Source organism: Gorilla gorilla, chromosome 1 (assembly GCF_029281585.2).
Source record: "Gorilla gorilla gorilla isolate KB3781 chromosome 1, NHGRI_mGorGor1-v2.1_pri, whole genome shotgun sequence".
Lineage (NCBI taxonomy): Eukaryota > Metazoa > Chordata > Mammalia > Primates > Hominidae > Gorilla > Gorilla gorilla.
In genome coordinates, this window is record NC_073224.2 from 53,565,421 (window position 1) to 53,628,378 (window position 62,958).

Sequence of the window (62,958 nt, forward strand, 5' to 3'; positions counted from 1 at the left end):
TATCTCATTAATTTGCAAGTAGCATAAAATCTCAGATCTTTCATCGTTATTTACAGGCAAGTGGATGTCATATATAAAGGCCCTGTGGCGGAAGTCAGTAGAGCAAATATAAGGATTTAAAAGAAGACATATAAGCATGAGTGGAATATAGGGAGTGTGGGGGTCATGGCCTGAGATAAGGCTGGGAGGTGGTGAGCCTATGAGACCCTTGGCCAATCCTGCTAACACAGGCCTGGGGGTATCTTGGCCATTTGTTGTTACAAAGCTGCCTTCAGGCAGAGCATGTGGAATTAATAAACTGAGCTTGAGGGAGCATAGGACAACAAGGCTTGGGCCAATCTAAGCCTATGAAATAATTTTTAACAAAGGGAGATAGTGAAAATAGGAGGTGTTTTCTTAACATCCTGTGCTCTGTGATGAAAAATTTTGCATCTGCATGCCACTTCATAATATCACTGTTAGAAATTAGAAGTCCTCCTCTCAGTGCCCCAAATGAACAAAAAGAAGCTATCATTGACTGTCATTGCTGTCAATCATCTTGGGTACAAAAGGAGGCAGTCATCTTAAAAAGGAAAAGTGATGCCTCTTTAGTATTCACCGAGCGTGATTCTGGACAAGCCACTTTTTGTCCACCTCTCTTACAATGAAGGGAAGGCACTGGCTGAGTTTTAAAGGAAGAGAAAGGGAGAGAGGGAGAGAAGAGGGAGAGAGGAGAGAGACCTCACCGAGAGAGCTGCAAAACCAGCCTGGAAAAATTAGAGTATTACCTAACATTAGTGAAAAATAAAGGTACTTTCTTGAGAAGCCCTTGGACCCATTCTGCATCTTGGAGTTCTGAACTTTTCACTCACTGCCTATTAATTAATGTTAAGCCTGCAAAGAATGGAGTTGTCCTGGATATTTGGCCAAAAAAAAAATGTATCCACAAACAGGGACGTAATCAGGGAGAGAGCCTCGTTAAGAAGTTATATTCTTGTCCTAGGAGTGATGAGAGATCACTGAAGGATTTAGAGAGGGGCTGTATCGTCAGGCTTGGGTTCCAAAGCCTCACTGAGAGAGCTGGGGAGCTGACTGATGTGAGATGCTCAGTGCAGCCGCCCCGTAGGGCCTGTATTTCCTCCATGGTGCCTCACTGCAGCACCGAGCTTGCAAAAGATCCTCTCTCTTTATGGGAATTTCAAAACAGAAGCAAAATAGCACCAGGGCTTAAAGCATTCTTGGGAATTTCCCTGTCTTTCCCTCTAAATAATCAGCATGTAAATTGCAAAAAAAAAAAAAAAAAAAAAAAGACACGGGCCCTAAAGGGAGCGCTCAGTTTCAGGCTCTTTGCTTTCCTTCCTCCCGAGGCTCTCTGGCCCTTACCCAGCCTGAAGACAGAAAGTGTGAGCGGGAGGGTAGGAGGGTAGGTCAAGCAGGGCAATGCTGAGCCTGGGAAGAAAACAACAGCCTTGTTTAGGGCACTGTGGCTTACGTAACTAAATTGTGCCCGGTTTCCACCTGGCCAGGGGCCTGGAGTGAATGCTGAAGATGCAAAGGTAGAGGCTGCCAGAAAAGCCAGGAAATTGCTGGCAAGAAAGGCCAGTGATGGGGTGCAGGAGTGGGAGGAAGGCTGGGAAATGCGGCTGAGTCACATCTCCGGAAGCCCCCCATCATCACCCTAGTGGCTCTTCTGCTGGCAGGTGCCTCATGAAGACCTGACCCAAAGTTTTCAAAACTCTGTGGTTTCCCAACCCTCCTCTGGTAATCCATAGTACTCCCCCGCCTCCACTTGCCAGCCTCGTGATTCCTTCATTGACACATAGCTCAGTTCCCATAAAAGGGCTGGTTTGCCGCGTGGGGGAGTGGAGTGGGACAGGTATATAAAGGAAGTACAGGGCCTGGGGAAGAGGCCCTGTCTAGGTAGCTGGCACCAGGAGCCGTGGGCAAGGGAAGAGGCCACACCCTGCCCTGCTCTGCTACAGCCAGAATGGGTGTGAAGGCGGCTCAAACAGGTATCTGGGCTAGCCAAGGTCAATCCATCAGAGTTGTGGGTTTTCAGGCCCAGACAGCCCGCAGAGCCATCTGCCTGCTGGGTGAGGGACTAAGGGAGTGGGCAGAGGGGGAGGGGAAGCAGAGCCAGGGGAGGGACTGAGGCTGCAACCAGGAGGCAGGGAGGGAGTGGGGGTGGTCTCAGTTGCTTGGGGGAGGGAGCAGGGCGGAAGGGCAGGATGCACTTGCAGGGGTCTCATCCTGGATTTCTCTTCAGGCTTTGTGGTCCTGGTGCTGCTCCAGTGCTGTGAGTAATCCCTCCACCTCCACTTTAAGTCCAGAGGCGTGGCGAGGGCACAGGGCAGGTGTGGAGGAGGTCTTAGCTCCAAGGGAACACTTTGCCAGGTTCTTCTGTGCTTCCAATGACTTCGAAATATTCACATTTGCTAAACCGGAGTGAGGAGTATATGGATGTTTATTTTACTATACTCTTTGGTATATGTGAAAATTCTCAAAATAAGAAACTTTAAAAGGTCCTGGTTCAGTGAAGGCTTTGACTAACAGCCCCTGGGAGCTGCTAGTACAGTTGCCCAGTAGCTGCTTGGATGAGTGATGCCCATATTGTTTGCAGCAGGAGAAACAGAATTAGAGGCGAGGAAGGACTTCCTGGTCCATTGTGATATTGTGCCCCAGCTTGGGGGACATGCCGAGGGAGCACAGGACTGCCATTCCGGGTGGGTTACAAGTTAGAGGCACTCTCGCCAGGAGGCAGAGAAAGGTGGGCCAGAGTCCCTCATGGATGAAGGACCTCACTGCAGGTCACTAAAGGTGCCAGCCTGAAAGCCAGGGCCATCTGTGACACAGGCTATCTTGGGCCTTCCCCTCCCACAAAGCCACTGCTTCCAGGAAGCCTGCTGTGCTGGCACCAAGTCCCATTTCACCCTTATTCCCCAGCTCCTACCCTTCCCCCACACAGTGCCTGTAGCGTATTCATCCCCTGCATTTGATCTTTTCTAAGCATTTTCAGAATAGGCCTTATTTTCACCAGTCAGGGAACTCCCCAGAGGCAGGGGGACCTGAACCAGCTCCTTTCATTTAAGAATTCTGACTTTGCTCACAATCTGCACCCCACTCCTCCCTACCCACCCCCACACGCCATTGGTGCTCAGCTCTGGGCTCAGCCTGAGGTCTCTTGCCGAATCCTGGCCCGGGCCCCACCCCAGACTTCTCCTTCAGGCTCTGCATACAAACTGGTCTGCTACTACACCAGCTGGTCCCAGTACCGGGAAGGCGATGGGAGCTGCTTCCCAGATGCCATTGACCGCTTCCTCTGTACCCACATCATCTACAGCTTTGCCAATATAAGCAACGATCACATCGACACCTGGGAGTGGAATGATGTGACGCTCTACGGCATGCTCAACACACTCAAGAACAGGTTGGGCCAGGGCTGGCCAGGAGAGGAGGGACCAGCTGGGCTGGTCCCAGGGCAGGGCAACCCCACCCAGGAGGAAGGGCGAGGCCCCACCCTACTCACCTATGGTTGGAGAATTAGAGGGGCTTGGCTTAAATGGGTGGAGGGGATGACTGTAGGTGCTGGGCAATATTTGGGGTGATGAGAGACTGTAGAAGGAAGCGCAGCTGAGCCCCTCTGGGAGAGGGGAACCCTCTCCTGCCCCTAATGTGCTCTCCAGGGAGCATGGAAAATGAGCAAGACTCTACTTTGCCATACTCTGTCTTCTCCACTGGGGAAAACAAAAATGGGCAGCAGACCTCAGAGTAACTCCCATGAAGCCTGTGACCCCTCAGAGATCCACCACTATGAATCTCTATGGGATTCCCATGATGTCCTATGGGAGGACATCAGCGGCCTAACCCAGCCTCTCACCCAAAGCAGGAAACCTTCTATGGCCTCTCAGACATGGGGCCACCCAGTGTCATGACAATGTCATTCCACCCCTGCCCTCCCCACCTCCCTGTGCTCCACAGGAACCCCAACCTGAAGACTCTCTTGTCTGTCGGAGGATGGAACTTTGGGTCTCAAAGGTAGGAGCCTCTCCCCAGGGGCAGGACGGCAGAGGATGATGGCATAGGAGTGAGGAGCTTGGGTCTCCCCCATCCACTGTATGGACGTTCCAGGGACTCCAGACTGGATAGGTACAAGGCCTACCTGTTTGTCAGGGGCCTGCCTGATGTGTAGCAAAGAAAGCAGAGCCCAGAGAGGGAGCAGGACTTGCCAAGAGTCACACAGCAAGTTAACAGTGGATCTCCCAATTCCCTGCCGATGCTCTATTTACTACCTCACAGGCCCGAAAATATGGGACTTCTGGGGCTACCGCCATTAGGGCTGGAAAGAGAGAGATGGAAACCAATGGGGAAATTGAGAAGTGGGGAGACCCTGGGAGGAGTCTTTGGATTAGGTGGGGTTGGAGCAGGGCTTGAAATGGGGGTGGTTATGGCCATCGTTGACACCCATGGGCTGGGTGCTCTTTCTGTGTCCAGCACCCTGTCTCCCCATGATGCCATGTTGTCCTCACAACAGCAAGGTGAGCTGTTATATTTGTCCCCATTTTGCAGATGATGAAACTGAGACTCAGGTTATAACCTTTCACAGTGGCTGGCTAGTAAGTGATAGAGCCAGACTTGGAAACCTGGAATGCCTGGCTCTAAGGCACATGCATGCCTGGAGGCGACCCCTGTCCCAATCATGCCCTCCCAGAGCTGTGTGGCCTCAGGATCCCAGCTCTGCAGGTCCTGGAAACCCCACCAGAGGCCCAAGGCACCTAGCATATCAGTGCTGAGCATGCTACAGGGCTGATTTTGGTCCTAGATTTTCCAAGATAGCCTCCAACACCCAGAGTCGCCGGACTTTCGTCAAGTCAGTACCGCCATTTCTGCGTACCCATGGCTTTGATGGGCTGGACCTTGCCTGGCTCTACCCTGGACGGAGAGACAAACAGCATTTTACCACCCTAATCAAGGTGCTGGTCAGGTCAGGGACAGGGAGGGAGGTGGGCAGGCATGAGGGAATGGGGTGGGCTAGAAGCCGGAGTCAGCTGCTGTCCTCCTGAGGACAGGTAAAAAGGGACTTCAGCCTCGGGGCAGTGTCCTGGGACCCTGTGCCCTGAAGATCTCACATAGCAAGGAAGGCTTCTTGTGACCATGGTGGGAGGTGGGAATGGGGTTCTAAGAGGTGGAAGGTTGTGACTGAGCAGAGCACCCACTTATCACTACCCACTTATCACTACCCACTTAGTGCAATGCCCATTGTCCAGCCTTCGATCCCACACTGATGCCACCCATACCTAGCATGCACTGTGTCCAGCAGCTCTCAGCTCTGCCTGGGGGCAGCCTAAGCATCTCCAGTTACCAGGGGCAGAAGGAGAGTCTAAACACATTGTTCACAATACCAACAGAAATCACTTTAACTTTGGGATTTCATGTACCAGCTAGAACAAAGCACAGACCGAAAGGCAAATGTCTCCCGAAGTCATCTGCAGGCCAATAGGGGTCACCCACTGTCCCGATGCTCCCTCCAGGACAGGGAGTAATTGAGTGCTGATGGGTGTGCGTGGGTTTGGGGAGAAGATTAGTCAGTTTTTTAGGAAAAGGATGGGTGACTTGAGGATGGGACCACTGATGAGCCACTTTGTCACTTCCACTAGGCCCCAGGCAGGTTGGGGAGTACAGCAAATGGGTTGCACAGAGACCTAGTCCCCCCTCGATGAGTCTACCTCTCATGCGACTTGGGACCCTTTCTCTCACCTGCCTGTCTCCCATCTAGGAAATGAAGGCCGAATTTATAAAGGAAGCCCAGCCAGGGAAAAAGCAGCTCCTGCTCAGCGCAGCACTGTCTGCGGGGAAGGTCACCATTGACAGCAGCTATGACATTGCCAAGATATCCCAGTGAGTCTCCTGCCCCAGGCAGCCTCCCCAGAACATCTGCCAACACTCCTGTTTCCCCGCCACCCCCAGCCCTAGCACTCCATGTAGACTGAGGACACTGGGCTTCCAGTCCCAGTTCTTCCAAAGCCTTGATGTGTGACCTTGAGCAAGTCACTTCCCTGCCCTGTGCCTCAGTTTCCCCATCTGTCAAATGAGGCATAACAATCCTTGCCTTTCCTTTTTCACTTGAGCTGTTGCTGAGCAGTTGAGAGAGCTGCTATGAAAGTATTTTGGAAAGGGAAGTGGAAAAAGCTATTCAAACCCTCCAGCTATTGCAGAACGTTTTCTCCACACCAGGCAGAGCAGAGTGCTGGGCCCTGGAGAGGCCGCACAGCAGCCTCTTTCTAGAGTGCTGGGGAGTCCTCAAGGCTGTCTCATACACACAGGCCTCCCCCTTTCCTGTTGGCCCCACGCCTCATCCTCACCCCACCCCTCATGCCTGTGAGGAACAAGGAACAGCCAAGCAGCCTCATCTCTCCTGAGAGCAGAGCCATGGGTCTCGGGAAACCCAGGAGTAAGGAAAAAGACTCTTCAAAATGACTTCAGAGCTTTCTTTAGGATCCCAGGGAGGTGTAAACTCAGTGCTTAATTAAATGGATTCTTTAGAGGGTGGGAAACAGGTGGCTGTCAACCATTTGCCCCACATATCCGTATTCATGCAATCCACCCCCAGTGGGCTCACCGGTGCGGGTGTGCAAAACCTCCTCCCACCCCAGTCACCTTAGGTTCAAGTCATCCTTTGGTCCTGCTCTTTCCCCGCCAGGCTGTCTGTTGATGCTACTTTTAATCTGCTTTCACTAAGATAAGCCTGGCAGAAGTGGTGGGGGTAAGGTGGGATGGAGGCCAGCTCCCAAATGTGTGCTGGGCGTAACAGAAGACCCATTCTTGACTGAAGTGCCCTTGTGGGACCCTGAGCCCGTGTCCTGGAGTGGCACAGGGAGGTGTGCCAGCAATGGGGACCGAGGTCACTGGGGACTGCTGGGGTTCAGGCTAGTGGCCTGTCTGGCTGCTGTCTGCTTCCCTCGTTCACATCCTGCTGGAGCCTGAAATGGGGGCCCAAAAGCTTTTCTTTTTTTTTTTTTTTTGAGACAAAATCTCACTCTGTTGCCCAGGCTGGAGTGCAGTGGCACAACCTCTGCTGCCCGGGTTCAAGCGATTCTCCTGCCTCAGCCTCCCGAGTAGCTGGGATTACAGGTGCCTGCCACCATGCCTGGCTAATTTTTGTAGTTTGAGTAGAGACGGGGTTTCACCATCTTGGCCAGGCTGGTCTTGAACTCCTGACCTCATGATCCACCCGCCTCGGCCTCCCAAAGTGCTGGGATTCCAGGCATGAGCCACCACGCCCGGCCTAAAGCTTCTCTATTAATAATTTCCTGCCTCACCCTCCATCCCCTTCCTCCTCAGACACCTGGATTTCATTAGCATCATGACCTACGATTTTCATGGAGCCTGGCGTGGGACCACAGGCCATCACAGTCCCCTGTTCCGAGGTCAGGAGGATGCAAGTCCTGACAGATTCAGCAACACTGTGAGTTCCCAGAAGGAGGGAGGGCCAGGAGGGGGCCACAAGACCTGCCATCTGCCAGTGCTCACATACCAACCTCTCTAGTCCTCAGTACAGTCCTGCAAGATGGGGGTTATGAGGCCCATTCCACAGATAAGGAAACTGAGGCCCAAAGTCTGGGCATGCTCCGTTGCTCTGGGAAGGTGATCTGCAGGGTAAATGGAGTGAGGGCAGGGGGCCGAATGGGGAGAGGCTGGGAGCCGAGGAGGTAGGAGTCATTGTGCCCTCAGAGCCAACCACCTGATTTCTGCATCTGTCAAATAGTAATAGCCCCTTCCTATGCCTCAAAGGATTTTTTTCAAGAATGAAACTGTAAAATTCACTTTAAAGTGACATGATCAGTTCCCGGAGGGACAGGGGAATCCCCAGTGTACCATATACCAATAACCCCTGCTAAGGCAGCAGTATTAATTGCTCAACCTTCCACACCTGCGCACTAACTGCTCACGTTGTTCCCACCCTACCCCACCCAGGACTATGCTGTGGGGTACATGTTGAGGCTGGGGGCTCCTGCCAGTAAGCTGGTGATGGGCATCCCCACCTTCGGGAGGAGCTTCACTCTGGCTTCTTCTGAGACTGGTGTTGGAGCCCCAAGCTCAGGACCGGGAATTCCAGGCCGGTTCACCAAGGAGGCAGGGACCCTTGCCTACTATGAGGTAATGGAGTTGGGGAGAAGGTAGGATTCCCCCACACCACCAGCAGCCCTGGGGAAGGTGATTCCCCACCACGTTCTTGCTTTTTCTCCTTTGGGAATAAAGAAAATGTCCAGTTGCCCCAGCATGCCTGAGGAAGTGGAAGGGAGAGGTTAGGACATTTGTTGCTGAAAGTCTCCAGCAGGTACAGGCACATGGACCTGCACAACTAGGCACCTGGGATATCCCTCTGGCTATGGGGCTGAGGTCTTCCTTCCAGCCCAGGAAAGAGCAGAGGTCAAGTGGCAGATTTTTTGTTTCACTCTAGCCTCTGCTACTCTGTGTGGCCTTGGGCCTGTCCTCAGTGTCAACCAGCAGGCCTCACATCTCTGTTTAAATGGAAGAAGCTAAGCAGGGCCAAGGCAGCCACCATCTCTGGGACATTTGCCTCTGTTTTGTATAAACTTGTGTGATGCATGCAGCCTGCAGACCCTGGAGAGAGTGAGGCTGCAGGATGGAGCAGGAACTAAAAGAGATTTGGAGAGTGGCGTCTCCTAGTGACCTGCAAGGTCTCGGCACGACTCCCCACACTACCTTTTCCCTGTTATCTGCTCAGATCTGTGACTTCCTCGGCGGAGCCACAGTCCATAGAATCCTCGGCCAGCAGGTCCCCTATGCCACCAAGGGCAACCAGTGGGTAGGATACGACGACCAGGAAAGCGTCAAAAACAAGGTAGGTTTCCCCAAGGCCACACCTCAGGACAAAGAGAAAGAAGGAGGCCCCGCTCCCAGCAGCCAGATTCCTGTCCCTTGCACTGAGGGCTGGGCTGGGCTCACAGAGCACATGTGCCCTGTACACACTCTGGGTCAGGGAACCCAGCCCTGCTCCTCTGGGCCTCCCCTGCCAGGTGCAGTACCTGAAGGACAGGCAGCTGGCGGGCGCCATGGTATGGGCCCTGGACCTGGATGACTTCCAGGGCTCCTTCTGCGGCCAGGATCTGCGCTTCCCTCTCACCAATGCCATCAAGGATGCACTCGCTGCAACATAGCCCTCTGTTCTTCTGCACACAGCACGGGGGCCAAGGATGCCCCGTCCCCCTCTGGCTCCAGCTGGCCGGGAGCCTGATCACCTGCCCTGCTGAGTCCCAGGCTGAGCCTCAGTCTCCCTCCCTTGGAACCTATGCAGAGGTCCACAACACACAGATTTGAGCTCAGCCCTGGTGGGCAGAGAGGTAGGGATGGGGCTGTGGGGATAGTGAGGCATCGCAATGTAAGACTCGGGATTAGTACACACTTGTTGATTAATGGAAATGTTTACAGACCCCCAAGCCTGGCAAGGGAATTTCTTCAACGCCCTGCTCCCCAGCCCTCCTTATCAAAGGACACCATTTTGGCAAGCTCTATCACCAAGTAGCCAAACATCCTACAAGACACAGTGACCATACTAATTATACCCTCTGCAAAGCCCAGCTTGAAACCTTCACTTAGGAACGTAATCGTGTCCCCTATCCTACTTCCCCTTCCTAATTCCACAGCTGCTCAATAAAGTACAAGAGCTTAACAGTGTGTTGGCGCTTTGCTTTGGTCTCTCTTTGAGCGCCCACTAGACCCACTGGACTCACCTCCCCCATCTCTTCTGGGTTCCTTCCTCTGAGCCTTGGGACCCCTGAGCTTGCAGAGATGAGGCCACCATGTCCTCTGCCTGGCCGCAGAGAGCCCCAGTGGGAGGCCAGCGTCCTCAGATTCACCTGCCTTGGACTTAACCCAAGCAGGGCTGACGGCCTTCCAAATATTAAAGTCATTGCCATCCAGATTTCTAAATTAAATTCCATGTTGAAAGAAACGTTTTCTGTTTCCTGAAGGCTAGCAGGCCCTGGGAAAGAAGGCTTTTCATCCCAACACTCCCTCTCTTCTGATCCACGGGAAGGTGGTGGGAGCTCATCACAGGACCAGGTTAGAAAGCCCTGAACCCTGGACCCTCAGGGCCAGCAGGAAATGCAGATGTCATCTCATGCACCCTTCCTGCCTCTCGGGACTGGAGTCCCTGCAGAGTGCTTGAGAGATGGCCCTCCAGCCTCCCAGTGAGGGGCAGCTGATTACCTTGGAAGCAACCCATTCCATGGCTGGGCTGAAATCTGTCAACAGTCATAGTGCTGGGCTTAGCCCTTTGTTCTGTTCACCCCTCCCCTAACACTCATCCCTCCACCCATTCAGAGATCAAAGTACCTCTGCTCGAGCTGGCCTGAGATAGGAGGTCGGGAGGATGTGATGGGGTGACTCAGAAGAATAGACAGATTTTCAGCCTTTATGAGGTAGAGATGCTCTCATCAGGCTTCTGTTGAATTCCCAGGGCCCCAGGAATGCCTTTATCCAAAAAGGCTCCAGATACTCACCCCAGAACTAAAGAGAATTGATTTGTGGATTCTCTGATGTTTGGATTATCTGTGACTTAGGATAATCACAAATTGGCCTGATGGTTTGTGACTCCGGTTTGAAGTGGAGGGAAGGAGGAAATATCTGAAATCTGAACCAGCTGGAGCTGGGCAGATGCTACTGATCCCAAGGTCACAGCCCTGCTGAAGGCTAAGAAAACAAGGACTCGGCAAGGCGTGGAGTGGGGTGTGGGGAGGGGGTACCCGGCATTTCACCTCTGGCTGGTGGGGCCAAGTATTCCCTAATCCCTGCCACTGCCCACCCCACCACACAGGCATCTTTGAAACCCCAGGGCTGCAAGCCCTTGTGGGCAGCCAACTGCCCTCCCCTGGGGCCACCCTTCCCCCAGCCTGGGACAGGCTCTCCAGGGCTGACTCAGTGTCCTGTGGGGTTAGTCACATTCACTTATAGCTGCAGAGTCAGAGGCCAAGGATGGAGATCGGGTCTCCAGGACCCACTCCCTGCCTGGCAAGACGTGGAGTCACCTAGCAGAGGGCGAGGGCATCCAGGGAGGGCCAGATCCAGAGGCTCCCAGGCCCTGCACTGCCACTCCCCAGCAGAGACAGCAGGGTTGAGAGGCAGCCACACCCTGGTGTCCCCAGTCCCCAGGAAAGGGAAGAGCATGCATGCTGCTGAGGGCCCCGAATAAATCACTTTTACTTATTTTTAAATTGTGAGCACATCTTACATGCTAAAGAGTGCATAAATGTATTTGTTTAATTTGAAGAATAACTATGTAGTAAGAACCTGTGTAACCACCACCCAGGTCAGGAAAGGAAACCTCATTAGCACCGCTGCAGCCATCACGATCACATATATCCCTGTTCCTCCACCTAGAGGCAATCGCCATCCTAACTTTTGTACTGGCCTCATCTTCCTTTCTGGCCTTACCGCCTACGGATGCACCTTGAAGAAGAGAGCCTGGTGTTGACTGCATTTGGATTTAATGTAGATGAGACAGATGAGACGCACCATTTCTGTGTGCCTTGCTCTTCTGCTCATCACTGGGTCTGTGGGTAGCTGAAGTTGCTCATTTGACCCCATATTTTGCTTTACAGTTGCATAAACACTCCACAGTTATTTATCCATCCCACTGTTGAGGGACAGCTGTTTTCCCCCACATTTCAACAATTACAAATAACATTGCCATGAACTTTCTTCTCCATGTCTCCTGGGGCATGTGTGGGTGTTATATGAGCGGCACGGCTGGGTCATGGAGTAGGCACCTCATCCATTTTACTAGGCACTAGTAAAACTCTCACATTTTCCAGAGTGACTGCTCCAATATCAGCAATAAAAGTTCTTAATGTTCTCCCTCCTTCCTGACACATGGCATTTTCTGGCTTTCCAGTGATTCCCAGTCTTAACATTTTATTGAACAAATGAATCAATGACTAGAAATCTGGCCATATCTGCCTCCTTTGGCACACGGAGAAAGCTCATGCCCACAGCCTACTTGGAAGAGTCTAGAAGCTTCAGAGTGCTGTCCTCCACTAGGGCATCTTCCAGATCTGCCTACGACTGTACCCCATCCCGAAGGGCGAGGGGTTCTCTGTAACAGGTGGAAAACTGAGGCCCACAGCAGGCATCAGGGGAGACCAGCTCCTTACCAGCCGCCCAACTGAGACAGGAGCCAGGAGACTTAGTGCCCCTTCCTGGGGTTCCAATGCTGGAGGACCATCCTCTGAGCAGCTCCACCCTCAGCATCTCAATTCCCTCCCTCTCTAGGGCCCTCAGCCTCATACAGCACAGGCGAGAGTCCCTGGGAACTGTGGGAGCCCAGGGAATGTGGACCCCAGAGGCAAAGCTGGGAGCGCTCACAAGGAAGATTGTCCCAAACTGTCAGGGCCCCAGCACCCAGTCTGAGAAGCTCTGGGAACAAGTGGCCCTGTAGACGCCAGACACACAGAGCCTGAGCTGGGCTCATTCTCCCGATAGAAGTTCTTCCTCCTATTGCCCTGACATCTGGCACGCGGCCTGCTCGATGTCCCATCTCACCCATCTGCGCCCTCCCCCAGCTGGGCACCAGCACCCTGGCTGTAGAAGGCCAGTCGGGGTGATGGATGAGGGAGTGACTCCTCAAGGGGCCCTTGTGGTTCCTCCCCCAGAGCTATTCCTGGCCTGGGCGCCTCTCCACCCTCCAGTCCTCCTGCTTGACCTGACCCCACAGCTGGGAATCGTTTGCTGGGGGTGGGGCAGCTCCTGACTATATAAGCCTGGACCTAGGTGTCCCAGGCACCCTAGAGGCCCAGGCCCCCCAACGGCTGACCCCTGCACACTCCAGCCTGGCCCCCCAGCCAGTCCAGCAATGATGGAAAAAAACACCTCCGAGGGCCCTGCCTGCAGTCCAGAGGAGACCGCATCTGAATCTGCCAAGGTGCCCACAGCAGAGCCTCCCGGAGAAGTGGCAGTATCAGAGTCCACCAGAGAAGAGCAGGTGCCCAAGCCGCAGGCCCCTGACCCACAGGCCCCTACAGCCTCCACAGCCACTAAGCCTGCACCCCCAAGTGAAGGTGACTGAAGGTGGGGCAGGGGGAGGAGGGAAGCAGGCATGTCAGGGGTGGAGGGGAGCTCTTGGCCATGAACCTCTTCATCTCCCCAGATGTCCCCAGTGCCCCACTGCTGCTGACCCTGGAGGATGTGAGCAGCAGCTCTGTGACTGTGAGCTGGGAGCCCCCAGAGAGGCTGGGGAGGCTGGGCCTCCAGGGCTATGTGCTGGAGCTCTGCAGAGAGGGAGGTGAGTGCTGGGCTAAGTCTTGCATACACCCAGGGGAGGTTGTCATGGAGGGCTGCAGGGACAAGTGCACAGGCCCTGTGGTTGGTCAGTCTGGGAGAGATACAGAAGGAGGGGATGCGAGCAGTGGGCTCCTCAGCCCACCCACCTGCCCTTTCTTGCTCCACCAGCAGGAGAGCAAGAAAGGGTAGGTGGGTGGGTTGAGGGGCTCCCTTGTCCTCAGCTCCAAGGAGCTTCTGAGTAAGGGAAGGGTAAGGGGACACTGGGTTCTCCTTTGGTGAGAAGGGAAGGAAGTGCTAAGTCTCAGAGGACCCCGAACTGTAGGAAGTGGAGAGGGAGGAGCTGGAGAGGGAAATGTTAGCGTAAGAGACAGTGAGGAGAAAGCAGGAATGGGGTGGGGGTGTGGGGGCCACATCCCTGCTGCCACTGTCCTCCTCCATGGCCCAAGTCCAGCCTGGCCTCTGCCTCTGCCCCTACCTTGCTGTGTGACTTTGCAAATGTGTCCAACCCTCTCTGGGCTTCAACAACCTCATCTCTGGCCACAATTTCAGGGCTCTAACATCAGGTGTCTTTGATGCCATTTGACATGAAGTCAGGGAAGGCAAACAAGGGGAAAATGAGGCCCAGAGAGGGAGGCTGATTTCCCCAGATCACCAGCAGGAAAAGAAGCCCCATGGAGAGGGGTGCCTGTGGCCACATTGCAAAGACCTCACACTCTCTCCATCCCGTCAGCCTCGGAGTGGGTGCCTGTGAGTGCCCGGCCCATGATGGTGACCCAGCAGACCGTGCGGAACCTGGCTCTGGGAGACAAGTTCCTCCTGCGCGTGTCTGCAGTGAGTTCTGCAGGGGCTGGCCCGCCGGCCATGCTGGACCAGCCCATCCACATCCGAGAGAACATTGGTAAAGCCCATCCTGGCCTTCAGCTCCCCAGCCCTTCCCAAACACCTTATCTAATGGAGAAACTAAGGCCAGCAGGTAGAGGGAACCAGGCAGTCATTTCCCCCGTCCCACGCTCACATGCACAAGCCACACACTATCACCATCTTGCCTTAAGAAAGTTCCAGGTTCCTCAGCAGTAAGGGGCCTCTGGAGGTCTAAGAAGCCATTTCCCTGAGTGGTCCAGCCCCCACGCCTTGAGAAAGGGGCTCAGAAACAAAAGGTCAAGTTCCCTGGGTCACCTGCTCAATGCTAAGAGTCCATCTGTTCTTTCTCCCATCTAATCTCAATCTCTCCAGTGGCCATAAATGCTCATTTTCTGCCCATTTCCTGTGGCCTAGGTTCCAGATTCTCTCAAAGGTCTTGAAACAGAGAGAAGGCCCTGCTTGCCCCTTGTTCCATCATGGCCCTAGTGGAAAGAAAAAGAGGGTCTGCAAAAGGCCCATGAAGACTTCTCCATTGCAGAGGGCATACCTCACTGGGGCTGCAGTGAGGCAGGCCAGCTGCCATCCCCATTGCTAATATTTCTATTTGCAAGGTGCATTAGCCTCAGTCCTCCCCTCGCTCCCCTCCCAGAGCTGCTCGGGTTTCAGTCTGTTAATGACAGTGAGTCATTTGGTCTGATCTGAGGTCTCTGGGGACAGTACAGTCCCCCAGGGTGAGGAGAGACACAGGCAGGCAGGTGGCCTGAGGCCTTCTCCACCTTCCTTCTTGCTCCTCCACTAGGGGATGGATGATTTCTGGTAGCTCTAGACAAGGCCTCCAGAAGGAGAGGGGATCCACAGGAGGGGTCAAGTCTGGATTCGAAAGGAAATGCTCAGCTCTGAGGCCTGAGAGACATGGGAACCATGGGGTTAGGGAGCTTAGATTCATAGATTATCAAGGCCCAAGGAGATCCCAAGGAGCCCAGGGCATCCCTTGAGGTCACCCAGCCTTTTATTGGCAGTCCCAGAGTCTGATGCCTACACAGGACCACTCATGCCCCACTGCACTGCAGAGCATCTTCTCTGGTGGCACCCAAAACCCAAGCCTCCCAACCCTAATTCCCAGCCTTTGGTTCTAGGTGAGATGTGGCCCCACCAGGCAGCTGCATTATGGCCGTGTCGACCCTAGTCCTGGAGGTGCCAGGAAGGCCTCTTGGTTGGGACGGTGCTGGGCCTTCCCCAGGGAACCAGGGAGCTCAGACTCTGAGAGGCCCCTGAGGCCCAGCATTGATGGACCCAGCCAGACTCAGCACCCACTTCTCCATTCAAATTCCTCTGGCAGGAGAGAAGGGGATTTCCTGGAGAGAAGAGGGAGAGGAGGCTGTGAACAAGTGGGGCACAGCCAGGCTTATCACAGGGCAGAGTGGGGGCCCTGTCCAGGATCCTTGGCTGCTCAGCTGTCTCTCCTTGGCCACCTGGAGCTGCCAAGCATTCTTGACCCCCTGCAGTTGTCCCTAGAGCATTCCATGCCTGAGCTCCCAGAGCCAAGTGCCCACTCAGCTAATCCTCAGAGACACCGTGTTCCTTCTCACTGTCTCGTCCTCCTCCGCCCTGCATGCCACCAACCAACTGCTGCCACCTGTTTGCTGCTGAGAAGCCTCAGTCACGGACCCAGCACCCACCCCAGGGGACAGAGATGGTGGCCACTGCAGCTTCCCTTAGAATGCCCAGGGGCTTCAGTGGTTGCCCCTGACCAGATGAGGGTCAGAATGTCATTCCTTAGCATAACAGGCAGCTGAAATAGGACTTCAAGAAGGACTTCCCGGCTCTGAGACTAACAGATGGGAGGGTGACAGAGGAAGAAGGGGGGATACCTGCCCTGGCTTCACTTGGGAAGAGAAAGATCCTAAACCTTTCAATAGGGCCTGGAGACAGAGGAATGGACAAACAGGGTTTCATAAAGGCTTCTCTGAAAGTCCTGGGCTTGTGGAGAGCTGAGGATATTAGAGCAGGAAGACGGCAGTGGCCTCCCCTTCCTAGAAGTTCAGCCTGACAGGTGCAGCACCTGCTCCCCAGCAGGGGGAGACAGAGAGTCAGCTGGGGCCCATCTGGTGCTTGGGAATGCCTGGGCTGCAGGACAAATCCCATCCTGGCAGAGTTGAGGCGCCAAGGGAGTGCCCAGGATGCTTACCAGTTCACACCATGGAGGCGCTGACCTCCTGAAACCTCCTGCTCCCTTAAGGGATTTGGGCCCCTAGACCTCAGGAGTGAGAGCTTCACCCTTCCTGCAAGGAGGGACCCCACGGCAGCCAGGCACACCCAGGACCCTCCTCCCAGCCAGCATCCCTCACCAGCTGTCCCCTGCCCCATCTCAGAAACCCCAATCAGCCACCCCACTGCACTGCTAAGCCCAGACTCTTGCTTTGATCCAGAGGCCCCCAAGATCCGTGTCCCCCGCCACCTCCGTCAGACCTACATCCGCCAGGTGGGAGAGACGGTCAACCTGCAAATCCCCTTCCAGGTGGGTATTACCCCCACCAAGGGCAACAGCCTGGGTGGGAACCAGGGCCCCCATTTAAGGGGAGCCTGGGAGATGGCAGTATCTCCAAGGGTCCAGCTGAGACCCAGCGAGACGGCCTCATCCTTCCGCAATCATGCACATGACTCATTGGTGATTCTCAGCCTGTGGATGGGCAGGTGGGCCCCCAGAGCGGGCTGGACACATGGAAGATGTGGCTGTGGGCAGCACCTGTGGCTCCAGCCTCTGCTGCCCCCTCCTGAGAAGGGCCAGTGGGACAGGCTTCCCCGAGAACAGCTCCAGAAACTCCTGGAGTTAAGGGGGTGTGGGGACTCTGGTACCTTCCTACACTCACCCTGGGGGCTCCTCCCTGCCAGGGGAAGCCTAAGCCTCAGGCCACATGGACCCACAACGGCCATGCCCTGGACAGCCAGCGGGTGAGCATGCGCACCGGGGACCAGGACTCCATCCTCTTCATTCGCTCGGCCCAGCGCTCCGACTCTGGCCGCTACGAGCTCACCGTGCGCGTGGAAGACCTGGAGGCCAAGGCAGTCATTGACATCCTGGTGATTGGTATGGAGCCAGGGGAACAGTGCTGCCTCACGGGGGACCTGGAGCCCCCGACCTCCTATCCCAGAGCTGATGGCTGATGGGAGCAGGCCAAGGGAGTGTGGCAGGAGCCAAATTTTGGGTGTGGGGGCTCTGTGGCCAGCCTGGCCCTCACACTCACTTCCCCTCACACTTTGGGCCTACAGAGAAACCTGGACCCCCCAGCAGCATCAGGCTCCTGGACGTCTGGGGCTGCAATGCTGCTCTTCAGTGGACGCCACCCCAGGACACAGGCAACACAGAGCTCCTGGGCTACACGGTGCAGAAGGCAGACAAAAAGACAGGGGTGAGGCTGGCTGAGGCAAAGTGGGGTCGGGGTACGAAGTGGTCAAGGTGGTGGGGAAGGCCCATCCCACTGAGTCTAGGGACCGAGTCTAGGGATCGAGTTCTGGTCTGCCCACTGCTAACCTGACTCCCTAGGAGGCCCTTAGCAAGACTCTTCCTCTCTGGACCTCAGATGCCTCCTGAAGACTGAAGAGGGCTGGCCCGGGCTGTCTGAAGCCTTTCAAGTTCTGGAGCCATGCTTCTCAAATCTTAATGTCCACATGAGTTACCTGGGGAGCTTGCTAAGAGGCAGAGTCTGACTCAGTAGGTCCAGGGTGGGGACTGAGGGCCTGCATTTCTAAGACGTTTCCAGGTGATGCTGAAGTTGCACATCCATGGGCCACACTTTGCGCACAAAGGCTCTAGGATTCTCTGAGGACCCTACAGAGGTCACCTGAGTGACCCAGGGGCCCCTTCTTCCAATTCAATGTCCCTGAGGCCCAAAGCTGGATGGTTCAGCATCCCAAGGTTGGGGGCGTGGAATGAGTTCCTGTGAGGAAAGGGTTCCAGGGTAAGCAGGGAGGGTGAGGACAGGGGTGAGAAATGAGGGTGACACCCGGGGCCCTGCAGCAATGGTTCACAGTGCTGGAGCGCTACCACCCAACCACCTGCACCATCTCTGACCTCATCATCGGCAACTCGTACTCCTTCCGGGTCTTCTCAGAAAACCTGTGTGGACTCAGCACCTCGGCCACCGTCACCAAGGAGCTCGCCCACATCCAGAAGGCAGGTGGGTTTGGGCCCGGAGCTGGCTGTGCTAACTCTCTCCCTGTCTCTGCCTCTTCCTCGGCATCTCTGCACCCCTCTCTCTGGGTTTCTCCTGGGTGTCTGCCCCTGGAACACTTGCTGTCCCCTCACTCCACAGCTATGCATACACACACATGGAGTGGCTGTAAAGTAGTGAATGTGGTTGGCTGATTTTAACAAACATATCAGAGCAAATCCACACAAATGAAAGATGCCCCTTTGGAGACTGTGTACTTATTCCAAAGAGGTGTGTGGCTGCCAGCATCACAACAGCCGCCGAGTCTCAGGCAGTGAGTGTCCGAAGAGAATCTAAAGGGTGACCTCCGCATGGCTGGGTAGTGTGCTAAAAAGGGTGAGTTTGCTAAAACAAGCCTCCCAACCCTAATACATACCACACAGACGGACAAGAGAGATAGGAGTATTTACCGTCTCCACACAGGCACCTGACCCTCTTGCATCAAATGTTAAACCCCGGGCCCTTTTCCCTGTCCCTTGTGTGCCCCAAGGCCCTCTCCGACCCACAGTCTGTGTGGGTTCCAGAAGGCAAATTTTTTTAACACTAGCCTGAACTGCACAGAATTAGGGAGAAATTTTTGTTTAAAAAAAGAAAGCCAGTCAAGTCTCCAACGACAAACACAAAGGAAACGTGGCACCTCTGAGTTGCTAGCATCCATCTTCTGCCAAGATGCTCTTATCTCTGGTTTTTCCACCTTCTCATCTCTACTCATCACCCTGACCCACCCAGCTACAGTCTCAGCTTTCTCTGCCTCTTTGAGATTGTCCAAGTTCCTGCAAATAAGCCACGACTTGCTATCCATAGATCTTGAATCATAGTCAGTCCTAACAGGTCTCCTTCACTCCTGTAAGCTCAGATGCACCCGACTTTCTCCCCTGAACCCAGATATTGCTGCCAAACCTAAAGGGTTTATTGAGCGAGACTTCTCAGAAGCCCCCTCATTCACCCAGCCCCTGGCTGACCACACCTCCACCCCTGGCTACAGCACCCAGTTGTTCTGCAGTGTCCGAGCTTCACCCAAGGTGAGGGGCCAGGCGTGTTGTGCCCTGGGCTGGTGGGGGCAGGTGGGGACAGCAGGGCTGAGGAATCCTCCGGGCATCCACACCTAAGCCTGGGGATAGCTGTTGAGAGCCCCGCCCCAGTCCACACCTCCCCAGCTCTCTTCTGACCATGTCTTCCAGCCCAAGATCATCTGGATGAAAAACAAGATGGAGATCCAGGGCAACCCCAAATACCGCGCCCTCTCTGAGCAAGGCGTCTGCACCCTAGAGATCCGGAAACCCAGCCCCTTTGATTCTGGGGTCTACACCTGCAAGGCCATAAATGTGCTGGGGGAGGCATCTGTGGACTGCCGGCTGGAGGTCAAAGGTGAGAGTTTGAGGATGGGAGAACAGGAATAAGCACCTCTCTGGAACTGGACTAGAGGCAGCAGACAGCTTAAAATCAAGGCCGAAGAGAAGGGGTGGTAAGATTGGGGTCAGGCTGTGCTGATTACTTTCCAAGTGGGAGGGTGGACAGGTGTAGAAGAGGATGTATAACCGTGAACTTTGCCAGTTCCCCGCCACTTCCCCCAAGCTCTAACTGCAGCATCTCTTCCAGCCTCAGCCACACACTGAAGAGTCATGGGAGGAGGCTGTGATGAGGAGCCAGGTAAATGGCCTAACCCACCCCCTCTGTTACCTCTGCGGGCAGCACGGAAGCAGAGAGGAGGACAGGAGCAGGGGGTCGGGGTGAGAAGGTGGTGGTCAGCTCTGTGGACACAAACTTGTGGACACAGGCAACTAGCATGCATGTCCAGAGACTCACAGTGATGTTGCAGGGCCAGGCGATGCCGGTGTCTCCTGGAAGGCGGGTGATTCCGTGGACCGCCACACAACCAGAGTCTACTCCCAGCTCTGAGTGACCTTCAGCAAGGGTGTTCTCTTTGGACACATTCTCTCATCCGAAAACTGGGGATAACAACCTTTCCCTGCCTTCCTTCCCCTGGTGGTTCTGAGGCTCTGCATAAGTACGGAAGTATCTAGAACTGCAGTGGGCAGAGCTCAGACCTGGGCATTGCACCTGAGGGAGGGAGGCCTGGTGAGGAAGAGGATGCTGCTCCCCGTCCCCACTCTGCACCTCTCTGGCCTGCAGCCGAGCTGTGCTCACACCAGGGGCTCAGGAAGCATGTCCTCCTCCAGGTGCTGCAGGCCTGAGGGGCCAGGTCCACCAGGCCCACAGTCAAACTCCAGAGATGCCCAAGACCCCCGCTTCCATAGCGACGGCTGATGGAACCGCCCCTGGTACCTGCTGGCCTCCCTTCCCCAGAGGCTGGTGTCCAGAACTCAGGAATGGGCCTAGTAGGCCCCAGGCCAGACTAACTGGGCTCAAGGAGTGCTGGAAGGCGCAGAGATTGGAGTGGCCTGCGGAGTTGCACACTGGGTGGGAAGCACTCAAATAAAGATGCGTGGTGTTACAGTGCGGGGCCTCTGTGCCAGTGAGCGACATCATCTAGGGGGAGGCGCTGTGTCACGAGGAGGGGGGGTGTCTGAATGTTTCACCATGAGGGGGTCTCCAGATATGTCACCAAGAGGAAGATGCCAATGGGAGAGGTCTCAGGATGTCATGGCTGGGGCAGGGAGGTGGGGGGATGGGGGGTGTTCTGGACCTGTGAGTTTTCAGGATCTCCCTTTCTGATCAGGGTTTGCTACCCCCAGTGCATAACTATGGAAACAGACACACCCTCTCTGGAACCCTCCTTGCTCGAACGCCTCCACGTGCCCCCTCTCGCAGCTCCTCCTGGCCCCCGTCATTGCTTCCTGTCTGCTGAAGCTGTCTTGTTGCCCTCAACAGTGGTGGGGATGGGCGCCCAGCAATGTGCTCTCCACAGGGTTCACAGTTTTTTATTAGTCACATGGGCCTCCCTTGGGAGCCAGGACACACCCAATTTCCAACAGAGGGAAGGGCTTGGAAGCAAGTCCTGGAGTTGACACTCATGTTCAGAAGGTCAACTCGACGGCCACCTCCCCTCCCTCGCCCCCCGACACAGGGGCTCCAGGCTCCCCCGCCTCGCCCTCCCACACAGGGGCTCCAGGCTCCCCCGCCTCGCCCTCCCACACAGGGGCTCCAGGCTCCCCCACCTTGCCCCCCAACACAGGGGCTCCAGGCTTGGCAGGGCATGGGTTGGTCCTTCCCCAGATCCCTAAAGTCCTAGACCCCCGGACACCTGCAACAGAGCTTCCAAAGCCCCTGAAAACCCAGCCAGATACTAGGGGTATTGAGGGATTCACATGACAGCAAGGCCTTCCCCCACATGCTGTCAGGGGGGTACTCTCCTCTGCCTGCTGCAGCCTGCTAAACCCACCCCAGGGGCGCCTACAGTCAACACTGAGTCCTTACAGACACTCCCTCGTCCACCCTGTTCCCAGGCAGGCAGAATGCTCCCGAGTTGGCATGTCTAGGGTTCTCCTCTCCATCAGGCCCAGAAGCAGCAGAGATGGGGTCACCTAGGACAGTCCAGGCCCGGCAACGGGCAGGCCAGTGGAGCTGGTGGCCCAGATGACAGGTAGTTACACTCCAGGCTCCTCCCCGGAAAGCTCAGGGCAAGAAGAAGGGCTCAGAGCTGCCACCTCGTGGCTGTTTGAGGCCAGCACCTACCGCACCAAGCTCACTCCCCAGGGCGTGGAGCCAGCACTCCAGCAAATATCAGAAATGATTACTGAACCTACCCTTTCTGCCTCTCCCACGTACAATCCTGGGCTGGCCCAGGGCAAGGAGAGCAGGCACCCTAGCACCTGGTATGGCCTGGGGTCCAGAGTCCTCAGAGGTGGGAACGGAGGCTCCTTGCTTCCTGCCCCTTAGCTGCCTCTGGCCAGTCTCTCCTACAGAACAGGCCAGTGCATCCTCAACCTCTCTCCTTCCATCCGTCTCAGAGCAGATGCTCTCCTCTCCTTAAGCTTGGTCCTGGGGCTGCACCACCAACATCTAAGACAAGCAGACTCCCCTGCCTCACTGCAGAAGCCCAAGCACCTTCTCCCAGCCCAGGTGGCTCCTCTGCAGTCTCGGCCTCCCCAGGACCTGCCCAGCCCTGAAGCGCTGGACTGCTCATGGGATGGTCAGGCAGGTGGGGGCTCAGGACACTGTTGCCTCTAGACACCTGGTCCCTCTGCAGGCCTCCCAGGCCTCCTGCAGGGCCCAGAGGTGTAGGGTAGTTAACTCCTAGTGGAGGGACCACACTCTGTGGGTATCTCTTCAGAGCCTCCCCCATGCCCCCGGCCAACAGCCCAGCTGGGGCAGGCTCAGGGAGACCCCTGGGACAGCGGGCAGGTGAGGACTGGACTGAGACCCCACTGGATGTGGGCTGGTGGGAGCAGAAGGCGGGGTCTAGTCATCAGGCCTCTCTTCTGGGAGATCCTCGTCAATGGGAGGTGCAGGCTGGCAGCGGAAATGGTCATTCCAAATCTTAAGGAAGGTGACGCGGAACTTCTGGATGCGGAAGGCATAGACAATGGGGTTCATGGCCGAGTTGCCGTGCGTGAGGAAGATGGCAATGTAGGTAAGGATGCTGGGCTTGTGGCAGGACGGGCAGAAGAGGGTGATGCAGTTGAGGATGTGCAAAGGCAGCCAGCTGAGGGCAAAGAGGAAGAGGATGAGGGCCAGCGACTTGGCGATCTTCAGCTCCTTCCCATAGTACTTCTGCGGGTCGCCGGAGGAGGCCGACACCTTCTTGTTGAGCTGCTTGCGGATTAGGTAGAAGACCTCCAGGTAGATGAGGACCATGAGGAGAAGCGGGGGCAGCACCCACACAAAGAAGTTGAAGTAGACCATGTACTCCATGCTGATTACCTTCTCGAACTCGCACTTGATCACGGGCTCCCCCATGCTGCCGTTGGCTGCCCAGGCCCGCTCCACCGCACTCAGATTGTTCCAGCCAAACATAGGGGTCAGTCCCACCACGAAGGAGAGGATCCAGCAGCCGGCTATGGCCACCGCCGCCCTCCGGGGGGTCACCACCATCTTGTACCTGGGGGAGAGGAGGGCAGAGTGTGAGGATCTGCCTCCCAGCTGCCTCGAAAGGCCCCTCTGAGGCACGCCTGGCCTCCAGGGGCCTCTAAGAGGAGCACCCTCCCCATCCAGGGCCCGGTGAGTGGGGAGGTGCGTGTCTTTTGCTCGAGGGCTGAGTCTTCAGGATCTAAGATTTAGTGCTTGCCATGCATTGGCTTATTCTCCTACAGAGAGAGGAAATCCTGATTAATGACAAAAATAATAATAGAAAATCACAGAGGAGCTCCTTTATGAATTTCAAGGAAATGACCACAGTAAAAATTGCTCCCATGTGCTCAGCATGCCCCCACTGGTTATCTCATCATTGCTTCATGACAGGCTTTGTCGCGTAGGAAGTCACCGGCAGAATGAGGACTGCCCAATCGGCAGATGAGGAAACTGAGGTTCAAAGAAATCACAGGATCTGCCCAAGGCCACATGGAAGGTGGCAGTGCTGTTCCGTGCTTCCTAAAACACATCTACACTGACCAAAACACCCAGGTGATTAACAAACCATCCCTTCTCTTGGGCCAGCAGACACAACTGTCATTTTAAAAAATCTTTCACACAACCCCCCTTCCCTTGGCCTTGTCCCATACTCCCCTGCCATGCCCCATCTCCCACCTCCATATGAACCTCCTGTTTCCCCTTCCAATCACTGTGCAGCACTTACCTCCTAAGGGCTTGATCTCAAGAACCAGCTCTGCACTCCCAAGCTAACTGGGAATGATGCTCAGGAAAGAAAACTGATATTCACTGAGCATCTACTACATGCTAGATACCTTCAGTCATTCATTCATGCATTTATGCATGCATACATGGATGCATTCATTCAGCAAGCATTTGTCGAGTGCTTTCTGTGCTAGGCATTGCTCTCTGTGCTGAGAATAAGATAAAAGATCCCTGCTTCTACATATCTCACATTTTGGGTGAAGAGACAGATAACACAAAAGCAAGAAAATAAACAAGACAACTATAGATCGTGATATGTCCTTTAAAGGAAACAGGTTGAGTCAAGGGCCAGAGCTTTCTAACTTTTTTCAGGTCATGACCCACAAAGAATATAGAAACATCTGGATGACGAGGCTGCTCGTGAGCCACAAGGGTTGGGCGTTTTCATATCTCAGGGGTTCCTACTTCCCTTTAAACCAATCTAGCCAGCAGCCATCATGGCTTCTGCCCACATACTGGCCTTGGAGACAGTGCCAAGGGCTGGGTCTCGCCCAGCTCTGTGCTGAGAAGCCAGCTGAGCAGCAGCAGCTTGCCCAGTTGTTATTTTCCAATGCGGCTTCTGAAATGGATGGAGTGCCCTCCTGAGCATGTAAACAGCTCCTGAGACCCAGGAGTGTGAAGGGAGAGGCTGCCGACTGTTTCCTTCTGCCCCAGGGATGCAGAATCTGTGGCTTTCTCCTGCATGGTGATGATGCTTAAAGTCTGTCTCGCCCCGGACAACGCTTCTCCTAGATCCTTCACCATCCATCAAAGCCCACCTGCTCTGTGAAGGCTATAGGGGTAGGAAGGGAGACAATTTGCCGAGTGGGAGGAACCAGATGCCCCTCTCCACCCCATCTAGAAGATAAGGACTAGAAGAGACCTTTGGAATCTCATTTTCTATCCCTTCTTTGTCCCAGTGAAGAAATTGAGGACTAGATGACTCCAACACCTTTGGAGCAGTTCCCCTCTCCTACTCTGTGATCATAGGATTCTTGTGCCCCAAACCACCACCACCAAGGGGCCTTGAGAGGTGACCAGTGCACTTGTGCCTCTGAAGTTTTCTTAGATACAATCCTCACTCTCTTGCTGAAATTGAAGCCCATTCCCTCCTCTGTACCCTCAGCAGAATGGCCAGGCCTGGTGCAGACACTGGGAGTCAGAAGACCCAAACTCGGGCTGCCAGTCTGCAACTTGCTAGATCAATGTCTCCTCTGTAAAAGAGACCTACTTCAGAGGGGGAGGATCAAATGAGATACTACGTGCGCAAGTACTCTGTAAACACCCGACCAGTATTCCTTTGCCTGAGCTCTTCTCACCCCTCCAAGCTCCCAGACAAATGGCCACCTGGAAAACTCCAGTATCTCTGGATGCTCAGCAAACACAGCCAGAGGGCTATTTAAACATCTTGCTTACATCTTGTTCCTGACCACCTCAATGTGTTCCCCACAGATATGGTGTCCTCTCAGATATGGTGGAAAAAGTTCTGGGCATGAGTCTACGGGGAAAGACCAAAGGAACATCGGTCATTCTGAAGGCTGAGGGATGCTGTCTCAGCAGCCACACAGCGGAGAGTGGGGCCAGATCCCCAGGTGAACCTCAGCAGGGAAAGAGAGCTGCCGCTGCAGAGAGGACGGGGCCAGGTGTCCTGTCTACCCCCACCACCCATCACATCTGCCATTTATACCACATTTATCATTTATAAATCCCTTTCTCAGTCCTGTCTCAGGTAATCCTCATAACTGCTGCTGTGGTGAGCACAGCAGATAAGGGAATCCCCATTTCATAAATTAGAAGCTCCACCGGCCTGGGTCTCCTGACTCCAAGCCCAGCTCTTCTTCAGGGTGCCAGGCTGACTGTGGGTTGTTGAGATGCAGATGATTGGCAGGTTGAAAATATCCCTTGCCTAAGAGATTTAAAAAGGGAACTTCAAGACACTGCCCAAGGAAGGCACCACCCAGAGTCAGTGGGGTGGGCTAGGTGACCTCTGGTGCTGCCGTCCAGCCTATGGATTGGGGGATCTAGCCTGGGACTGACATCAGGGCAGTGATGACCTATGGAGAGAGAAGAGGTAGACAGTGATAGCCCTAGACAGGAGAGAGGGAGGAGACTTCTAGCTACAGAGGTGGGTCCCTCCCCTCTTCTCTCCTCACCCCTCACCCTTCTGAACACCCGGAGCCCCCGGGGTTAAAGCTTTCCTGGGGCTCCTCCAGGACCCAGTCCCAGCAGACCCTGCAGCTTAGGGTATCAGCTCTCATCTGTTTTTCTTGCTATTTTCTCCCTGGTGGGAAAGGGCTGGACCCAAGACCTTGGCTGAGGTGGGGCAGGCTCTCACAGGAAGGGCTGCCTCCCAAGGCCAGGAGAGAAGCTCACCTCTCCTTACACGTGGGAAAGGAAGCAGAGGCTGCAAGTCCTGGGGCACGCATGGGGTAAGGGTGTGTGGAAGGTGCCTCTGACTCTTGGGAATGCCCCTCCCAAGTCCACAGCATCCCCGAGGGCTGTGCTGGGAGCTAAGCAGGGAGATGCTGCTCTCAGGAGTGTGCAGCTCAGGAAGGCACAAATGGGAGAGCAACAGAACAGAGACAGGAGAACACCAAGAGGGGCCCCGTCCACAGGCCAGCAGGGCAGACAGTACCTTAAAGATAGCCCTGAGGGGGCCGGGCGCGGTGGCTTACGCCTGTAATCCCGGCACTTTGGCAGGCCGAGGCGGGTGGATCACCTGAGGTCGGGAGTTCAAGACCAGCCTGGCCAACATGGTGAAACCCCATCTCTACTAAAAAAAATACAAAATTATTCAGGCGTGGTGGCGCATGCTTGTAATCCCAGCTACTTGGGAGGCTGAGGTAGGAGAATTGCTTGAACCTAGGAGGCGGAGGTTGTGGTGAGCCAAGATCGCGCCATTGCACTCCAGCCTAGGCAACAAGAGTGAAAATCTGTCTCAAAAAAAAAAAAAAAAAAATAGCCCTGAGGGAACCAGGGAGAGCCCCACCTCCAGAATCTCCTTCAAAGTGCATAAAATCCCACAAGGAATGAGACGCTCCTTTGGGTTAAGAGTTGCCTTCTCTGTGTGCTATTTATTTATTTAGTTTATTGAGACAGGGGCCCCCCTATGTTGCCCAGGCTGGTCTCGAGCACCTGTGCTCAAGCAATTCTCCCACCTCGACCTCCTGAAGTTCTGGAATTACAGGTATGAGCCACCACGCCCACCTGTGTGTTATTTTTAAAAGCTGAAATGACATGAACTCCATAGTATGAATTAGTTTATTGGTCGGAACTTCTCATTGATGATGGTAACATGAAAAGACTGAGTCCCCGGAGCAATGGGCTACAGAGACCCTGAGAGGGAAAGGGATCACTTGAGGAGAGAAATGGAAGAGGGTTCCCATTGAACCTCTCAGTGTTGGCAAGAGCCGGTGGCTGAACAGAAAAAGATTTCATATCATAGCTGCTGCAAGAGTGTCAGTATGGTTTAGAGGTGGAAATGAGGGAATGAAGTCTGCAAATCCTGTGTCCAAATAGGGCAGGGCAGAGAAAGCCATTGGTTCTTCCCTGGACACCCTGGCAGGGCTGCTATAGGAGGGGTGGGAGATTCTGGAGGCTAAGTGAGGAAGGAGCTTGAAAATAATAGTTATCTGATCAATAATAACAACAATAAAAATGCTGGTAAGCGCTAACATTTATTTCTATGTGCTGGGCACTGACTATTTATTTATTTATTTAAGAGATAGGCTCTCACTCTGTCTCCTAGGCTGGAGTGCAGTGGCACAATCACAGTTAACTGTGACCTCGAACTCCTGGGCTCAAGAGATGCTTCCACCTCAGCCTCCTGAGTAGCTGGGACAAGTGTGTGCCACCATGCCCAGCTATTTTTAAGTGTTTTTGTAGAGATGGGGGTCTCACTATGTTGACCAGGCTGATCTCAAACTCCAGGGCTCAAGTGATCCTCCTGCTTTGGCCTCCCAAAGTGCTGGGATTACAGGCGTGCGCCACTGCGCCCAGCCCTGGGCACCGACTTTATAGACATGGTTTTATTGATACTTCAGCGCAACCCTATCACTTAGATACTACAGGTTGAGCATCCCTAATGTGAAAATCCAAAAGCCCAAATGCTCCAAAATTCAACACTACTTGAATGCCAACAAGACGCTCAAAGAAAAATGTTCATTTGAGCATTTCAGATTTCCAGATTAGGGATGCTCAACCAGCGAGTATAATGCAAATATTCCAAAATCTGAAAAAATCCAAAATTGGAAACACTTCTGGTCCCACACATTTTGGATAAGGGATACTCAACCTGTGTCATTATTCTCAATTCCTAATTGCAGTAACTGAGACTTGGAGAGATTAGAAAACATGTCCAAGGCCACTCTGCCAGGAAAAAGCAGGAAAAGAATTTCTAAGACTCCAGTATATCCAAGTGCAAAGCCCATATTGGACCCAGCTCTGCCACTCTGGGAGATGGAGGACACGTGAGGATTGGGGGATGGAAGCTTGGAGCAGAAGAAAGGAGCCATGGCTAGGGCCCAGAAGGCAAGCCCCTCCTGCTCCAGGCAAATCTCCCTGGATTAAGTAGTTGTGAGGATGCCATTGTGCCTTGCCTGGGAGCCTCACTCCTCCTGCAAAGTCTGACCTCTTTCTGAGCCATCAGAATGACCTGTTCACATGCATGTGCTGCCTAGGTATTTAGTTGCTGTCTTGTTCTTGCTGGGGGCAATCAGGTGGTTGAGACTCACCCTTTCATTTATTAAATGGGTATTCATTGAGCACCTATCAGGTGCCAGGTTCTAGGTGTTAGGGTTCAGGAATATAGAAGAGAACAGACTCATGAAAGTATCATTCTGCAGACAGAGAAACAGGCAATAGATATGCAAACAAATAAACCAGATCATTTTAGAGAGTGAAAAGACCTACCAAGCGAAATAAGAGGATACCCCAGGAGAGAGTGAGTGGGCAGGGCAGCCTCTCTGAGGATGAGACAATGAGCTGAGAGCCAAAGGACCACCAACGAGCCAGCCAGGGAAAGATCTGGGACAGAGCCTTCTAGGCAGAAGGCACCATCGGGGAGAGGTGCTGAGGCAAGAGTGGCAAGAGAGGGCTAGTGTGAAGGAGCCTCAGGGGTGAAGGCCCGAGAGAGGCCGGCTCAGTCAGAGAAGAGACCTAGGGCTGAGAGGGCTGCAGCAAGTGTTCTGGGGTTTATCCTAAGTACAAGGGGAAGTCATTTTAAGCAAAGGAATAATATAATCGAATTGCTGTTTTTAAAAGATAACTCAGGCTGCTGTGTGGAGAATGTGTTGCAGCAGGGAATGATGGAAGGCAAGAAAACCAGCAGGAGGCTATTTTAGCCATCCAGGCAGATGAGGGTGGGATGCTGTAGCTGGCGGCATGGGAATTGAGGAGAAGCATATGGCTTTGAGATGTATTTAGGAACAGGGCCAAAAGGACCTGCTGCTGAGTTTGGATGTTGCTATGGTTTGAATGTGTCCCCCAAAGCTCATGTGTTGGAAACTTAATCCCCAATGCAACAATGTTGAAACGTGGGACCTTTAAGAGGTTATTAGATCCTGAGAGCTCTGCCCTCTTGAATGGATTAATGCCATTAATTGCAGAAGTGGCTTCATTATCACAGGAGTGGAGTCTTTATAAAAGATGAGTTTGGCCACCTTCTTTTCTCTCTCTAGAGGGTGTGCTCTTTGTCCTTCCACCCTTCAGCCATAGGATGAGCCAGAAAAAAAGGCCCTTGTCAGATGCAGACCCTCAATCTTGGACTTCTCAGCTTCCAGAAATGTGAGCTGAGTAAACTTCTTTTCTTTATAAATTACCCAGTTTCAGGCATTCTGTTATAGCAGCACAAAATGGACTAAGACAGAAGATTGGTACCAGAAGTGGGGTTGTTGCTATAACAAATACCTGAAAATGTGGAAGCAGCTTTAGAACTGGGTAACAGGTATAGGCTGGAAGAGTTTGGAGGAGCAGGCTAAAAAATGCCCAGACTGCCATAAATGGAGCATTAAGGGTAATTCTGGTGAAAGCTCAGAAGACAAGAGCTGTAGGGAGCAACTGAATCTTTTAAGGGATGATTTGAATGGTCGTGATCAGAATGCTAGCAGAAAATTTGGACAGTAAAGAATTTTGGATGAGGTCTCAGACGGAAACAAGAAACAAGATATTGAAAACTGGAGTAAAGGTCATCCCTGTTATGTAGTTGTAAAGAACTTGGTGGAATTGTGTCTGTGTCCCAGGACTTTGTGGAAGGCAGAACTTCAGAGCAACTAACTGGGATATCTAGCAGAAGAAATATCCAAACAACAAAACATTCAAGGTGCTACATGGTTTCTTTTTGCCATTTATAGCAAAGTGAAGGAAGATAGAGATGATTTAAAGATGAAACTTATCATCGAAAGGGAAGCAGAATGGAAAGATTTGGAAAACTCTCAGCCTGGCCATGTAAAGAATTAAAAAGTGTGTTCAGGAGAGAATACTAAGGATGTGGCCAAAACACCATTTGCTAAAGAGAATAATATGGATAGAAGGAAGCCAGGTTCTATTCATCAAGATGATGGGAGAATGACCACACAGGCATTTCAGAGATCTTCAAGGCAGGTGAGGACCTTTAGAGCAAGGTTTCCAGAGACACCAGGTGGGACCTCGGCGTTTGCTGCCCAGGGCCACCTCAGGCCTCTGCTGCCCAGGGCCACCTCAGGCCTCTGCTGCCCAGGGCCACCTCAGGACTCTGCTCCTTGGCAGCCCCAGCCATGGCTCAAGCAGGCCCAGATGTAGCTTGTGCTGCTGCTCCAGAGAGCACAAGTGGTAGGTAGGTCTTGGCAGTGTCCACATGGTGCTGATTCTGCAGGTGCACAGAGTGTGGAAGCCATGGGGTCATGCCAGCCTCCAGTTAGATTTCAAAGGATATCATGGACAGCCTGGAAGCCCAGGCAGAGACTTGTCACAGGGACAGAGCCACCACAGAGATCCCTCACCAGGGCAATGCCTCCTGGAGCCATGGGAGTGAGGCCACTGCCCAGACGCCAGCACTGTAGGACCACCAGCATGCAACTCCAGTATGGGAGAGCTGCAGGCATGAGACTCCCATCCACGAGAGCTGCTTCATGGGCTGAGCCCAGTAGAGCCAATATGTCCAGGAGGTGGTACATGGAGTAGAAGGCTATTCTAGAATCTTAAGATTTAATGTTGTCTGGCTTGTTGGGGTTTGGACTTACTTGGATCCTGTTACTGCTTTCTTCTTGCCTGTTTCTCCCCTTTGGAATGGGGAACCTATCCTATTCCTGTCCCACCACTGTATTTTGGAAGCATGTAACTTGTTTTGATTTCATAGGCTCACAACCAGAAGGAAATTTGCCTTAGGATGAATCCTGCCTTGAGCCTCACCCATATCTGATTTAGATGAGACTCTGGACTTAGGACTTTTGAGTTGACGCTGGAACTAGTTAAGACTTTGGGGGCTACTGGGATGGAATAAATGTATTCTGCATGCGAGAAGGACATGAATTTTGAAGGCCAGGGCAGAATGCCATGGTTTGAATGTGTCCCTCAAAACTCATATATTGGAAACAATCCCCATTGCAACAGTGTAGAGAGGTGGGACCTTTAAGAGGTAATTAGGTCATGAGGCTCTGCCCATATGAATAGATTAATGCCAATACTGCAGGATTAGTTTCGTTACCACAGAAGTGGGGTCCTTCTGAAGGATGAGTTCAGCTCCTGTCTGTGTGATGCCTTCCACATGGTATGAGGCAGCAACAAGGTCCTTATCAGACATGGCACTCTAATCTTAGACTTCCCAGCCTCCAGAACTGTGAGCCAAATAAATTTCTGTTCATTATGAATTACCTAGTCTGTGCTATTCTATTATAGCAGCAGAAAATGAAGTAAGACAGATGTCCAGGTGAGAGAAAGAGTCAACAAGATGACTCTGTCTGGTTTTTATCCTGACCACTGAGCAGAGGGCACTGTCATTCCCCCAGTCTCCCTGACCCTTCTTTCCCTGAAGGGCCCATCCCCTTACCTTGAACTCCACTTCACTCTCCCTGAACTCCACTCTACTACCACCATGCTAGTGGACACTCCTTTGTTTACATACCTGGGGCACTCTCCTACCTCAGGGGCTTTGCACTTCTTGTTCATTTCCTGAAATGTCTGGGAAGGTTCATTCTCCGTTCATTCAGGTCTCCACTCAGATGTCAGGTCCTAAGGGAAGATTCCTGACTCTCCTGAAAAATAGTCTCTATCACTGTCTCCTCTTGCCATATTTAATTTTCCTGATAGCACTTCCTGACCCTCTCCCTCCTCCCTCTCTCTCACACCCTCTCTTCCCCCCTATCTAAGTATCTATCTATCTATCTATGCCTTTATTATTAGTTTCTCTCCAGTGCTCCAGTAAAATGTAAGCCCCAGTAGGACAGAACCTTTGGCATGTTTACCACTGCATCCCCAGTACCTATATCAGTGCTCAATAACTATTTGTTGAATGAATGAATAAATACATGTAAAAATGGATTAATGAAACCATACATCCACTTATTCAGAAATGATTGCTCAAGGACCTGCAACGTGAGTACATCTCAGGGAACAAGAGATAAGGATTAAATGGTAGGTGCTCAATTAGAGACAGTCAGATTAGAAAGGCATGACCCTAGCCCTGAAGGCAATTACAATGCCCTGGATGAGGAAAATCATTCCCTGGTTTATTCCCTGCTGTGCTGGGAGCTGTAGGGAATCCACTGCTGAATCAGACAACTCCTGGTCCCCTACCTAGGTCCTGCGACATAAGGCCGCTATGACAAGCGCCTCTTATGAAATGTATGAGAAACTGCCACCAGGCCACCAGCCAGCCACCAACATGTCCATAGTGGCTTGGAGTCCCAGCATTGCCCTGCACACTGTGAGACCAGCAGAGGCTTCCCTGGCCAGAACTCACCTCCCCAGAGTCTCCTAGCCTGCATCCCAGAAAAGCAAGTCTTCATCTCATGCTAATTCCCAGCAGTCGTCATGAGAATGCCCAAGTTCCTCATTGGTCCTTTGCCTCACGAATCGTCCTTTTCAGGGATGAGATCACTTCTAGTTGGAGACCCGACTGTGCACAGAGGGATGGCCTCTCCTTGTCTACACCCTTAGAGGGCACTCCTTCTGGATGCCATTGGGGACTGATAGTTAGGTTGACTCAGAGAACATAAACGATAAGCCACTTTAGAATAGGAAGAGCTGTCTGGGTGCGGTGGCTCATGCCTGTAATCCCAGCACTTTGGGAGACCAAGGCGGGTGGATCACTTGAGGTCAGGAGTTTGAGACCACCCTGGCCAACATGGTGAAACCCCATCTCTACTAAAAATACAAAAACTGGCTGGGTGTGATGGCAGGTACCTATAGTCCCAGCCACTCAGGAGGCTGAGGCAGGAGAATCGCTTGAACCTGGGAGGTGGAGGTTGCAGTGAGCCATGCCACTGCACTCCAGCCTGGGTGACAGAGCGAGACTCCATCTCAAAATAATAATAAAAATAATAATAATAATAATAATAATAATAATAAAGAATAGGAAGAGCCCAGATGCCATCAGATGGTGAACACACCATGGGACCAACCAGCGAAGACACATCTGACAGAGAAAAAAGAAGGAAGAGGGGGTGGGCATAGAGGTCCTACATAATTCTCTTTGGTGAATGCAGAACAGCCAAACTGAGAAAGGTGCAAAGAAGCCAGCCACCACTGCAGGGATGAGACTGGAGTGTGCTGGTTCTGAAGCTGTCTGTCCTTGGCTTTCTCTCCTGGCCCTGCTCTGTTTTGTATCACCATGGGGCTGACCCCGGCAGGCTGCATTTCCCAAGCCCTGGGGCTATCCGGGTCCATGGGAAATACTGCAGTGCTGCAGCAATGGGGATGGGGCGGTGGTGGGGAGCTGTCTACCTCCCTGTCCCAGCTGTGTACTAGGCAGTGGTTATGACTCCTCCATGGCTCCAACACACACCAGACAAGCCCACCACGGGTGCAGCTTCTACCAGGCAACTGCAGCCCCTGGGCTCCGGGATCACCACCTCCTCACTTTGGCCTTCTGCCTTGGGGTAGCTTCCTGTTGTTACTCATCTCTGGGTTACTTCACTCTCCCTGTTTGTGTCTCGGCTGCTTCATCACCAATTCCTGGTATAAGGCCCTCGGCTGTAAACACCTAAAATGATTTTTGTGTTCCTGGTTAGACTCAGACGGTTCAAGAGTAAAGATGCATCAGGAAGAACTGAGCTCAGTCATCCCTAAGAACCCCCTGCCAGAGGTATAGGTACGAGTGAGCCACCCAACTCTTACAAACGCCTTCACTCAGAGGCAAGAGAACCCACATGTGGGTTTGGAAAATGCTAAGCATGGCTTGCCTGAGGGCAGGATGACACAGTGTCCTGTCAACTGCTGAGACTGGAGCAGGGTCCTCAGGCCTGGCCGTCCCTGTTTCTCATCACCTGCTCCTCATGGAAGCACTGGACATGGGAGCAGGGAGGTGGAGGGCCGGGGGGTGGCAGAGGTCCACGTCTTTCCACCATCCTGCGGTTTGGATAGTCAGGGACTGAATCCTCCCTCTTCCGTTCCCTCACTCTTGGCTGGGAGGGAGTGACAGTTCATAGCTCTGGTCCCCTCCTTCCCGCCTCCTCTCTTATCAAGGATCTCAGCCACTTGTAACTGGAAACTTGGATCTCAAGAGCAGGAAAGTAAGGCTTTCAGACTATTAAACTACTTCCTGTGGAGAAATTCTTCCTCCCCAAGGAGAACAGGAAACCAGATATAATCAAAGGTGCTGGGCACACTCCAGGGGCCAAATATTTAACAGTAACATTGCCCAGGGGAGTCTGCTTCAGGGGCCCTGGGGAGGGGGCAGGATGTCAGGCCTAAGAATCCTGCCTTGAATCCCGCTGTGAGGGGCTCTGTGGCATCACTCACCATCTAGAACATCAGTGCCCACCAATCCCCAAAAGGAGACTCAGGCTGACACCCCAGGGCCAGTCTGCAGGGCTACAGGGAGGAGGGCAGACACTCTGTGTCTTGAAAGAAAAGAGCTGGATAAATTGATTAGGTCATTAGTGTAATGGGCCTTGGAAATCACTCCTGGTCACTTGCTGAGGACAAATAACTCCACAGCCTGGTGGGGAAAATAATGAGGTTCCTGTGTGTGACTCAGTAACACCCTCTATTCTGGCAACCTCCCCCACCGTCTGTCCTTCGGATTCAAGGCCCCTTTCTGAGCGCTGGACGTGAGCAGAATAAACATAGATCCCACCATGAAGGAACTCTCAGTCCACAGGAGAGGCCCAGCACCTGAGCAAAGGGATCCCCAGTGTGATGAGAGCGGCATGTGCTGCAAAGCGCAGGGCAGAGCTGCCTGCCAGCTCCCCCACTCAAAGGTTTCATGCATGACTGACAGCACAAGCTCCCCCCAGACCTGTGTGCCTGCGGAGAGCTCTCTTCTCTCTCTCTCTGGGTGGGCGTTCTCATCCCAACAAACAGAAGTTTGGATTTGCTCAGTGGTTCTGATCCGGAGGGGGCTTCAGAGGGTGGGGTGCAAAGTGGGAGGCTTTCGGATTTGGAGGAGGCATGTTTTCAAAGTATATTTGCCTCTGAACCTCATCCCTTTCTCCCAGTCCAGGGCATATCCTATGGAATGTTTTTCCACAGCCAGAAGGCCAAGGTATCACACTTTGAGACAATGCCCTGGGCGATTTCACAATACAGCCACCTCCTCCCCTCCCAAAGTCAAGCACAGCACCCACATCCCCGTGAGGCGGTGGTCCTCAAGGAGGAGGGTGTCTGACCTGGACAGTAAATGCAGGAAAACTGGGCCCAGACCTTGGCATTCTCAGCTCTTTCTGCACTGAGATTTGATTCTCTCCATCTCTCCAAGGAAGACCGGGATGGCAAAAGGACCAAGGCCAATTAGCCCCACCTGCTATGGATGACTGTTTCTGACTCATCCCGCGGGACAGGAAAAAAAACCATCCCATCTGCATTCAGACTTAATGACCTGTGAGTAGCTGCTGCAGGGAGGCCTCACTGGGATGGCCAGGGTGCTAAAAGGGGCAAAATTCCTTTTCCAGTGAAGTGGAAAGGTCCGCCATGGTGGGAAGGGAGCTGATGGCTTTATGCGGCTTCCCATAGGCCTCTCTGGTCTTTGCAGACTGTGGCCTCTTAGGAGAACAGCAGAGAATCCGCCAGCCCAGCTGGCACATGGGGAGGGCCCAGGCAGGAGGGAGCCAGGAAGCAGCAGAATTCTGCAGGCTCAGGAGAGCAGAGGGGGCCCATGCTGGACCCCCAAAGAAGGGCAGTCCTCCCTTGGAATACCTCATTGTGGTGGGAAATGGGAGACCCCCATTCTGGTCCAGGCTGTGCCAGGAGTGAGCTGGCCTTCGGGGAGACCCTTTCCCTTTTGGGGCCTCTGTGTCCTTGTCTGGATGATGAGGGATTGAATGAGATCTTTTCTGGGCTCTAGCAGGTCACGGTTCCCTTCTTCTGGAATGTGTCAAATCATCTTCTATAGAGAGCTGAGCTCAGCGCTAGCAGAAGGGAGGGAGGGGCACTGAACACCAAACTCCTTGTGGGGAGGAGGAGTCCAGGGGCAGTGGTGAGGGGCACCCATACATCCCCGGAAGGGAGTCCCTTCTGAAAGGATTCCATGCTGTAGCTCTGTGCCCTGTGGAGAGGAAGATGGGGGGCAAGATGGAATGTAAAGAGAAATAAATATTTATTGAGTATAAGAATGAATGAATGAATGAATGAATGAATGCATGCATGCATGAAGTGTGCTGTGGGGTAAGATCCGAGTTCAAACTGTGACTCCACCATTAACAGCTTGTGGCCTGGAGCAAGTAACAATTCCTTGAGCCTTGGTTTTGTCCTGGGCACAATGGGAGGAGAAGGTTGGCTTGGCAGGCCCCCTGTGAGGATGAGGCTGGCGCAGTAACTTATCTGGGCACTCAAAGAACAGTAGCACCAGGTGCCCATTGCTATCTCCACCAGGAGCACACCCCTGATTCTACTGGAATACACAATCGACCCTTGAAGAGATACAAAACAGGTTGCAAGGACATAGATAAACAAAAAATTACTTCTGTTTCACTTTGGAAGGCCAGTCACATGGTTTCCATATCTATTTCACAGCCAGCTCTCCTACCTAATTCAACCTTCGTACAGAACGGGTCTGTGTTCCCTGATCTATCTGATGAAAGTGTCTGAGTCTGGGGTGGGGGTTTGGGAACCTGCTCAGCCCAGCACTAAACCCTACACAGGGTCCTGGAGAAGTCACGCTCCCTGGAGAACCCCAGTAAAGCTCCACTGGGGAAGTGGCCAGGGAGGATACTGGAGACATGGGAGGCGGACTCAGGGTGAGCCCACGCCTTTCCTCCCACCTCCCTTCAGAGTATCTCTTGGCTTGCCTGGAACCCTGAACGCTTGCAGGGTACAGGGCATCTGCCTGAAGGCCTGTTTCCACCAAGGGACTGTAAATCCGACCCCCACTGGAGAGATCCCATGCAGACTCGAGATCAGCCCAAAGGCACCAGCTGGGGTTGGGACCTAGAAAGCAGGTTGGATGCCTGCTGACAGCCTGGAGTGACAAGAGGAGGTGCCTCTTGAGCCAGGGAGATTGGGATGCTGTGCTCTGAGGGGGCAGCTGCTCTCACTGAGCTTGGGCTGTCAGGGCCCCCTAAAGCTCACAGCACCTAGCCCCCTGCCCTGGAAAAGATGCAACAGACAGCAGATAGGGGGAGGACAGAGAGGACAGGAAGAGCTCACCACCTTGGAAATCTTTCCAAAGAAAGAGTCCACCCCCACACTCAGCTCCGCATTCCATAGCTTGTGCTTCCACATTAGAAAGTCCTTCCCAGAGTCTAACTGCAGTTCTTCCTGCTGCATCAGAACTCAAGGAGACACCACTTTTGGGACCTGGAAGAAGTACAGTCATATTCTCCCCGATCCTGGCCTTTCTCCCCACCTTGCAACCAGGCCAAGGGGTGTAGAGCCCAAATAACAGCAGGAAGGACCCCAGGACCCAGCAGTTTTCCATTGACGCTCCGTGGTATCTCCTGATGCTCTCTTTGCCCTGTGATCCTCCACGTAAGCACTCACCAAGCCCACAGTGTACAGAGTCCCTACAGAAGCCACAGGCCAGGCCCAATCCAGGAACCAGTCCTCCCCAGCCAGCAGCCACCCAGGCCAGGGCAGAGCACACAGAAGAGTTTAGCATCAGCTGCAGCCCTCCTGCTCCACTGCATGTGCTCAGGGGCTTCTGCCCCAGCTCCAGGGATGGCTTTGTGGAGGAGGGCCCCAGACATACAGATGCAGTGGGAGGTGGGGGGCACCCAGGCTCACCCAGTGGGTGCAGGTAAGCCAGAGATCCCCCTCCCCAGAACAGCATGCAGCAGGAAGTGGGAATGTGAGGTCTCCTAGATCATCTGGGGGCTGGCTCCCTTCCCTTCCCTTCCCCATGTGGGATAATCAGAAAAATTCTTTATTTTTCTCTCAGAGCACATAACTGCAAGTACCTGAAGGGCGAAGACGAAGTCTGGTTCAAAATCATCTTCCTAGCACCTACCACAGGACCTGGCACACAGTAAGCACTCAATAATATTTGGGGAAGGAAATAAAATCATATAAAATGCTCAATTAAAACCAGAGAGGCAGAAAAAGAGAAGCAAAAAAAAAAAGAAAACAAATATAATGACTAGAAAACAGTTATAAACATGGCAGAGATTAAGCCAACTATTGCAATAATCACCTTAAATGTGAAGAAAGTAGGAGAAACTGGTAAGAGGAAGCCATTCTGAGCCTTCTTGCTCATCTCAACAACAACATCCCCCCTGGCAGGCAGCAGAGCTCTGCTCCCCATAGTCACACCTGAGGGGCCTTCTACAGAATGCTCAGGGTCTCCACTTGAAGGTCCCCCCTCAACCACTCAGCTCCGATATCTCAAGCCACTTAATTAGGTGGTTCTCGCAGGAGTCTAACACACTTCCTCCCACTGCAAGACCAGCCCCTCTCCTCAACTCCCGGCCTGGGTGGACGTGGGAAACAGCCTGTCCTCCTCCTCCTCTGGGAGCTGCTCTGTGCCCCTGTCATTTGCACGGGTAAAACAGAGCAGCATGTTAGCTGCTGGCAGTATCCCAGGCCAGAAGCCTGCCAGGCAGCTTCTCTGAGGGGTTGATCAATAAACTCAATTTCCGTCATTTCTTCCACTTCTGCAAAGTCCTATAAATCACTCCGATCTGCCACAACCCTGGATGGGGGAAACTCATGATGTGTGTGGGGGAGGAAGAAGCTTATCAAATCAAAGCCTTTTTTTTCCATCCACCATTCATGGAAACTTCCAGGTGCTGTGCTCAGAGCTGGAAAAAGAAAATGCAGGCCGGGTGCAGTAGCTCACGCCTGGTAATCTAAGCACTTTGGGAGGCTGAGGAGGGTGGATCACCTGAGGTCAAGAGTTCGCGACCAGCCTGGGTAACATGGTGAAACCCTGTCTCTACTAAAAATACAAATATTAGCCAGGCTTGGTGGCATGCACCTGTAGTCCCAGCTACTCAGGAGGCTGAGGCAGGAGAATCGCTTGAACCCGGGCGGCGGAGGTTGCAGTGAGCCGAAATCATGCCATTGCACTCCAGCTGGGGCAACGGAGCAAAAACTCCGTCTAAAAAAAAAAAAAAATGCAGAGAGACAGTAGTAATGGGCCTTGGGGAACTCCACCAGGCAAGAATCGGGTAGGACATGCACTGCAGCCAGGAGAGGGGCGGACGCATGAGCAGTGGCACAGAGGGCACGTGGGGGAACAGGCATAGAGTGGCTTCCTTCACCCAGTTGATAGAAACACTGACAGTCTGGGACATTTGGAGGGGCCGACCCCAGGGCCTCCAACTTCCAATTCCACAAACGCCTGACCAACCACACTGCTCTCTCCCCTCCCAACCTCCTCAGCTGGTGCCCACTATCTCCAATAGAGCACACTGGCTGGCTGGGGGGGCCAAGGCTCAGGGTGACAAAACGCTGTGACAAGCAAAACACTGTGACAGCATTAGAGGACCTGGATTGGAATCAGACTCAGACCTGCTGTTAGCGAATCACATCACCTCTCAGAACATTAGGCTCCTCATCCATAAGATGGAGCCGATGTCTGCTCTGCCCGTGATGTTGGAGCTACCATTTAGCATTGAGCTTTCACATACAGCCCTCCTCTGCTCTTCATCCTAGGAGGAAGGGATCCATCTCCACAGGTGAGACTGGGCAACTTGCCCAAGGTCATACAGCTAGTGGCCAGAATTGTCATTGCAACCTAGGCCAGCTGCCTCCAAAGCATGTATTTGTGTTGTTTGTTTTTTGAGACAGGGTCTCATTGTCACCCAGGCTTGAGTGCAGTGGTGCGGGATCTCGGCTCACAGCAACCTCTGCCACCCCAGTTCAAGTGATTCTCCTGCCTCAGCCTCCCGAGTAGCTGGGACTACAGGCGCCCGCCACCACGCCTGGCTAATTTTTGTATTTTTAGTAGAGACGGGGTTTCATCATGTTGGCCAGGCTGGTCTTAGACTCCTGACCTCAAATGATCTGCCTCCCTCGGCCTCCCAAAGTGCTGGGATTATAGGCATGAGCTACCATGCCTTTTGTTTGCTTATTTCATGGAATTTTATTTCTTTTTACTGAAAAACATTAATTGTATGTATTTATGGGGTACAACGTAGTGTTTCAAAACATTTATACATTGTGGAGTAAGCAAATCCAGCTCTCTAAATTACTATAAGAGTAGATTTTCAAGTCAATGTTTTGTATTTCATGCACTGCCATTCCCATGAGGCTGTGAAGAAACTGAGGACAGGGACTGTGGTTTTATATTCCCCAGTATCCTTCATTGTCTGAGCTTCTCAAACGGTAATGTGCATATGAATCGTCTGGGGTCCTTTTAAAATGCAGATGATGAGTCAGACAATCTGGGCTGGGGACTGAGACTCTGCATTTCTAACAAGCTCCCAGGAGATGCCAAGGCTGCTGGTCCCTGACTACGCTTTGAGTAGCAAGGCCCAGTGGCACTCGGCCCAATATCGGGCACAAAAGGAGCTCTCTCCAACCTTGTTTGGGGAAGAGGGTGATTGAGGAAGCCCAGAAAAAGAAAGGCATTGTTTTGGATCATGAAGGAAATAGGAACACAAATCCCTGCAGGGTCCGTCACAGATTCACCAGAGTGACCAGTTTCTCTTAATGGATAGCCACCTCCCCCGATACGAGGAAAAAAAAGGCCAGGAGCCAGGATGGGAGAAGAGAGGGCAAAGAGGCTCCCTCCCTCAGCAAAATGATAGCAGTCCATCATAACACCCCCGGCAGAGCACTTCCAAACCAACGAAAACAACAATCCTACCCAATGCACACCCCAGCTTGTGAGCGAAAAAGAGCAGGTTCTGTGGTTGCCACTTTACAGGTGGGAAAATTGAGGCCCAGGAAGGTTCAGTGCCTGCCTACGGCTACAACTTGGATGGTTAGTGTTTAAGCTGAGATCTGAACCCAGTCTCCTCTGCCTCTGGGCCTGGTGCTCTTTGCGTGAAGCACTCTACCTATGGAATGGTGGCAGAGGGTCTCCCTGGGCCCTTCATCATGCCTCACTCCTGGGGCCTACTGGGCTGCTTCTCCAGCCCATCTCCACCATTCTCACCTCTGTGGACCATGTGGGATTACTTCTGCTGCCATGATGCTAGCAAGACCTCCTGAGGTAGCTCCCCTGCACATGTGATTGAGGCAGCAGACTCAGGCCGAGAGAAAGCCGGCAGGACCGACAGGAACCCAGGCAGCAGGCCAGACCGGGCCTGGCTCGTGCCCACAGCACTCTCCATCTCAGAAATCTCAGACCTCTTAGCTTGGCCAGTGCTGATTTCTCTGTTATCTGCAAGATCTTGTATTCTCTCTCTTTTTGTTTTTTTTTTTGTTTTTTTTTGAGACAGGCTCTCACTCTGTCACCCAGCCTGGAATGCAGTGGCACTCATGGCCCACTGTAGCCTCAACCTCCCAGGCTCAGGCGATCCTCCTGCCTCACTTTCTCAAGTAGCTGGGACCACAGGATCACACCACCACATCTGGCTAATTTTTAAAATTATTTTTAGAGACAGGGACTCCCTATGTTGCCCAGGTGGTCTCAAACTCCTGGGTTCAGGCAATCCTCCCACCTTGGCCTCCGAAAATATTGGGATTACAGGCATGAGCCACCATGCCCGGCCAAGATCTTATATTCTGTCTTGCCCTCAGCCTAGAAACTCCCTGAAGACAGTGGCGAAGGGAAGTAAAGTGATGTTGATACCAGCCTTGCAAGACTAAATAAAATTAAATCTGCTACCAAAGAAGTCACGCAGTGCCACCCCTGACATTGAGGAGATGCCCAACATGTAGGCACCCCTCCCCCGCCAGACTGCAAGTCTTCCTTCCTTGAGAACTTCTAGTGCCAGGCAGCCCCTGGGCTCCCAGAGGAGCTGGAAGGAGGAAGGGAGGTGCCCATCTGACATTTCAGAGGCAGATGCCCCGGGCACCATACCCAGAGCAGTGGCAGAACACACTCTGACCTGAGTGCAGGGCTTTATACACCTCCCAGCCGTGCCACAGCCACTTCCCCAAGGCCGGGCTTGCCAACTTCAGGCCTTGGCAGGCTTGTAAAGGAACTCCTCAGGCCACACTGTCCACCCCAACTGCAACAGAGACAGACAGACACACCCGCCACTATCCATCCATCCTCCTCCCTCCCACCAAACAGCAGGAAAAGAGGAATGAGCCCCTGAAACTGGAGAGAGATGGTGGTTACACATTGGTTCTCTCCACAGTCCTGTGAAGCATATAATATTAGTTCCACTTCACCGAGGTAGAAGCCCAGGCTCAGAGAGAACAGCCACGGGCACACAGCAAGCAGGTGGCAGAGCCGGGACTGGGAGACTGGCTCAGCCAGCCAGACTCCAAAGCCCAAGCTGTGTTGTGTCCCTCCAGGCTGCATTCAGGATTCTGTGCCTCTCAGCGCCCCTTCCCTTCTGTCAGCCCCTGCACACACCACTCACCAGATCCTTACAGGCGGCGGACCTGCCTCAGCAACCCTGAGAAGTCAGGCTGGGCTGCCATTCCCATTTACTAACGAGGGTGCAGGTCAGCGGGGAAGGTGGCCTCCAAGTGGGCACCATGGCAGCCCAGGCCCAGAGTTCAGGCATCCTGTTTCCCAGCCCCAAGTCTCCCCTGTGCTGGGCAGATTGGGGGATCACTTCACTCCACCTGGACTCAACACTCACTTTTCTCGTCCCCTGGCCAGTCTCTTCTTAACCTCTCTAGGCCTTGGAGTTGTGGAGAATGATAAAAGAAAGGGATTTGACATCAAGGCCACCTCTTATACACATTGGTTTATAAGTCTGGTGGGGGGTGAGGGGCTCTCCTGTCCTTTATTCTCCTCCTTTGAACATTTTTTCTTCAAGCCTTGACTGTGGACTGAATTCAAACTCCTGGGCACATAAGGTAGGGAGCCATGCCTTGGGGATGGCGGGGAGGGAACCCACAGCAGTTGAATTGCACGCTGGCACTGGGCTTGAACCCCTTGAGGATGAGGTGGCTCTGGGGCCTCTGCACAGGAGGTGAGTGTGAGTCGGTGTCTCTCCCACAGCTGAAGTCTGCACAGACAGGGAGGGGACATTCTCCAGGCCCTACTCTTCCTGTCAGGGCACCCCCTCCACAGGCACACTCAGAGCCAACTCACCCCTGAACAATGAAGCCATTCTCCCTCCTGTTCCAAGAGCACTGCCTCACAGACAGCTCCGCAGTGGGGATTGGAATGGCGCCCATCCTATAAACTGAGACCCGCAGAGGTAAGTGATTTCCTCAAGGTCACCCAGCAGCAAGCACTGGAGTCAAGGCTCAAGTACAGATCTTTTCATTCATGCATTCAATTATTCATTCAACAATTCTGGCTATACTTAGCTGTGTGGCTGTTACCTAGTAGTTTAATTTCTCTGAGCCTCGGCTCCCTCATGTGGAAAATGGGGATATATTATTTAATTTATTAGTATAAAATACTATTAGGACCTCTTCATAAAATTGCACAAGGATTTCAGCAAGATAATCCACATAAAGTATTTAGCACAGGGCCTAGCAATCCTAAGCACACAAGCGTCACTACTATTACCATTCATTCAGTGATTCATTAACACTGAAACAGCAGAAACTATCCACCACTGTGGATATAGAGATGAATAGGCTTGGACCCCACTTTCAAATTGCTCACAGGCCAGTGCATTTTGATAAGGGTTATGTTAAAGGGAACACAGGGAGCTGTGGGAACATGCAGGCAAAACAAGGAAGGCTTCCTGGGGGAGGTGTCATCTGAGCTGAGTGTTACAGACTAAGTAGAAATTAGACAAGAGAAGGGAACAGCTGTGTGTGTGTGTGTGTGTGTGTGTGTGTGTGTGTGTGTGTGTGTGTGTAAGAGGTAGTCTTGATGTCAAATCCCTTTCTTTTATCATTCTCCGTAACTCCTAGACAGCTTAAGAAGAGACTGACCGGGAAACAAGGAAAGTGAGTGTTGAGTACAGGTGGAAGGAGGTATGGCGCTGCGCTTCCAAGCCGGGGAGGTGGCCTCATGCTGTGTGCCTGGGTGTGGGCCAGGCCTGCTCAGGCCTCCTGCCACCGTGGCCGCTGGAAACGTGTCTGTCTCCACACTGACTGTGGATCTATGCCCCTGAGGACAGACTTATGCCGTCAGAAAACACTTGTTGACTTGAACATGTGAACTTCGTTCTACATCAAGAAAGATTAATGGGTGGGGCACAAACAGGAAACAGATTAGTTTGGCTCAGACTTTTGTCTGGACCATGGAGAATGAGGGACTGGGGGGCAGGGGCTGCATGGAAGTGAGCAAGCAGAATTGAAGGAAAGGTCTGGAAGCCAAGAATATTATTTTTTGACTTACAAATAAAGATTAAAAAGTTATAACCCCCTGCACACACACACACACAGACACACAGGTGTGCATATGTGAATACACACACCCCACTAAGAACCTGAAGCCACTGTGGTGGTGGGGGGGGGAGGGGGCTTCATGCCTTCACACCTGACTGTGTCACCCAAATTTCATGTGTTGAAAACTTAATCCCCAATTTCTTATGCTGATGGCATTTGGAGGTGGGGTCTTCGGGAGGTAATCAGGATTAGATAAGGTCATCAAGGTAGGGGTCCCCCCAATGGAACTGGTGGCTTTATAAGAAGAGGACAAGAGATCTGAGCTGGCATGTTCTTGCCCTCTCACCATGTGATGCCCTCCACTGTGATGCAGCAAGGAGGCCCTCATCAGACCCCAGCACCGTGCTCTTGGACTTCCCAGCCTCCAGAACCATGAGCCAAATAAACTTTCTTTCTTTGTAAATCACTCAGTCTGTAGTATTCTGTTACAGCAACAGAAAACAGACTAAGACAACACCCCTCATTCTAAGTTGTTATTAGCCCCTGGGACCTGACACAGCCACTCTGAATGTTGTTTGCATCATTGTCATCCAGGCCACTCTATCAGCTCTCCCAGTTATGGCCCCAGGGGACCATAATGGTGGGTGGGGGTGTTGTGTTTACAGAGAACAGGGCATTGCGGCAGGTGTGTGTGCTGGGCACAGCCTGCTGAGTCCCCAAACACACTGAACGGTTTTCTCCCTAGAGTCAATTTACAGAGCTGCCAGGCCCCAGGGGAGCTCTCACTTCAGCTCCCTCAGAGCCAGCTCCCCACCAGGAGCTGCACAGGACAAGGCCTCCAGGAGAAGTGGGGATCAGGAGGAACTATTCACACCCTGGAAGCAGAGTCATGTCAACACTCTTCCCTACATACAAACAGGCAGCATGGGGACAGCAGGGAGCCAAGGTGAGAGTCAGGAGACCAGGATACTCACACCCTAACTTGCTGTACAAGCTCCGGTGATCCCATTCACCCCTCTGTGCACCCCACCCTCTGAACTCTTAGGGATGTTTTAATTAAATAACCTTTCCTTCTCCATTACCTGCCTTTGTCTTCTGTAGGCGAATATAAAATATCCAAATGACATCTTCCCAACCTGGCTACTCAGTCTTCCCCCCTAAGGTGTTCTTCCTCCATTGGAGCATTCCCTCATTTCTTCACTCCACAGACATTGATTAAGCCACCTACTAAGTGCCAGTCAGACACGTGTTAGGTGCTGGTTACGATGGGCAGGAGAGTTGGACAGTACCATGCCCTGCCCTCATAGTGCATGCAAATCATTTTGCCACTGACTGGAACCCACAGGGATCACAGTGGTCACATAACATCAAGTGGTAAATAAAAAACAAACTTTGGATTATTTAACAACAGTAACAGCCCCACTTACGGAGTGCCTACTATGTGCCAGCCCTTGAACGTACACTATCTCCCAGCCTCACAGTAACCCTAGGAAGGAGGTATTACGAATCCTGCTTTATAGAAGAGGAAATGGAAGCAGCTCAGAAAGGTTAAGCAACTTATCCAAGACAACACAGCTCTAAGTGCCTGAACTAGGATTTTTACTCCAGTCTGACTGCCTGGGGAGACTGCTCTTACCCTTCAGTTCATTAGAGTGTCTCTGTAAAGCAGCAGGAGGAAGATGTCTCTTGGAAAGGGGGATCATTAAAAACATCCAGGTTAGGCCGGGTGTGGTGGCTCATGCCTGTAATCCCAGCACTTTGGGAGACCGAGGCAGATGGATCGCTTAAGGCCAGGAGTTCGAGACCAATCTGGTCAACATGGTGAAACTCCATCTCTACTAAAAATAGAAAAGAATTAGCTGGGCGTGGTGGCATGAGCCTATAGTCCCAGCTACTCGAGAGGCTGAGGCAGGAGAATCACTTGAACCCGGGAGGCAGAGGTTGCAGTGAGCTGAGATCGTGCCACTGCACTCCAGCCTAGGCAACAAAGCGAGACTCTACCTCAAAAAAAAAAAAAAAATCCAGGTTAGAGGAGCTTTTTTCAAACAGACCATCCCCTCTCCTGCCCCCAAGAGAATCACACTGGTGAGGTACCATTCCAGCAGTGTGGGTGTGCCTCAGAGCCCTCAGTTCTGTTGGAATAGAGAAAAGGAGCTGAGAACCAGCTCTTGCCATGCTGGAGTCTCAGCCCCTGCTCTCCCAGAGGTGGGGAAGTGAGAACTGGAAACCGGTAGCCTCTGAGAGCAGGGTGCATGGTGAGAGCTGAGAGGTCTGGCTCTCACCGCCCACACCAACCCTGCCAACTGCAGTGCAAAGTGTTCTCTCCTACATGAGGCAAAAGGACATGATTTCTGCATGTAGGAGCTGATGGGGCTGCCACGAGCAGGCCAGGATGACTGGGACACAGAGTGCACCCATGCCAGCCCTGGGGCTCCCCCATCCCACCTGCTCTGCCATCAGGGCTGGGCTAGATCTGACACTTGGTGATGCCTGCTTATTGATTGACCAAGTTCTCAGCTGCATTCGCTGAAATGGGGCCACTCAGTGCTCTACAGCAGCTATGAGAGGACCCTGATTGTTGCGGGTCAGAGTGGGAACCACTGTGCACGAGTTAACACAATCCACAATGCAGACCACTGGCTGCATTCCAGCAATGATAAGAAATGAGACCCTGGAGGCATGCAGAGGCCAGGATTCTCCAAAGGCTTCCTGGGGAGAGGCAGAGGCCTGGGGTAGGGAAAGGAGGCCTTAATGTCCCAGAAGCCACTGTGCCACATTCTGAAAGAGCCTAGCCAGTGAGCCCCTCAACTCTGCTGTCTCCTTCTGGAAGCTTCAGGGAGCCTGAAGCCTCATGTTCCTACTGCTGTGGTCCCAGCCTGAGAAAGCAATGGCTTCCTGAGAAGTAAGGTGGAAAGAGAGCAGCTGGAGTGGCTGAAGGCACCTGGGAATGTCTGGATTGGTGGGTGTTTAAGAGACCCTTCTATGAGGCTGTGTGAGGTAAGAGAGAGCCCCTCCTCCTGACCACACCAGGGGAGGAGAGCTGGGGAGTGGTAAGAGAGAAGACACCAGCGACCCTGCCATCACAGTGCTTCCATTTGGATACCTAATAGGATCTGAATCGTCCTCCAATTTCTTCTTCCTCCCCACCCTTCCCCATCCCCAGAAACAGCATCACCATCCACCCAGTGGCTTAAGCCATAAGCCTGGATCGTCACATTGGATTCCTTCTCCCACGTTGCACCTCAACCTATTTCCAGTTGGTTCCAGCTCTAACATGCCTGAAATCTTTCCAGTTCTGTCCATCTCCACAGCCTCCTCTACTCCCTGCCTGCCTCAAGCCCCGCCTGCTGCCCCCCAATCCTAACTAGCCTCCCTACATCCTCTGTAACCCCACTCCAACCCATCCTCCACAGAGCAGGCAGAGTGACCCTCTTATGTTGGTGTGATGAATTACACTGATTGATTTCTTTCAAATGTTAAACCACCCTTGCCTAGATGGAATGAACCCTTTTGGGTGGTGATATATTATCCTTTTTATATCACCGGATTTGATTTGCTAATATTTTCTCAAGGACTTTTGACCTTTTTAAAATGTAATCTGAATTATGTGATTCCCTGCTTAAACCACTCAGAGGCTTCATAGCACACTTAGAAAAAAATCCAAACTCTTGACCGTGAACCACAAGGCCTCCAAGGCCTTACTGAAGCCCTTATGGGTCTCTCTGGACATCGACGTGGGGTTTTGGAGAAACCAACAAGGGCCTGCCCCAGAGAATACCAGCACGGCTCCCTTTGAGTTCACAAATTGCAGTCAAAGCTACCTGCTTGCTGGCATGTCCATGGGCTCTCGCTCCCTGCTAGCCTTTAAGTTCCATGAGGGAAGAGACCCGAGCCCCCTTCTTGCCCGTGGTAAGGTCCTTAATCTCATCATGAATCTGCCATTCTGAGTTAATGAAGGAATAAATTATCTGCCTCCTCCATGCCCGTGCCCATGCAGCTGAACATGGCTGGTGAGAAACACACAACCACACTGCTGAGTTGCACTTCAAATTCATCACTGCAAACTTAAGGGGGGCCCTTCATGCTGCCCCCAATTATACTAGACTTCCTGAGCCTAGTCACTCTCCCACTTCCTAGAGAATTATTTCACGCTTGCTGCTCTCTCCACCACCTCTTACTGCATCCTCACTCTCAGCTGGTGACCTTGCTTCCCAATTCACTACGAAAATGGGAAGAATCAGGAGAGAGCTTCACCTACCAGCATCTGCGCCCACAGATGCCGCATGTTGCCACAGAAGAGCCTCCAGGATCCTGTCTAAAGCCTGTCTCTCCACATATGTCCCACTAGCCTAAACCAGGACATCACTTTAGAAATTCTCTCCTTTGTTTCATCAGTAGTGTTTTATTCTCTGCTGGATCATTTCTGTGAGCACACAAATGCACTAACCTCCCTTCTATCTTAAAAATAACACAGTGGGCCAGGCACAGTGGCTCATGCCTGTAATCCCAGCAGTTTGGGAGGCCGAGGCGGGCAGATCACTGGAGGTCAGGAGTTTGAGACCAGGCTGGCCAACTTGGTGAAACCCTGTCTCTACTAAAAATACAAATATTAGCTGGGCATGGTGGCATGCACCTATGATGCCAGCTACTTGGGAGGCTGAGGCAGGAGAATCACTTCAACCCGGGAGGCGGAGGCTGCAGTGAGCCGAGATCATGCCACTACACTCCAGCCTGGGTGACAGAGTGAGACTCTGTCTCAAAGTAAATAAATAAATAAATAAAATCCCAGAGTAAGACAGTTCGTTTCCACTTCCCCTGACAGCTACTGCCCCATTCCTTTGCTCTCTTTGCAACAAAATTCCTCAAGAGTACTCGATACCAGCTGCCTTCAATCCCAGTCCTCTTTTCTCTTGCGCTTTCTCCATTCAGGCTTTGCCCCCATCACTCCTTTGACATTGCCCTTGTCAAGGTCACCAATGGCCTTGCAAAATCCGCTGGTAATTCTCAGTCCTTATCTCACTTCACCCATTTGTCCACCCTCCTTGGTAGACTGTCTACACTTGGCTTCCAGGTACCACACTGGGTCTGAGTTTTCTTTCTGTGTCTGGAGTTCTCCTTCAGTCTCCTTTGCTGGTGCCTCCTCTTTTCCCACTTTCTCAATGCTCGGTTCTTGGTCTTCCTCTCTTCTTTATCTGCACTGTCTCTCTTGGGGATCTCATCCAGCCTCATGGATTTAAACCCATCTACATGCCATAGCTCTCACATTGACAACCACCCGCCCAGGCCTCTCATTCTTGTATATCCAACCACCTGCTCAACATTCCACTGAGATGTCTGTTAGACACGCCGAAGTCAGCATGTCTAAATCCAAACTCATTTTCTTCCTTCCACCACCTGCAGCCTTTCCCACCTTAGATGATGCCAACTCCATCCTCCCAGTTGCTTAGAAGTAAAAGTCTGGTCATATTGATTCTTCTTTCTCACATCCAATCTATAGGAAAATTCCCACATCCAACCCATAAGCAAATCCTTTGGCTCTTTTTTTCAAAATACATCATGAATTTAAACAAATCATGGTACATTCATACAATTGAATTCTAACAGCAATGAGGGGAAAAATCCCATTCAGTAACAGGGATGAATCTTGGCAAGAATTTTGAGCTTCAGAAGCCGGACATAAAAGGGTACAAACTGCTTGACTCCACTTATAAAAGTTCAAGAACAACCAAAATCAATCTATAAGGATAAAGGTCAAAATAGAGGTTGCCTTTTGGAGGGTACTGACTGGGAGGGAGCCTCATACAATGCTGGAAGTGTCCTAAATATTGATCGGGGTAGTGGTATATAGGTATATACATATGCAAAATATTATAGAGCTGAATACTTGAGGTTTATGCACTTTACTGGATAAAATTTTTACTTTGATACAAAGTAAATTAAAAGTTAAAAATTTTAAATGCATATCCAGAATTAACCACTTCTCACCACCTCCTCTGCTATTGTTCAGATTAGAGCCACCTCCGTCTTCCCTCACCTGAATCACTGCAATAGCACCTAACTACTCCCGTTTGCACCCTTGTCCCTAAAGCACATTCTCAACACAGCAACGAGAGTGATCCTTTAAAGCCTAAGTCAGATCAGGTCACATCTCTGCTCTAAATCCTGCAATGGCTCACCATTTCCCTCAGAGTAAAAGCCATTGTCTTTCCAGTGGCCTCCATGCTGTACCTGGGCCAGTGACCCATTATCTCTGACCACTCTCTCCCTTTATCTCTCCATCTAAGCCCCACAGGCCTCTTTGCTAGTCCCTAAACCCTTCAGGTACATTCCTATGCTAGGGCCTCTGTTCGAGTTCTTTCCCCTGCATGGCATGCCCTCCCTATATCTGCATGGTGTGTTCCCTCACCTCCAGGGTTTTGGTCAAATGGCGCCTTCTCAGTAAAGCCTCACGGACCACCCTATTTAAAGTTGCAACCCTTTCTCCCAGCCCCATTCTGGGCTGGGGCATTTCCAATCCCATTTACCCTGCCCCCTTTTTCTTTTTTCAATAGCACGTTCTACCTTCCAACACTCTACATGATTTAGGTATTGCATTTATTATCTAGCATCTGATTTCCAATTCATTAGAATTCAGTCTCCATGAGGATCTCTGTTTTATTAATGAAAGTATCCCAACAGACCCTGGCTCATATGAGGCACTCAATAAGTATTTGTTGAATAAATGAACAAATGAATGAATTAATTAATGAGTAGGTCTATCTGTACCAGGGCCCGGTGTAGGGACAAATCAGCTGCCCTCCTCTCTCAAAGGGGAAGCAAGAGGCAAGAAGGTAAGTTCAAAGAGCCTTTCCTACACAACCTGAGCTGCATGGAGTGAGTGTGGAGTGGGATCCAGCTGCCCAGCCCAGCTCTGCAAGGCATCAGCTGCCAGTCTCCTGCCAGCCCCACTCCCACCACAGGTGGGGTGAGAGTTTCTCCTTGGCCACCTTGGTCTGTGGGAATCCATCATCTCAGCAGAGACTCCAAGCTGTCAGACAGAGGTAGAGACCAGATCAGCCTGCCCATCTGTGTATCCCCAGGCCTGGCCAAGTGCCTGACATATAGCAGGTGCTCAAAGCACACTTATAAAATAGATAAACGGATGTTGCCAGCCCCTCAGCCCCACACCTCTCTGCAGTTCTGCTGGGGAATAAACTTCCAGGGTAAGGAGCAAGGCAGGAGAAGGTACCCCCATGTCCTCTCCCTTGGGGTCAGGGAAGCCCCTTGCCAGCTGCCCCCATCTCCCTGCCCACCTTCAAACCAGTATTTCTAAGAGGACGTGTATGCCAAGACCCACCCATCTGCCTCTCCTTCTTCTCCTTATCCCCACGGCCACCTGCCAGGCTTTTCTTTGGACTGCGGCAGCTAATAGTTCCCTCTGGGCTTGAATTAAGAAGGCTGAGGTTAAAGGAGTGATTCATGCCGCCCAAGGAGCCATGTCTCTCCACTTCCTTCCTCTCTGCTCTATGTGTCTGTCCCCACCTGCCGAATGAGGCCAACCAAGATGTGCCTCACCCCAAGTCCTCTCCCAGGGACACTGCTTCCTCACCATCAGGATGCCGAGGCCTTCAGGAAAGAGACCAGGCAATAAGGACTAGACTTGGGGCCCATACAGTCCTGCCCAACCCAGCCCAGAAGGGGAAGTGTGGGCTAAAGAATGCCAAATGCCCCCTGGGGATTTGCAGTGTAGGTAAAATTGGGGAGGGAGAAGGGAGAGTTGGAGTAAAGGGACTTGGGAAATATTTAACCTCACAAGGCAATCTTTCCAGATAGCACCTACACTATTTACTGGGTGACACAGCCCAGGTTCTGACTTGGCTCTGACCCTATGAACATTGTGAATCATTAAAGTGTTTTTTTGTTTGATTTTATAATTTCAACTTCTTTTTTTTTTTTTTTTTGAGACAAAGTCTCACTCTGTTGCCCAGGCTGGAGTGCAGTGGCATGATCTCAGCTCACTGCAACATCTGCCTCTTGGATTCATGCAATTCTCCTGCCTCAGCCTCTCAAGTAGCTGGGATTACAGTCGTGCACCACCACGCCCATCTAATTTTTGTATTTTTAGTAGAGACGCATTTCACCATGCTGGCCAAGATGGTCTTGAACTCCTGACCTCAAATGATCTGCCTGCCTCAGGCTCCCAAAGTGTTGGGATTACAGGCACGAGCCACTGCACCCAGCCTCAACTTTTATTTTAATAGATTAAGGGGTACATGTGCAGGTTTGTTACACAGTAAAGCATTTTTCATAACAATAAATAATCAGAAACAATTGAAGTAGCCAGTGATATAAGAATGCATAAATAAAATATGATATTCAAATATTCATTTATTCAAAAAAGTTTTCCGGCATGCCTGCTCTGTGCCAGGCATGGGGAAATGGGGGTATGTAAGCAGATGTGTTCCTGGCCTTTGGGAACTTACCAAGCCCAGAAAGAGCGACATTGACTAGAAAGCTACCCAGGTGATGAGTGGTGGACTTGGAAGGAGAAGGAGATCCAACCTGAGTGCCTACCAGAGGAAACTGGTCCAGGTGGGGTGGGGCTCAGGGAAGGCCCCCCTAAGGAGAGCCCATTTTAGCTGAGACCCAAAAGATGAGTAATAATACAATCCAATATTATACCGCCATAAAAATCCTTACAAAATCATTTTAGTTGACACAGGGAAATGCTTATAATGTTAAGTGAATAAAATAGGATATAAAACCATGTATATATAGATGTTCTCAACATGTAAAAATAATATATCTATATATATGTGTGTGTGTGGAAAAATTTTCTGGAACACCAAAATGTTAACGGTAGTTCTCTGTAGGTGGTAGAATTACTGGTGATTTTACCATCTTTATTCTTTCTTCCATTTTTCACAATCAACATGGATTGCTTTTATGCTTGGAAATAAATAGCAAATGTCAGGGTGCGGCCCCTACAGATCTGCCTCCGGGTAAAAGGCATCCTGGCCATTCTCCGGCTTCCACGCAGAGCTGACACCTCGGCAGGTTGCCCCTCAAGCACTCAGAAACTTCCGGGAAGCCACCCGATGCCAGCTGAGGGAAGCTTTCACACTTGAAAGGAGTCCAGATGCCTCTTCAATTAAAGGCCATGTTCTCCCTTGGCCCAGCAAGCTGCTTGGCCTAACACACCTGAAGGCTATCCCTAATTCAGAGAAATTATCTTCTCAATCACAAAGCAACTTCCCTCCGCCTCATTCCCCTCTAAGCCTGCCACTGATCTGCTGACTTCACCCACTGAGGCTGCATATTTTCCTTTTCTGTTCCTTGAGGGGCGGGTGACTGCAAAGAGCTCTTCTGCTCAAGCTTTTTACATCAGAGGCGGGGGAGCAAGCATCCAGATGGGAGGAGGAAAGAACTCCCAGCCAAGTAATCTTGCGTAAGCTCCTCCTCTCTCCAATCTCAGTTTCCTCCTCAGTCCGCAAGTGTGAGAGTTTGAGCTTCAGGGCTTCCTCCAACTCCTCTTCCCTCTCAGACACTCCAGGCCTATGACTAATCCATCCTTAGATACAGAATCTGAAGACAGCCTACCTCTCTGAAAGCAGAAGGCATAACCTGAGAACAACTGTTCTGGGACCCAGAAGCCACAGACAGTCACCTGCGGGGGCATGACGGCACACAAGGCATTTCAGGGTTGTCAAGAAAAGCCCAGGCTAGCCAGGGTGGGGACAGCTAAATTGATGCCTAAAAGCAAACATGCCCTAATTTACCAGATTTCTTTCCCCGCTCTGGCTCAGCACGCCGGGCTCCTCCACCACTCCTTGCTGTGGTTCCCCGGGTCAGCAGCCCAGTGGGGCAGGCTTCCAGCTATGGACAGAGGCAGGAACTGCCAAGGGCTCAACTGCCCACTGGAATGAAGGTGGAGGGAGGGGAAGATGCTGGGCAGGGACTGAGCAGAGTGCAGAGGCCATTGGCAAAGATCAGAGGAGAAAAATCACCCTACTGACAACTTTATAGAAACTCCTCCAAAAATCCTACAGCTTCTTGGGCTGATGCAAGATACACATGGGCTTACTGGTTAAAGGCATCTGTTAGGCCTAGAGTCAAATCCTGCTTCTGCCCCTGACAAGCTGTTTGGGCAAGTTACTGAAACTCCCCAAGCCTCAGCCCTCAATTTAGCTAAAGAATTGTCTATAGAGAGGCCAGGCGAGGTGGCTCACGCCTGTAATCCCATCATTTTGGGAAGCCAAGGCGGGTGGCTCACCTGAGGTCAAAAATTCGAGACCAGCCTGGCCAACATGGTGAAACCCCATCTCTACTAAAAATACAAAAAATGAGCTGGGCATGGTGGCATGCACCTGTAATTCTAGCTACTCAGGAGGCTGAGGCAGGAGAATCGCTTGAACCTGGGAGGTGGAGGTTGCAGTGAGCTGAGATTGTGCCACTGCACTCCAGCCTGGACGACAGAGTGAGACTCCATCTCAAAAAAAAAAAAAGAATTGTCTATACAATGGGGGTAACAATAAGCTCTACTAGTGAGACTATGAACATTGAATGAGATAAAATATATTAAAAACATAGCATTGTTCCTAGCATACACTCACTAGGAGCTAAAACACACAACACAACAAAACCCTCCCGGGATCCCAACACAGCACTGGCAGGAGTCAGGATAAAGAAGAACCACAGAATTAGAGCTGAAAGGTACCTCAGAGACCTCAAATCCAACCCCTTCATTTCTTTCTTTTTATTTATTTATTTATATTGAGACAGAGTCTTGCTCTGTTGCCCAGGCTAGAGTGTAGTGGCGTAATCTTGGCTCACTGCAATATACGCCTCCCAAGTCCAAGTGATTCTCCTGTCTCAGCCTCCCAAGTAGCTGGGATTACAGGCATGTGCCACCACGCCCAGCTATTTGTTTTTGGTATTTTTAGTAGTGATGGGGTTTCACCATGTTGTCCAGGCTGATCTCAACTCCTGGTCTCAAGGGATACACCCATCTCAGCCTCCCAATGTGCTGGGATTACAGGCATGAGCCGCCATGCCCCACCTCCAACCCCTTCACTTAACAGATGGTGAACGGGAAAGGCTCAGAGAGGCCGAATAACTTATCAAAGGTTGCATAGCTAATTAGTAACAGAGCAAGGTTCAAACTCAGGTCTGCCTGACTCGCAAACACCCACCACCCCTCACTCCACTCCAACCCAGCTGGCCATGGACAGCCCCCTTGCTAGGGTCTCCTTCCCACAGAGAGGTTTGGTCAGGGAGCCCTCTGTTGGCACACTTCCCTACAACTAGCCCTCGGGAGTAGGCACCAAATTGCCACCAAGAAAGCTCTGGGTGAGGGGTTAAGGGACAAATAATAGAGATTCCCTAGAACCAGAAGCTGAGGGGAATAGGGCTTCAATTACCAAGCATGGGGAGGTGCTATGGAAATAGGGTGCAAATTATATGCAAATGACCACAGGTTACTGATGAATCAACAATTTGAGCTTAAAAAGAAAAAACTTTGTAACTGGATCATATTATATGGTGTGAATCTCTTTTCTCTCTTGGTTTTCTGCCAAGTAGAAAGAAAGAAAATTTGTGGTTGACTGACCAAACCATGCCCTACTTGGTGATAGCCAGCAGACACCTGTATCCAGGTGCCCCAGACACGCCTCACCAGTGCTCGGTCAGTACGACTCTCTGTGCCCAGGGCCACATCTACCTTTGACTGGCATGTCAGGGCAGCAAGCCTGGTGCCTGGGGACTTCTGGCCAAGAGGAGTTTCATAGACCCAGCAGCCTGCTGACTCCAGCCACGTAGAGGGGAGCAAAGCATGCTCTTCCTCCTGGAGGGGACCTGGGCAGTGCCACGCAGGAGCCCAGAATGGCCCAACACCTCAGCCAGGATCCCTGCTTGTGAAGTGAGGCCCCAGCAGCCTTTCCCTAACTCAGGAGAAAGGCTCCTCTCCATGGGGCAGGACACTCCCGGGCACTGCTGGTGTATGGCTGTCAAGGAGCCACGCTGAGCCAGTGGGGGCATGGCCCTGAATCAGAAGTGGGGACAGGTCTAGCCCACAGCAAGAAAGTGAGAGGTTAGACTTCTGGAAGATAGGCTTGAGGCTCAACTGTGTGCGTTCCGTAAACCTGGCCAATTCAATCAACGTTTACTGAGGGTCTGTGATGTGCCAGACACAGAGCTGGGCATTCTGAAGAATTTGCAGAAACAGATAAGATGTGGTTGCTGCCTTGAGGCACCAACACTGCACCAGAGGAGTAGAAACATGTATAGATATAACTTCACAGTACTTAGACACCTCCTGGGAGATGTGTTGTGTATGTGTTTGTGTGTGTGTTTCTTCGTGTGTATGTGTTGACACCGAATGACACCTAAGAGCGTGAGTGGCAGGAGTAGGGCTCACCTATCCAGCCACACTTGAGCCATATGTTAATAGTGACAATAAAACTACAAATAAGACCTCCCTATGGCTTGCATATATGAGGCATAATATTAATACAAGTGCTTCGCATATATGAGTTCATTAAATTATTCCAATAACCCTAGGGAGTAGGCACTATTTATACATAAACAGTGCCTTATAAAAGTGGGCACTATTTATACATAAATAGTGCCTTATAAAAGTAGGCACTTTTATACATAAGGACATTAAAGCTTAAAGCGGTTAGGTAAGTGACTTTTGCACAGCAAGAAATTCCCAGCAAGGATTTGAACTCAGGCCCATGGCAGCCTCTGTGCAGGTCCCTGCCTCCACCCTCAAAGGACAGCTCCCCAGGACCCCAGCTCCAAAGCCACAGCAGCTGCCTCCTGAAGGAATAAGTCTGCTGTTCCCACCAGTGTAGCCATCCCAGCCCCACAGGACAAGTAGGGTGCATTCTGTCACAGCAAGACGGGACCTTTGGCTCACCTTAACACTCACTCAGCAGACAGAATTTCTCCAGCAGCCTTCCTACAGCTGGACATCTGCATGAGTTTCCAAATGTGGCAACACTTTGTTATAATGGCCAGGCTCAGAGGCCCTGCTCTTCTAATGCACTGAGACCAGCTTTATATGTGCAGCCCAGCAGCAACCTGGGACTAACGGCAGCATGTGGGTCCCTCAGTGGATGAGCCTATGGGGCTTCTGGCTGTGTTCCCTTCTTCACCCCACCTTCCCTGGAAAACCTGGAGGGTGGAGGGAGGTAGACAAGGCAGAGAGACTGGCATCAAGCCACTGGGCATGGGGAATCAGGAAGGAAGGCAGATAATTAGATCACACTTCTGAGTGAGCTTCAGGGAGACCCTCTGAGTCTTAGTTTCCCCCTTTAAAAGCTCCTGCTCCACCTCCCTTACAGCGGCACGATGATAACAGGAAAAAATCATGCATGTAAGAAAGGCTTTGAAAAGTTAAATGTGCACAAATGTAACACAAAGGGAGAAACATGGGTCCCTAGGCCTGCCCGGGCAAGGGGCCAAGTGAGGTCAGAGGCCCTACATCCCAGAGAAGCTATGCCGGGGGTGGCAGGTGCTGGAGATGGCCAGAGCTCCCCAGGAGAAAAGGAATCTACTGGGGGCAAGTATTCAAAGAGGGGGCAAGCATGCCTCACAAGAGTGTCCCAGCAGGGCCAGTCCCTGGCAATATGCCCAGGCACTCGCTGGCACTTGGTGGCCCAAGGCACTGCCTGGTGATGAGATTGTGGCCTGGCAGGGAGCTCCAACATGGGCTGGACACCCACACTGAGGACGGCACCAGCAGGCCACCCATCCCAGTGCTGCCTGGGAGCAGCACAAGCACCTCTACTGTGACCAGCAAAGAGGTGGTTTTGCAACAGAACAGGAATATGAGGAGTAGGCACCAGCATTTTTCCTTCCTCCTGTCTGTAACAGAGGTCCCATAAGTGGGAGTGAGGCAAAGGTAATCAGACTGTTGGTTCAGCTGGAAAGCCCTGGAAGGAACAGCTGGCTAACATAGAGATACCTGGTGAACGAGAGAGCCAAAGCGTGCCTTCGGGAAGCCTGCCGTGGTCTGGCTGGAGAAGCAGCACTCCTGCCCCTGTTGTGCCACCTTCAGTATGTTCCCACCCCACCCTAACTCTCTTCTCTGCCTCTTCCTCTTCCTCTTCCCTGGGACTGGCAGAGCTCAGCTCATTCCTACCCAGCACTCACTGTGACCCCATCTTAGTGGCTCCTCCAAATCTCCCACCTCCACCCCAGGCCTGACAGGCAGCCTCAGGTTCCCTGGCTGCAGGAGCTTCAGCTCTGAGGTCATGGGCACTGGTAAGTTCACAGTACAGTCCTCCAGCCACCCATCCCCCTCCTGTTTCTCTGTCACTGCAGAGCAGAGCACAGGAAGGCAGAGTGAGGACTGGACCACAATGGCCCAAAGAACATCTGGCTTACTTGGGGTCTTATGCTCTACCTTTTTTCCTTTCTAGATGGCCCTCAAGCCAGCCATCATGCGGTGCTGCAAGTACCTTCGGCGCTGTGGACTCACCGGAGAGGGATCTTGACCCGGAGGTAGCGGTCCACGGCAATTGCCAGCAGGGCCAGGATGGAGCTCTGGGTGAGGATGAGGACCGGACAGGCAACCATGAGGCAGGTGTGGAAGTAGGTCTGTGGCCCAATGTTGATGAGGATGGCGAGGGGGATGACCAGGGCACCCACGGCCACATCAGCCACCGCCAGCGACACGATGAAGCAGAAGGTGGCATCCCGCAGCGCCTGGTTCACCTTCACCGCCCAGATCACCAGCACGTTCCCGGGCACAGAGACCAGGGCGATGAGCACCTCGATGCCGATGTAGGCGGCCTGGAAAGCTGAGATGGAGGGCGGCATGGCGGGCACAGGCTGGGCACATCAGCAGACGGGCACCAAGGGGCACGAGGCAAGCACCTGTGTGGTCAGGGAAGCCTGGGATGGGGAGACCCGTCTGGGAGGGGCAGGGAGCTCAGGCTGCCCTGGAACTCCAGGTACCCTGTGGAGATGTGTCCCACTTGGCACATGCAGCTCCTACCCAGGCTGGAGGGGCACCCGGACCCTTCTCTGCCTAATCTTTGTCCCTTCCCTTTATCATTCCCAGAGGTTCCATTCAGCAACTTAAAATAGCAGCGCTCACTCCTCCACTGGCTTTTTTATCAGGTGTGAGGCAGCTCCCAGCGCGCGCGCACACACAGACACACGCACAGAGGGGTCTCCCATGACTGGCTCTGCCCACCCATGTGCACAGAACAGGATGCAGGGAGCTCACCATCCTGCCTGCTGGCCGGCAGGGGTCCCAGAGGCAGTGCCCAAAGTTCCAGGGAACAGAGCTCCGGGCCGCGCGCGGTAGGGCTGGGCTGGGCTCTGGACAACGCGCGGCAGCTCATAGTCCTCCGGCTCCCGCCGCAGCGCTCCCAGCCCGGCCTTTCAAGCAATCACATGGTGCGGCAGAGACTCAGCCCCGGACGCTTTTAAAGAGGTAGCGCCCCTGTTTCGCACCTGGGACTGGGGTGGCAGACGTGGGTCTGGGGACGGAGCCCAGGACAAGGCTGGGCGTTTCTCCCTATTCCCCAGCGTGCCCGCACCTGCCCTGCGCCCACCCACTTGAGACCCGTCTGGTGCCTGGATCTTAGCAGTCCCCTGGTCCCGTTCCAGCTCTGTCGGGGACCCTTGCCCATGGCCTGCCCCAAGGGGGCATTCCGGTCTCTTCTTTCAACCCTCTCCTGCACCCCCATTGGGGAGCCCCAGGGGCGAACCGAGACTCAGACTTACCCAAGGTCACCAAAGCTGGCAGAGCTCCCGGCTGCCTGACTGTTCTGTCCAAGTGCCCCCACACCTCGACGCCTTCAGCAGCCGCTAGCTCCAGGGATTCCTGGGGAATCCAAGGCCGGCCGGTAAGCTCCAGAGGGATGGTAGCTGGCTGGGACTCGACTTGGGCGCCTGCGGCTCTGTCGCCCCCAGCGTGGGAGCTGAGTGACAATCGGGCTCCGCACACCGGGAGGGGGCGGGGGCGGCGGCGGCACCCGCGAGCCCCTCCCTCCTCATCCTCCGTCTCCTCCCCCATCCCCTCCTCTTAACAAAGGAAGTGATACTGGGTGAGAAAAGCTGGAAAAAATGTGAGCTTTTCGAAGGGCCTGGTGTGTGCGCCCAGCCTCAGGATTGGACAGAGGCGCATCCTTCCTGTGTCCACTCTCTCCCTTCTCAATGCAGGACTCCTGGGAGCCCTGGTCTGGCCTCCAGCGACCCCTCACGGCACAGCATCTCTTCTGCAGGACTTCAGAATGCCCCCTCTGGGATCTCCCAAAGCAGTCGGTAGCCCTGGCACCCTCCCCCAATCCTAAAACCCTGCTCTCTCCATGAAACGAGTCCCTGCATCTTCTCATCCCATATTGTTTTGCAGGCTCTACCCTGAGTCATTATATTCCTTTCTCATCCATCTTTCAGAATTGCCTTTTAGTCTATTAGCAATTTCCATTTTGCAGATAAGGATGCTGAGGCTCAGGGAAGTGACCTAGCTTCCCAGGATCTCCTGTCAGTGTAACCTGCTCCGTGCTCCTTTTCCTTCCTCCTTCTTCCTCTTCGTAGCACAGCGCTAAGCCATAAGGCATCCAGTCCAATCCCCTCATGTTACAGATAAAGAAGCAGGCTCAGGGAAGCAAGGGACTTCCGGAAGGTCACAGGGCAAATCCTAACAGGACCAAAATAAGAATCCCAGGCTCCTGACTCTCTCCACTGTGTCCAGACCCCTCTCCTGGCCACCTTCTGCCAGTTTCGGTTTAGGCAGTCCACTGATATTAACTAATGACCAGACCCTGGAAATGGATGGATGCCTCGCAGAGATCCCAACCTGAGAAATCCTTGTTTGTGGGTATTGGGCAAGGGTTCTAGGAGCGCAAAGAGAGTCAGGCTGGGGACCCCAATGTTAGCTAGCCACAACCCAACCTGGCCTCTGGGGGTACTGCTCCCCTCACTGGATCTCAGAATGCAAGGAAAAGGGTTCTGCCCAGAGGAGGGTGGGCACGTTGCTCCCATTGGGGGCTGCACTGAATCACAGTGAGGAATGATGTGGGACCCGGAACCTGGGTAGCTGGGAGGCGGGGAGGAAGGGCAGTTGAGTCTTCTGAGGAGGAGGGGGAAGCCCTCTGTGGGGAAAGATAACTTCCATTTCTGCCTTTAGGGGGAGCAAGGAATCAGTGCCTCAGACAGCAAAATTACATTCGTTCCCTAGAAGCTAGTTGGAGAAATGAGGAAGTGTAAACTCTCCTTCCTCCTGGTCCCCTTGCACTTCCCCTGCTGACTTTGTCAACACGCCCAACAGCACCTGACATCCTGCCTACTCCCCCTGCCACCCAGACATGCAGGCCTTTGCGACCATCCCCTGCCTCTCCACCCTTTGCTTGAGCCATTTTTGGCTCAAGGCTTTCTCTCTCAGTTTACACTCAGCTTCCCAATGGTCACTCAACTAGATGTCAGAAGAGACTGTGAAGACCCAGATGGGCCCAGCTTGGGGACGGGGATGGGTGAGTGGGGTCACCCTGTCTAACTATTGACAGCATCTTCAGCTCTGGAGGGCAACTGAGCACCCACCACCACCTCCCACACACATACACTCCCACCTCCGATTCATCTTACCACAGGTTGCTGACATGTAGTGGATGCATTTGCATAATGCCTGTAGGTAATTTGTTTCTCAGTTCTGGGCAAAATAAGCCAAAATCTGCTTCCCTTATCTTCTCCATCCTTCCACCCCTGCCTGTTCCCAGCCTCAGGGATTAGACCAGCCTATTTGACAACAGAACTGGCCAAGGCAGGGTCTATTCCAGAAAGCTGCCTTGGGGGAAGCACACGGTCTCCTCAGTCCTCTGGCTTGACACGGAGGTAGGAGGGTCGGTGCTGAGATCTCCTGGGCAGCAGGGTCATTTGGTGTGGTGAAAAGAGCACTTGACCGAGAGTCAGAAGAGCTGGAAGCTGGCTTCTAGGCTCTACTCTGCCA

General features: G+C 52.5%; 3 protein-coding genes across 6 annotated transcripts; 2 read left to right on the forward strand and 1 right to left on the reverse strand.

The window, feature by feature from the left end:
* The first annotated feature begins 1,768 nt into the window (after positions 1-1,768).
* On the forward strand, positions 1,769-9,675 carry CHI3L1 (chitinase 3 like 1). Its single transcript, XM_004028186.4, has 10 exons — positions 1,769-1,991; positions 2,246-2,275; positions 3,205-3,406; positions 3,958-4,014; positions 4,799-4,949; positions 5,753-5,874; positions 7,318-7,441; positions 7,951-8,133; positions 8,726-8,842; positions 9,018-9,675. The coding sequence occupies exons 1-10, from the start codon at positions 1,967-1,969 to the stop codon at positions 9,156-9,158; spliced, it is 1,152 nt and encodes a 383-aa protein (XP_004028235.2). The 5' UTR covers positions 1,769-1,966; the 3' UTR covers positions 9,159-9,675.
* Positions 9,676-12,540: 2,865 nt separating this feature from the next.
* Positions 12,541-20,810, forward strand: MYBPH (myosin binding protein H). 2 transcript variants are annotated; one of them, XM_063709370.1, is made up of 11 exons: positions 12,541-13,055; positions 13,145-13,279; positions 14,009-14,176; positions 16,569-16,657; positions 17,032-17,227; positions 17,410-17,549; positions 18,158-18,317; positions 19,236-19,372; positions 19,532-19,718; positions 19,950-20,000; positions 20,531-20,810. In XM_063709370.1, the coding sequence occupies exons 1-10, from the start codon at positions 12,851-12,853 to the stop codon at positions 19,964-19,966; spliced, it is 1,434 nt and encodes a 477-aa protein (XP_063565440.1). In that variant the 5' UTR covers positions 12,541-12,850; the 3' UTR covers positions 19,967-20,000; positions 20,531-20,810. The 2 variants fall into 2 exon arrangements, with proteins under 2 accessions (XP_063565440.1, XP_004028234.4); XM_004028185.4 differs by lacking the exons at positions 19,950-20,000; positions 20,531-20,810 and having other exon boundaries at positions 19,532-19,772.
* A 406-nt stretch (positions 20,811-21,216) lies between these two features.
* ADORA1 (adenosine A1 receptor) lies at positions 21,217-60,390 on the reverse strand. Of its 3 annotated transcripts, XM_004028183.4 has the most exons (3): positions 60,235-60,390; positions 59,482-59,803; positions 21,217-23,352 (listed from the first exon to the last, which is right to left on the reverse strand). In XM_004028183.4, exons 1-3 carry the CDS (start codon positions 60,350-60,352, stop codon positions 22,713-22,715), a joined length of 1,080 nt encoding a protein of 359 aa, XP_004028232.3. In that variant the 5' UTR covers positions 60,353-60,390; the 3' UTR covers positions 21,217-22,712. The 3 variants fall into 3 exon arrangements, with proteins under 3 accessions (XP_004028232.3, XP_030858370.2, XP_055224640.1); XM_031002510.2 differs by lacking the exon at positions 60,235-60,390 and having other exon boundaries at positions 59,407-59,491; XM_055368665.2 differs by lacking the exons at positions 59,482-59,803; positions 60,235-60,390 and adding an exon at positions 57,916-58,063.
* Between the last annotated feature and the right edge of the window lie 2,568 nt (positions 60,391-62,958).

What these genes read in the sequence shown, in the direction of transcription:
- CHI3L1 (XM_004028186.4), top strand. Translation starts at nt 1,967, where the DNA reads ATGGGTGTGAAGGCGGCTCAAACAG. An exon ending in ATTTTACCACCCTAATCAAG is followed by an intron (nt 4,950 to 5,752) that starts GTGCTGGTCAGG and finishes TCTCCCATCTAG; the next exon opens with GAAATGAAGGCCGAATTTAT. An exon ending in GACATTGCCAAGATATCCCA is followed by an intron (nt 5,875 to 7,317) that starts GTGAGTCTCCTG and finishes CTTCCTCCTCAG; the next exon opens with ACACCTGGATTTCATTAGCA.
- MYBPH (XM_004028185.4), top strand. Translation starts at nt 12,851, where the DNA reads ATGATGGAAAAAAACACCTCCGAGGGCCCTGCCTGCAGTCCAGAGGAG. An exon ending in GCCTGCACCCCCAAGTGAAG is followed by an intron (nt 13,056 to 13,144) that starts GTGACTGAAGGT and finishes TCATCTCCCCAG; the next exon opens with ATGTCCCCAGTGCCCCACTG. An exon ending in CCACATCCGAGAGAACATTG is followed by an intron (nt 14,177 to 16,568) that starts GTAAAGCCCATC and finishes GCTTTGATCCAG; the next exon opens with AGGCCCCCAAGATCCGTGTC.
- ADORA1 (XM_004028183.4), bottom strand. Translation starts at nt 60,352, where the DNA reads ATGAGCTGCCGCGCGTTGTCCAGAGCCCAGCCCAGCCCTACCGCGCGC. An exon ending in GCCGGCCAGCAGGCAGGATG is followed by an intron (nt 59,804 to 60,234) that starts GTGAGCTCCCTG and finishes CCTCCATCTCAG; the next exon opens with CTTTCCAGGCCGCCTACATC. An exon ending in CGGGTCAAGATCCCTCTCCG is followed by an intron (nt 23,353 to 59,481) that starts GTGAGTCCACAG and finishes CCTCTCCCCCAG; the next exon opens with GTACAAGATGGTGGTGACCC.